The sequence below is a fragment of the Zeus faber genome (assembly GCF_960531495.2).
Source record: "Zeus faber genome assembly, chromosome: 17".
Lineage (NCBI taxonomy): Eukaryota > Metazoa > Chordata > Actinopteri > Zeiformes > Zeidae > Zeus > Zeus faber.
The window spans coordinates 22064767-22125714 of NC_137204.1; the positions used below are offsets into that span (position 1 = coordinate 22064767).

The 60948-nt window shown below is 44.3% G+C and overlaps 3 protein-coding genes across 4 annotated transcripts; all 3 read left to right on the forward strand.

Moving 5' to 3' along the window:
• Positions 1-25115: 25115 nt before the first annotated feature.
• Positions 25116-29119, forward strand: adora2ab (adenosine A2a receptor b; the record flags this gene model as incomplete). Its single annotated transcript, XM_080017681.1, has 4 exons — positions 25116-25354; positions 25552-25683; positions 27652-27755; positions 28152-29119. The coding sequence occupies 4 exons, from the start codon at positions 25116-25118 to the stop codon at positions 29117-29119; spliced, it is 1443 nt and encodes a 480-aa protein (XP_079873807.1).
• A 2568-nt stretch (positions 29120-31687) lies between these two features.
• Positions 31688-33960, forward strand: snrpd3l (small nuclear ribonucleoprotein D3 polypeptide, like). Of its 2 annotated transcripts, none has more exons than XM_080018450.1 (4): positions 31688-31807; positions 32286-32421; positions 33061-33253; positions 33721-33960. In XM_080018450.1, exons 2-4 carry the CDS (start codon positions 32296-32298, stop codon positions 33783-33785), a joined length of 384 nt encoding a protein of 127 aa, XP_079874576.1. In that variant the 5' UTR covers positions 31688-31807; positions 32286-32295; the 3' UTR covers positions 33786-33960. The 2 variants fall into 2 exon arrangements, with proteins under 2 accessions (XP_079874576.1, XP_079874577.1); XM_080018451.1 differs by having other exon boundaries at positions 31715-31833.
• A 6507-nt stretch (positions 33961-40467) lies between these two features.
• On the forward strand, positions 40468-60254 carry camkk2 (calcium/calmodulin-dependent protein kinase kinase 2; the record flags this gene model as incomplete). The annotated part of the gene is made up of 17 exons (XM_080018171.1): positions 40468-40701; positions 41645-41986; positions 44552-44599; positions 48048-48101; positions 48990-49041; positions 49457-49587; positions 50221-50257; positions 51371-51392; positions 51512-51600; positions 53580-53779; positions 54104-54157; positions 54770-54843; positions 54976-55063; positions 55484-55615; positions 57364-57467; positions 59147-59200; positions 60182-60254. 17 exons carry the CDS (start codon positions 40468-40470, stop codon positions 60252-60254), a joined length of 1788 nt encoding a protein of 595 aa, XP_079874297.1.
• Positions 60255-60948: the final 694 nt, after the last annotated feature.

The following is a 60948-nucleotide window of genomic DNA, read 5'->3' on the forward strand; positions in this document are numbered from 1 at the left end:
CCCTCGTCTTGCGGCTGCGTCGGCCTCCGGTACGTGAACAATCAGCCCCGCTCGCCGACTGAAGGCGCGCCTCCTCCCTGCAATCAGCGCTTCCCATCCGCCGACTCCTGCGTTCGGGCTCCCCGCCGTGCCTGAACAGCAACGCATAGCGACTGCACCTCCAGACCCGAAAACAGCCTTTCAACCACATTTATATCATACGAACACACCGTAGCGCGGCGTTTTGAGCCGAACCAAAGTTTTAATTGGCTTCATTTCCTAGTTGACCTTAAAACAAATGAGGTCGTTGAATTTCAAAGCCTCTGAAGAGCCCTTTTGTGATTTGATTTTATTTACTTCTGCCCGTGTTGTCCTGACACCCGAGGCTTTGTGGGGCACTCGATTGCTCTTGTTTCTCGCCCGTGGAAGGGTCGCACGCTGCAACGCCTTTCAAATGGGGCTCGGCTCCTACCGGCCGCGGGCGGCGGAGCGACGGCCGGCGACGAGCCCACGGCTCCACGGCGACGAGGGCCGTCGAGCAGGTTTCACCTTTGTGCGAATGAGCCGAGCGCCGAGCACCGGGGCGGCGGCCAATAGGAGGGAAGGTACGCTCGCAACGGCACTGACAATTCGTTATTTTAAGGGACCGGTTACGTCATTTTCTTTCGAGAGGTTATTTATTTTGAATACAGCTCCACCATTTTAATATATTGATAACACAGCAGCATCTATATTCAACAGGGGCAGGGAGAGGCGTTTGAGACATTTTCCAGCAGTCGTTTTTGAGCCGACGCGCCCTCAAAATCCAGGGGCACAGAAGCCCCCGTCGCCGCCGGCGCCAGCGCTCTATTTAAAGAGGTGCTCAAACATGTTTTTTGAATTGTACTGTAAACGAAAATATATTCTGGAAGGAAACACATCATTTCGGGGCACGATATGAGCCTTTCTTTACAAATGTGATCAAATCGGCATTACAGATAACGGGTGAGGCTCAGAACGCCGCCTACTGGTTGAAATGGAAGCGTGCAGGGAGGATGGCTGACTCAGATGAGTTATTTTATCCCGCCCCTGCGTTGGCTGTGAAACCGCGCCCGTTTTCGAACATTTCGGAATTTGAGACACGCCCAGTTCTTCTTGGCATTTCTCTAAATCGTGCGGGGGGGGCGAAATGACTCTTTAATGTCGCCCCGTTTTTAAAATCCGGCCCGGGCGTATCGCGATCCTCCGGCTTTTTTTTTATCTTTCTTTTCGTGAAGAGACTTGTGAAGCTCCGCTCGACGGGCTGCTCTACCGGGGGCCAAACCCCCGTAAGCAGCCTCCCTCGGGCCGCCCCTTATTAATATGTATCCTTCTCGACCCGTTCTCCTTCAGAGAAGACGGATGATATTGTTCATCTCCCCGCAGATCCCTCGGTCTCCGTACTCCCGGAACGCCGCGGCCGGCGCTTTATCATACAAATGTTTATAGCGGCATCTCCCCGGAGCGTGTTCGGCGTCTGCTTCAAATGGGAGTTTGTTTTTTTTTCTTTCTTTGATCCACGTTCATCAATTAACGAGCCCGGGCTGCGCGCGGACCGTTCCGCCGCGGCGCCCATCAACAGCCATCCGTGTTTGGCCTGCGCCAGTGACGGAACTGTAAATCCTCTCCAAAGCTCCATCAATTAGAGAAAAGGCAGGCGGGTGGTGAGGGCTGTTCGGGGCTCCGCGCTGAATGCTAATGCGGTATAAAAGATAAAAATAAAAAAAACCCGTAGGAGAGAAAAGGGGGAGGCCTCTTTAGGATTCGGAGAGAATTCCTCACAAGGGAAGTTGCCCCCGCCGCAGCTGCCACCGCACCTGCACATACAGGCTACTATTACCGAAGTGCCGGCGAAAGTTGTTCACCGCAGCCCGAGTCAGCAGTGGTTTACCGCCTCAATATTCCATTTCCATATTTGCGGACGATGAATTCTAACTAATTTGAACGTGCATTCCATGGGGGCGCGGGGTGTTCTGATCACAGCTGTCAGAGTTATTTTGATCGGCGGGGAAATGTAAGAATCCAGGCAACAACAAAAAAAAAAAAGAGATGCAAGTTCATTCAACAAAAAAAGGTTTGCTTTCCAACCCAGCCCTCGACCGAGGGACCGAGGGATCTGCGGGGAAATTAACATCCTGCAAGTTTTACCTTCAGCTCTACTCCTGTACACCGGTCTCATTATACATCCCATGAGAGAGTGTGGCCCTTAATTGCATCATGGGTGCAAGATTAGAGCTTCAGCTCAAACTCACGGGACCCCAGAATAACCCATAGTAAGCTGCAGAAGTATGAGAGGCTTAATAGTGAAAACAATGCGGGCAATGGGCTCCAACCCAGAGCCCTTGTTTTATGGCCAGTCCCCCCCCCCCCCCACCTACAGCACTGAGGAATCAGCGTCCTTATGCAGTACGACGACCAACAAAAACAACAACTGTCCCGCACATTGCTTCCCCACAGCCAATAACATGGCTTGTGAGAAACGCACTACGGAAGCTGCTACCTGCAAAGGGGAGCAGGTGCACCTCCATGAAACTCTGTCCTTGGCCAATGCTGCCAAATGGAAAGGCCTCGGGGAGGCCCTACACACACACACACACACACACACACACACACACACACACACACACACACACACACACACACACACACACACACACACACACAGACACACAGACGTTTTAGTGCTTCTATGTTTTATTCTATGTCCAGTGCATTAGAAGGAACAGGAGTGGCTTCAAGGAGCCTCCAAAGCAGCCGGTACCAGGAAGGGAGACTCACCCGTCGTCTGAGGGTCCAGTTTGGATTGCGGTTCCGAGGCACCACAGTGAACACTACAACCTGTGATCCAGGGGTAGAAAGCAGATCGCCTGCTCCCGGGGTTTTTTTGCCACCTGCTTGTGGCACTCGCAACATTTAATGTACAAAAGTTAGAATTTCGCTGGTGATTTATATAGTTTATTTATATTTGTATATTTCTTATGGAAATTTCAGCGCTCAAATTAAAACTCACAATTGCTTTTCCATAAGAGCATAAAGCGAGTTTCTCTCGTTAAGCACAGAGAAACCATGATGTGGTCCAATCCACTGTAACGTCTGCAGATACTGCTCGTCACCATTCCCAACACTGGGATTCTGCACACCCCCGAATTCATATATATGCAAACAATTACAATCACATTTACACGTATCATTTAAAAACCATAATTATGACACCAGAGCAACACTGATAGGGGGAAGATGTATTTTTTTGGCAATATACACTATACCACAGGAATGAAAAAGTTGTGAATGATTTTTTTATTTATTTTTTTACACTTGTGGTTGTTTTAACCGGCGTGTCACTGTTGTGTGAACATTGATTCTGTGATAGATCTCAGTGGGATCACCTGAGGAATTCACTGCTTTTATCAAATCAACGCCACTCATTTCTTATTGTGTCCTCGAGTCCCCAGCTGGAGGTTGTGAGCATGCTGATACACACACACACACACACACGCACGCACACACACACACACACACAGACAGACAGACAGACAGACACACACAGACACACACGCACACACACACACACACACACACACACACACACACACACACACACACACACACACACACACACACACACACACACACACACACACACACACACACACACACACACACACACAGAGGGGTGAAGGACTCAATTTGGCACAGCCAGGACCAAACCCAGGCAAACTTCCAAAAGTGATGAAAAGAGGAAAGTGAAAAGTACTTCCAACGTGACGAGCTTGTAACCAAGACACACAGAACCAAGCAAAGTCCAAACGAGGACAGAGGCTGCTGCAATCGTATGGGACCCATGGAGTAGTGTACGTCGATCCAAAGCAGAGACATTTTTAATGCACTTAAGGTGTAAATTTAATACAGAATTTGCTTAAATGTAAATCTATTTAAATTTTTGTATGTTAAAATGGCATTTTACATACTGCAGTCTCATAAGATATACATTGCTCATCACCACTCCACTCTCCTCTATTTTGTCTTCGCTTTTTGCACAAACCGTAACAGACTGAAGAGACGGTGCAGTCTCTGGGAGGAAGACAGAGATAAAGAGCGCAGTCTGATCCTTCCCATCGCAGTGGCACACACACAGCAACGTAATATTCAAACTCTCCAACAGTGAGTTGAAGTGCAGCCAGTGCAGCCCGACCGCCTGGAAACGGGGAGGGAGGACATTCACAGTGCGTACCACCCCCTGGACGTGGGGAGTGGGAATCAGATATCAGAGCTGCAAGTATCCGCGGGGCCAAAAGGAGTGTTTGAAACTTTTCATCTCTCTTAGAGCCAATCGCATTCGGAAATCCTATATTTTGTGATCTTGTATTTCCAAAAAGGAAAGGATCATCCTCTGATCCAGACTCAGACTTTTCAACATGACCTGATGGTGACGATCGATGCTTTAAGCCTACGGAGTTCGACCTACTGGACCAGAGAGCAACATGAAGATGGGCATTAAAGGCATTTAGAGCCATTCATTCAGAACAAAATTTAAAAAAATGTTCAAATTGTCGTATTTTGGTCCACCTCGTTAAAATTACAACTAAATCAAAAAACTCGATCTAATACAGTAACAACCAAAAAAAATTTAAAAGAAGTTCAAGGCCCATTTGATTGTAGACAATTGTTCAACCATGACCATGTTTGATTAATTAGTGATGGATATTATATAATTTTTTTTATTATTATTTATTACCGACTTATTCTTTGGTTTAATGCACTATTCGGCGAGGCGGGATATAGGTCTAAAGCATACTTTATCCTAACATTCCGAAAAAATAAAGACAAATATAGCAACCACTGAGGCCACCTTTCAATTTGCAATCTTTACCGTTTGATTGAGATGTGTTTTATAATTCAATTCAATCAATCGATCAAAGTTAATCAATCCTGATTTTTGGTTCTGAATTTGCGGGATTTAATCCAAACCTATATCCAAAAATCTGATCAGATCATGTTTGAACTCCCGGGGCCCCGGAGATTTCTGCAGACAATGGATTCTGGCTTCCCAAAATGAATCGTGATGATATGTGAGCAAATTTAATTATGTTTGAGAAATGAAAAAACAAAGTGAGTGAACGTGTCTGGCGTCTGTGTTCCTGTTGTGGCCCTGCTATGCGGCAGCAGCAGCAACATTTAACATCGTAGAAAGTCATAGCATGGCAACACAGCAGCACTATATAATAATAATATAATTATATTTCTACAATTATAATTATAAAAAATGACCCTTGATATATCGAATTATATTATAATTTGATATATCATCTAGTCAAAAGCTTTCAAAAACATTTTTTTCCCTTGACCGTTGCTGTTCCACTTTATTTTGAATTATCACTGACTAATTAAATGTGCTTTGCTATTGTTGTTCAACTGACGATGACAGAAATCATCTCAATTAATTCACTCATTATCGCATCGGAGATTATCGCATAAGGCATATACGATGAGAAATGACATAGACATATTAAAGCCGTACCCTGATGGCCAGGGGGAATGTGTGGATCCAGACTGCTCGGGGCTATAAAATGTTTCTGCTCACGTGGTCAATTAAAAACAAAATCCTTTTCCATCGTCTATGATCACTATAGGAAGATCACACCCACGTATTGTCTCGCCTGGAGCCATTCACCGTTATATATCTGGAAAGCAGCGCTGTCTTCACCTTGATTCTGGGCATGAAAGAGGCATGAAAGAGGACGTTAAAATATGTTTGATTGGCGTCGTGCCGGGTGCTGATCTTGATCCGCACCACACCATCATAAGTGTGCTGCACTGTTGTGGATTTTCCCACTGGATTTGTCATTTTCTTATTGGTTGCATATGTCGGGTAAAAAAAAAAAAAAAAAGGGACATCACACTTTGGTGCTTCTCTCATGTGGTTGATGTTGCAAGGTCAATGCAGTCTGTACGTGCAATCTTCAGGTGTGAAATATACCCCAGTCACACCTGGAGCAGTTCTCTCAACCACAGTAGCCAGATTTGGGGCCCCTGCACAGTTTCGACTAGGACGTTATGTAACATCCTGAAGACGCTGTGGATGTAAATCAAGCCAAATCAATCAGGTTCGTTATTAAGAAACGTAAATACTTCAATTCTTCCCGGATATATTTTTTTATTCTACTGAGTTTTATCGTTTGGTTGTTTAGGCTTCCCTGCATACAGTGGTAAGTACTAAACTATTCATAAAGAGTCTATGAATAAAATGCATTACTGTTATAGACATATATCAATTACATATAAATGAACTGGATATATATTTCAAAGTTTGTTTTTAAAAACAAGCGTCATAAACGTATAAAAACACAGCACCATCTAGTGGATATTTATTCCTATTGCATTGGTACTACAAGTTGACTGAAAGTGGAAAGAAATCTGCACAATACAGTTCAGACAAAAACATGACAGAAAAGCAATTGCGTTTTATTAAAACAATTAAATGGATGAAATACGGTTATTTTCTTTGTTAGGAATTCTTTACATGCTATATTTGAATGGTATTTGTTCAATATTTTGCCATGCATGTGGGAGAAGGACCCCAAACATCAGCTGTTTGGTTTTTTTTCTCATGTCCACTTGACTCCACTAGATGGCAGTGTTAGACTTAGGCAATTACATTTAAAGTTAATATTTTATCTCAGATTTTTGGAAACTGGTAAAAAAATGGTTTTAAAAAGCTGCTCTACCAAAATGGAAGACGATGTTAGGACTCTTCAGGACAAGATGATAATATGTGCTAAGTGATGTGTTTGCATGGGTTACCCCAGGGTGCTCCAGTTTCTTCCCTACATTCAAAGTCATGCAGATTGGACGAATCAGAAACCCTAATTTCAAAAGGTGCACATGCGTCCTCTCCATGTAGGTACAGTATATAATGTGTGTGGCCCTGCGATTGGGCCGTTTTTGACCAGGTGTGGCCAAAGTGCCGACGCCCCATAACCCCGAGCGGGAATCGGCAGGTAAAGAAGGTGGTCGTATGGATGGATGGGTGGGTGGACTTGGGGGATGGAAAAAAAAATAATAACTAGGGCGTATCGAAGGACAAATACAAGGTTGTTATCACTTATTTGCTGCACTACTCGGGCAAGACACCATGCCTTGTTTAGACGGCGCTGTTCCATGCCGCTCAAACAGGAACCCGTAACTCCACAGTGACTATCAGTCGCTTCTCAATTCCTTAATGCTTGGCTTGGGGATATTTGGGTAAATTCCGCTCTCAACTCCGACCCACGATGCCAAGCACTTTGCTCCCTTCCTGTTCCTTCTGCCGTTACGTCTTCCTTCCTCCCTCTGTGCTTTCGCCGTAAGATGTTTACCTTCTGGGCCGGCCGGCCGCGTTGCCATGGTGCCAGCCACAGGATTTGTTCTGGGAAGTGTGGGAGATTTCCCAACACGCAGCGTCTGTGCCAAATCTGTGCCAATGGCCTCTGCATCGGGGCCCCATGAGGAACTTTTTTTTTCCGGCTTGACTTTGTTTTCCAATGTTCGAATGTACTCCAGACATTAATTCTAGGGTGCAGGGAAAGTTGAATTAAATGACAAATCGTTAATAAATTTCTCAGTTCATAGACGTGCGCATGACTTTATTTTCCCAATCCCATTTTACCTGTCTTGGTTTTGGGATTCCATCTCTTGTTCTAGAAACCGATTGGATGATGCGTAATGAAAAACCATTTCGGCGGGTGGCTGCTGTGGCCAGGTGACGCAGCCGCAGCCGCAGAGCCCTAAAGCCCCACCCCTGGAGCTCGCTGTTCGCTGTTTATTGGAGGTAATATGACATGTGACGTCCAAATTGCACCAAATTCGACACTACACGTCCTTGGGTCCCCGGCGATACGCCCGCCAAGTGTGTAGAAGATCGGATGAGCGGTTGTCGAGACAATCAAAGGACATACAGACAGGCAGGCGGGCAGACAGATGACCAGACAGACAGACAGACAGACAGATTCAGAGAGATTCAGTGAGCTGGTACAGTAGAAGATTAGTGTCACGCCCACAGCCCCCTAGCCCCACTAGGAGCAGTCTATCTCTGTCTGTGTCTGTCTGTCTTTGTCGGTCTGTTATTTGTCATGGACAGGTCGTCAGGCTCTAAACTCCTTCCTGGTCCCCTACGCCACAAATCTGAGTTATTATTGATTCAGGTGCTTAGTTCTGACCTTACCCCTTTCCTCCAAGTCCATGCCGTTCCTGTCACACCTCGTCTCGCTTCGTCACGCCTCGCTTCGTCACGCCTCGCTTCGTCACGCCTCGCCTCGTCACGTCTCGTGACACCTCGCCTCGTCAAGCCTCGCCTCGTCACGTCTCGTGACGCCTTGCCACGCCTCGTCACCCGGCTCCCTGTCCTGTCCGGAAACCTGGATCCCTCCATCCACGTCCACGCCGTTCCCGTCCTGCCTTGTGCCATCTGGTAATCCTGCCCTCCAGTACCCATCCGCCCAATCCGGGCCCCGCCGGGCCCCACCCAGACTCCCCACACCCAGTGACTTCCAATAAACCCCCTTTTGTGTGACTTCCATCTGCCTGCTGTCTCTGTGTCGTGCCTTGGAGTCCCCCTAGCGCTGGTTGTAACAATCGGATGTTGTTAGAACATTTGGTTTGGAGATAATCGAAGGACAGACAGCCAGGCAGGCAGACAGGCCGGCGGGCAGATATTCTTTCCTGTATAGTTACAGTTGAAGATTAGATGTTGTTAGAACATTGGGTTTACAGCTAAGTATGTATCTGCCATTTATATATATATATATATATATATATATATATATATATATATATTAGTTTTTATCTTATTTCTATCTTTGGGAGGACCTGCCATTGATTCCGAGCTCAAGATTTTCATCTATATCATACATTTATTTATTTTTCACCAGCACTGTCTATTGAATCTTGGTTAAATAGCCCAAGTTGCTGTAGCTTCAACATCACGGTTTATCTTGTTCTGCCATGTTTTTCATTACCACGCCTATTAACCATGTGTGCCAGTCATATCCACTGACTTGCCACTGGCTTGCTGGGTTAATGCACACTTTATCTCGTTTCTGCTCGGCTGCTTCCAGGAGGATTTTGTGTTCGGTTGACACAGACACTATACAGTCCACACGCGGTGACGCAGCAGCCTTTCACTCTCACCGCGTCTCCTAAGTGTGTTTTTTCCACAGATTAGCCCGACGCCCTGGGACTCCCCGGATAACCGTTATTGGAAAAAGCATACAGAAAGCAGTACTATGAGAGACTGACGCATACTGCTGAGATAATATCACACAGTTCATGTTGCATTATTCATTATGCATTACAAGGAATATGAAATGACAAGAAGAAAAGTAGAGCACGGCATACTGTATCCTTTTAGAGCGTGTCTAGTAGTAGGATATATCATTTAGTGAGGTAAAGCTGGGTTAATGTTCACTGTCTCTGGATAATTTAGTCTGACAGTAAGGAACAGACATACATATATATTTTAAACTCTACATTTAATTTCCCCTTGCTTTCCAGACCATCAAGGTTTATTCTCATTTTCTTCAGATGAAAATGAACGTTGCTCTGGTTTTGGCCCGCAGTAGATCTGTGTTCACATCAACAAGCCTTGTTTAGGACCTTTACCTTGTAGAGCTTTTACATGTCATCACTTCCTGGGTAAGCTGCACCACGCATGTGTCGTTCGGTTACTATGGAGTCTGTAGCGCTGTCTTTCACCCTGCACTTTACGATTTGTGATAAATATGTTTTCGGGAAGATATTGGGTCAAGTCGCCGATGTTGCAAATCACGTGATAATGACAACACGTATTTACACTCAATCGCTCGGCTTTGCTTTGCAAAGTGCCGATGTTTGACGCATGTGAGTCTTCAGTCTAGGAAGTTCATCCATCCGTGGTGAGAAGAAATGCTAGATCAAACATCACGTGTGCCATATTGCAACGGCGCAGCCATAACAAGGCAGTAAACTCACAGGAATTGTTCCGCTTAGAGCAGGGGTTCCCAACCTTTTTTTTCTCAAGGGACCCCCAGAAGCAAGCCTGATTCCACCCTTTTTAAACGACACCACACGTTTATGCGGACGTAGTTGTAGAGACACAATACACACAAATACGTAATTTTGAAAGTTCCGAACACTGAGGCAGTAATAGGACGGCAGGGTTTGTTTTTGTCTAAATTGGTTCTACTTACATGATAGAGAGAGCAAGGTTTTTAGGTCACATAACACATTAGAACTAGCGCTGTGAATCAATAAATAAAAAAAAAAAAAAAAAAATATATATATATATATATATATATATATATATATATATATATATTTATATATATATATGTATATATATATATATATATAATCACACAGTTTTCATTGATTGAGGCTTGTAATCAATGATATTTAAACATAGAATCACCAATTTATTATTATTATTTTTTTCAGCCCGAAGGAAGAATATTTGAACTACAGCGTGTTACATCATCCGTCAAAGACACAAGAGCATCCGCGATACCCCTTAAAACATTTTTTACCCCGCAACAACCACCGCCTAAGTTACAATCTGGCCTTAATGGGCACCGCAGTACATAATCAGCCCTCTTGAAGGTGACATATGACCTCCTCTGTGCTGCAGATGACTGAATCTGGTCAATAGTAATTCTTTTAGACCTCAGTGAAGCCCTTAAAACAGTCGATCAGGGCATACTTATCAACCAGCTGAACGCCTGGGACTGCATCTCTGGCGCTTCATTACTTCAGCTATTGTATCTGTAAAAGATGTTTCTCAGTCTCTGTAGGCAACTCGTCTCCAGTATTTCCACCAGTAATTCATCTGGGGTCGCCCAGGGCTCAGTCTTGGGCCCTAAAAAATTCTCTGCGATTAAAAAAGACCTGAGTGTAATTTTGATGGTGGTCCTAAGTTTATTAGACATTTCCATACAAATTTGGCACACCCAGCTTATATACATATACATATTGAGAAGTAGGTTTAGACAGTTTAAACAATTTTCACATTCTTTCCAGCCCTATCAGGACCCTTTGGACAACACTACCAACAAAGCATTTCGAATAACTTGAATCAAACGACCCAGGAGGTTTTGTTGTCGTTGTTGTTGTTTTAACCTGTGTTGTCAGCATGCTGGGCATACAACACAGAGTATTTGTACGCCATTGCATCTAGGACAGAGGTAGTGTTCAAGTGGAGTTCAAGTTCTCAACCTGCAATGCAACTCTTTATTAATTCTTAAATCATCAAGAACTTATGCAACAACTCTGTCCTGTGGACAACCCGTGGGATGATAAGAGCACAGCTTTTTGTTGTACAGAACTGCCACCAACCCCCTTCTTTGGTGAACTATTTTACCAGGAAAGGAGAGGAATGCAACCAGGAGGGTGTTGGGGTGTGAGAAAAGCAGGTGCTGCTGGTGTGTGTGCCTGTGATGAGAACGCCTGTATGTGTGTGTGTGTGTGTGTGTGTGTGTGTGTGTGTGTGTGTGTGTGTGTGTGTGTGTGTGTGTGTGTGTGTGTGTGTGTGTGTGTGTGTGTGTGTGTGTGGGTGGGTGTTGGTGTGTGTGTGTGTGGTGTGTCCACCCTTGAGTGTACAGGACTTTTCCCAATTAGTTCTGGAGTACAAGATGGTATTATATCGTAGCGTCTCCAAGCAGCGGAAAAGGCCCCAAAGCCATCCCCAAGTCCTGTAGCCAAGACGCAGCCACAGTGAGAACAAACGTCTTTTTCCACAAAACCCATTTTGAACATTTTGGGTTGCGCGATATGAGCTCTGTGCAGAATCTTATTTTGGATGAGTTGCATTTTGGAATTGTGGGTCATAGATAAGCTGTTGTTGCAGATAAGTTTTCACAGGTTGATATCGGTGGAAACAGCAAGGTCTCGTTCCATTCCATGATAGGTACAGATAAAGTGTCATCAGTTTATAATAAAAGTTTGTATGTAATTGACCGATATGAGAAAGATGTTCAATCATCGGAGGTGGTTGTAGGATGTTGTTCGTCAATTTGATTTCTAACTTTTAGAGACTGCTGTAGTTGAAGAAATTGCAGGAAACTCTAGCCACTGATATTATACCCTTGGGTTAAGGCTGGGAAGGATATACGCAAATTGTTTTTAAAAATGTGTTCCAGATGAGTAATTCCTTGTCTTTTCCAAGACCTAAAGATTATTGGTCTGTTTTTAACCAGAAAATCCGTGTTGTGCCAGATTGGAGTGAATTTGTTTGGAGGCAGAGTATAACCACTGAGTTTGAGGAACCAATTAGAGTCGTTGCGATGAATGTGTTTTTAAAGCAATTATGTTTCCTTATTGATTGAGTAAGGAATGGGAGATCAGATATTGATAAATCCTGACATTCTGTTTGTTCAATGTCTCGCCATCCACGGCGCAATTGTTGCTCTGGTTGACCCGAGAGGTTTGATGACCAACAAAAGCACACATACTGTAGCACAGGTCTTTTTAAATATTGTCTGTGACATGATGCAATCAGGAAGCGATGTTCACTGTTGTAAAAGCGTCAGACCCTTGTGTCAGGTGCACAGCGTGAAGAAATATTGGTAAATCCAAGTTTTCAGGGTAAATCAAGTGTGGTCTTTAAACAACTATACAAGGTGTATTGAGAGGGATAGATGCAATGGTAGATTGGAACACTTACACTCACTGAGAGCTTCATTAGAAAACACTATTCTAATACTGGCTTGGGCCTCCCTTTGCTATCAAAACAGCCTCAATTTTTCTTTGCATAGATTCCACAAGATGTTGGAAACATTCATTTGAGATTCAGGTCCATGTTGACATGATTGCATTACGCATTCCTGCAGATTTGCCAGCTGCCCATTCATGCTGCGAAGCTCCCGTTCTCAGCTCCCAAAGCTTGTATTGGATTCAGATCCGGTGACTGGTAAGGCCACTGAAAATCATTGAACTCATTGTCATGTTCATTAAACCAGTTCGAGACGACCTTTGCTTCGTGACATGGTTCATCATCATGCTGGAGGTAGCCATTAGAAGATGGTAAACTTTGGCCATGAAGGGATGCACATGGTCAGCAACAATACTCAAATAGACTGTGGCATTCAAGCCATGATTGATTGGTACAAACGGGCCCAAGGTGTGCCAAGAAAAAGTTCCCCACACCATTACATCACCGGCACCAGCCTGGACTGTTGACACACGGCAACTTGGGTCCATTGATTCATGCTGTCGGCGTCAAATTCTGACCCTACCATCCGTGTGCCTCAGCAGAAATCGAGATTGATCGGACCAGTCTTCAACTGTCCAGTTTGGGTGAGCTTGTGCCCACTGTAGCCTCAGCTTTCTGTTCTTGGCTAACAGAAGTGGAACCCGACTTGTGCTGTTGTAGCCCATCTGCCTCAAGGTACGACATGTTTTGCATTCTGAGATGTTTTTTCTGTTCACCACAATTGTACAGAGGGGTTATTTGAGTCACCATCACCTTTCTGTCAGCCCGAACCAGTCTGGCCATTCTTCATTGACATCTCTTATCAACAAATGGTGGGTCCACATCTCAATAACTGTCTGCTTAGGGACCTCGCTCTCTTCAGGACTGAACCAGCTGCGTTCATGTCTGACATTCAGCAGATGTTCCATAGCTTGTTGGTCAGGGTAGACTATCCTCACTCCCTGTGTTTTTGTGTCGTTTGAAGGACCACGTGTTTGGCAACCACCCCTCCCTGGTAGTGGCCATCTACGGGCTGAAGAGGACCACCATGGAGGGAGAAAAGGAGTACGAGGCCGAAGCAAGTCAGTTCGTGATAAAACACTTCTACATGGATGACGGGTTGAAATCATTAGCCAACGCAACCGAGGCCCTTGCCGTGCTAAAAATAACTCAAGACATTTTGGCCCAGTCCAACCGGCGACTCCACAAAATTGCATCCAACAGCCCCAATGTTATCAGAGCTTTCCCAGGAGAAAACCTGGAATTTGTTCAGGACTCCCCCACCATAGTTTGGGGCTTGGATGGGGCCTGTCCACAGGCACCTTAACCTTTCATGGAGCAGCCAACGAAAAGCCCTACACACGATGTTCAGCGGAAAGAAATGTCTTCTGCGATGCATCCACCAATGCAATAGGTGCCGTCGCATACCTCAAAGTGACAAATGCAAAAGCACAGAGTGTGCTGGGGTTTATCTTGGGAAAGGCAAAACTGGCTCCAAAACCTGACCGTTACAAATCTCAGGCTAGAGCATTACACGGCTGCAATAGCAGTCGAGATGGAAAAAGTTATCTTGCAGGAGCTGATCATCAAATTGGACAGTGTCAAGTTCTTCTCCGATAGCAAAGTGGTGCTAGGCTACATATCGAATGAGACAAGAACATTCTATGTTTACATCCACAACTGAGTCCAGCGCATCAGACAGTTCACACAAGCAAGCAAATGGTTCCCAGTGATCTAAACCCTGCTGATCATGCTGCAAGAGCTGCCTCAGCCAGTCAGTTGGCTCCCTTCCCATGGCCAGCTGGAACTGTTTTCCTTGCCAAGACACAAGAGAGTCAACCACCTGACGTAGGCCTCCATCTCATTGACCCTGGAGCGTCCCGAAGTTACTGTCTGCATCTTTCAACCAAGCTTGGCTTCTTGAACTTTGAGTGTTTCTCTGGTTGAGAGAGCTCTCTGAAAGTCATGACACGGCTCCCACACATTGCTTACAGCCCTTGTCATTTGCAGTGTGCAGAACAAAATCTACGAAGAGGAGATCAACTGCATTCAGAGTTGAAAGCCTGTTGCCTAACAAAGTCCACTCAGTAAACTCTGTCCCTTCACCGACATACATGGTCTCCTTCGAGTTGAAGGCCGTTTGACAAAAGCAGAAATAACTTCAGACGAATTCCATCCGGTATTTGTTCCTGGCAGGCACCACATCATCACGTTGCTAGTTAGACACTTCCATGTGCAGGTTCAGCAACAATGCCACCACTTCACCAAAAGGAGCTGTAAGGGCTGCTGGATTTTTGGTCGATAAGGGAAAGCAATCTGTCAGCATCACAATCAGCACAAGCTCACACCCTCTGGGAACGATAGAAACAGGAGTATAATGGAGACCCGAAGGGACGTGCATCTGGATAAATGAAAGGCCAAACATGCAGGAAGGGGATGTTCTACTGCGGGACAACCAAGCAGATGAGAACGACTGGTGTCTTTGACTCATTACAAAAATCATTCCCATTTTAAAGTGAGGATCAGCAGGGACGGCATATCGAGGCTGTTCCTTAGACCCGTCTTGGAGGTTGGAGAAAGGCACTGTGAAGTAAGGCAACAGTAAAACTATACTGTTAAATAAATGCCCACTTACCTCTTAAAGTTTAGGTTCATAGTAGTTTGACATCTTTTAAAGCCTCTTTCACACATGTAGTCCATCCCTGAAATGTTCAAGAACATTTCCTGCATGGGATCATGTGTGAATGGGCGCAGGGATCGATATTCAGGTCAATCTGTACCGCCAATTTCCCACCTCAATACCTAGTAATATTTCAGGGAAATTGCTCGTACGGCTGTGTCGTGAATGAGAGCAGTAACATTGAATGGTCAAGCACTCAAAGGGTTATGACCATGTGACGAAAGATGATTTCAAGTGGAGCGAGCGAACCAATCGCAAGACAAGATTCAAGATTCAAGATTCAAGAGGTTTATTTGTCACATACATATACACAAGTTTCATACATATATGCAGTGAAATGTCTTTGCAACGCACCCGGAGATTATGCACAATAGTTACTAAACCGAACAAAATAGCCAACCTAATTCCTACCTAGGAACTAACTGAAACTGTTTCCTAAAACGTAATGCAGTTAGTGAATAGAATATAAATTAAATTAAATTAAAATAAAATAGACTAATTAAAAAGCTCACTTAATAATAAATAAATAAATTATAAATATTTAAAAATTAACTAAGACTCTGCTAAAGATGTATTTGAAACCGCGACTTGGCTCACAAACTTGTTGAACATGGGGTGGAGTGACTGAGAAAGTCTTTCCATTATGCATGGGGCTTGTTTGTTTAGGGAACAGAGGAAAAGTGATACATCTCTTGAATATTGAATCACATCTATAATAAAAAACAGCTTTTATTTGTTTTCGCTCACTTGTTTTCGATTTGAGATGCCAGACGGGGAGTGTTCTGCCTCTCCTAATTGGCATTGTGACATCACAGCGCTGTGACATCCCGGCCGGCATTGTGACATTGTGACCCTGTGACATCCCCAGGCGGCCAGTCAGACTAACACTACATTTCGGGAAGGCAGCATTGTGGCATCTCCTTCCATCCGTCTCGTTACTGCCCTTGAGGAAGCACAATCTGTAAGTATTTTTGATGCACCCATTGTAAGAGTTACAATAACTTATTAACAAGTAATTTGCATTTCAGTAGAGATTGATCGTTAATCTGCATACTTTTGCACTGATCCACATTTTCACACGGCTACCATTGAAAACACCCAAGGGTCAGCTCCTGCCTTGAGCACTTTTTGGGAAGAGTGTTTGGAAGCTCGCCGCATAGCTACATACGCACACTCGCGATGAGGGTAGAAGAGGGGGCGATGAACCAACTGCGGATGGAGGACAAACTGTGTGACATGGTGATCCGAGTGGAAGACTGGGAGTTCAACGCCCACAAGGTCGTCCTGAGCTCCTGCAGCGAGTACTTCAGGTGGGTCGGGGAAAACTCGCCGCTTTTCAGCCGGTTGGTTTATCACTAGATCCGAGTTTTGGGGTTTTCCGTCAACAAAACTGACAAAGATCCACGGTCTTTGGATGTGTGTCTACGTGTCTCTGATTGTGTGATATATCTATTAGTTGCAAGACAAGACTTCTATGAATTCAAAAAATCAGGAGTATACAAGTGTGTGCTTGTGCTTGTGTGTGCTTTGGTATGTGTACGTTTACGATGAGTGTGCATGCACTGCTATGGTTCATTTTGGTGTGGGACATTCAGTGTGGACCATTGAAGCTCATGCAGGTCAACAAGACATCTACCATAAGGTTAGGGTGCTGTCTCTGCAAATATAGTTCTAATCCTAGTCGAACGATTGTACTCGTGCCTTTTCCGTGAAGTTGACCTTGGTCACTTCCGCTGTCAAGTCTGACGAGCTCAAACTCGACCCACAGGGTTCTCTGTGCAGGGGCCCACCCGGAGAAGATCTACAGAATCCCCAGCGTGTCCTCAGACATAATGCGTCTCGTCTTGGACCACGCCTACAACCACTCTGCCGCCATCACGATGGCGAACGTGAAGGAGCTCCTGGTTGCGGCGAACAAACTCTCCATCCGGGATCTCTCGCAAGAATGCTGCGACTTCCTCGGGAGCCAGCTCTGTCCGGAGAACTGCATCGGCATCTGGAGGTTTTCCCACCTCCACGCGAGCCCGGGGCTGACCCACAAAGCCTACTGTTACATGCTGCAGCACTTCGAGGCGGTGGTCCGAGACTCCAAGGAGTTTGAGGAGCTGCCCCTGCTGCGGCTGGCCGCCCTTATCGACGAGGCCGAGCTGAAGGTCGAGCACGAGAGCGTGGTGTTTGAGGCCGTCCTGCGGTGGGTCAACATTCACAACCAAGACTTGCCTGGGTGCGACCACTGAAGGTGGGCGGACCACCTCGGCCCCGACTCTTCAGTCCCTCACCTCAGTTCCCCCACCTCCCAACCGACATCAAATAAACGCATCCTCTGAATAAAGGAAAATGTGTGGGCTCTGATTGGGTGCGGAAAAGGACTTTAAAGAGGGAGCGCGGGCGGTCGTACGCATTCCCAACCGACATCAAATAAACGCATCCTCTGAATAAAGGAAAATGTGTGGGCTCTGATTGGGTGCGGAAAAGGACTTTAAAGAGCGAGCGCGGGCGGTCGTACGCATTCAGATGATGCTCCAGACTCGGGACGACATGAACAGTATTCAAAACAGTATCGCTCGGAACAGCGTCATGTACTGTAAGTCATGGTCAAAATGTAAACCATCCATATGCGACCTATACATGAAGGTTTTTTTAATCATTTTACTGACATATATAAAAGGAAAGAAATAATAGAATGCATGCTCCGATCTCGAATTCGGATCTAAAAGTCGTTGTGTCGGATGTGATACGTGTATGAAGTTTTTACTGCGGACATTTGATTAAATACATCGTGGAATAATGTTACTCCTCTCGGGCATAGTCAAACTTATTTTCTGTTGGGCTGTATAGATTCAAACCTTGCCCTGGGATGGAAAAAAATATGAATATTGCCTTGTATGAATATAGCCTAAAAGTACCTAGGGGAAGAAATAGTACAGTATTTTGCTAGTGCTGACGTTGCTGTGTAGTGTATTACTGCCCTGTTTATATTATCTAGTATTGTAGTATTGCAAGTCAGGACTACTGGTTTGACTGCACATTTCACTGCTATTTGCTGATCTGCCAACAAGGTTGGGTTCCAGACACACCCCCTATTCAGGTAAGTCCTCTCTTATGTGGGCGTGCTCTTAGCCAGGTGCAAGTCCTAATCACATGAGCAGCTGTATTCTATCACCTATTTATGGTCCTGCCCTTGAAGCGTTAGCTTCAAACGTTGGCCCATTTGTAGTCGCGCTCGTTTTAAAGACGCACGTCTACCGCTGCACATCCACCGAACAAGGCAAACCTGCCTTCTCACTCCATACAAAATGTGCTACTACCACATCTCTACAACTTCAAGGTCACCCAGAAAGCCTCGTTATACCATACGCCGATGCAATCTGGGTAACCTCAGGTCTCTGCAGCAAACGCCGATGCAATCTGGGTAACCTCAGGTCTCTGCAGCAAACATCTACTGCAAAGACCTCCTTCTCTGTTGGCTTGTGGAATTGTCGATCTGCAGTTAACAAGGCCGACTTCATTTCTGGTCATGCCAACCACCTCTCCTTGGAGCTCCTTGCTCTCACTGAGACGTGGATTAAACTGGAAGATAGCGCAACCCCGGCTGAACTCTCCACAAACTACACATTCTCCCACACATCCAGACCATCAGGCCGTGGTGGTGGGACTGGCCTGCTAATTTCCAACACATGGAAATTCAATCCACTGCTGCCCTTAAACAACTTTGTCTCCTTTGAATATCACGCCGTGTTGGTGACTGCTCCGGTGAAAGCCTATGTGGTCGTCATCTACCGCCCACCAGGACAACTAGGTGACTTCCTACATGAGCTTGACACCCTGCTGTCATCAATTCCTGCCCATGAGTGTCCCATGCTCGTCCTCGGAGACATGAACATCCACTTGGAAAGTGCGAGCTCGGCTGACTTCCTGTCTTTGGTTCGCTCATTCGACCTAAGACAGGTCCTGACTCCACCGACTCACAAGGCTGGCAAAGAGCTTGATCTCATTCTTGCCCGGAGCTGCACCACGGACAACCTAAAGGTCACCCCTCTCCATATCTCAGACCACTTCTTCATCCACTTCAATGTCCAGCTACCAAAACAACCCCCCACCTCCTCAGCCATGGTTACCATCCGCCGCAATCTCCGCAACCTGTCTCCCACCCACTTCTCCTCTGTGCTCTCCTCTTCCGCCTCACGGCACTTTCTCCTCTCTGCAGGTTAATGATGCCACTGATTCTCTCTGCTCCACCTTGAGCTCATGTCTGGATAGCCTGTGTCCACTATCCACCAGACCTGCTCGATCAACCCAGTCGCACCCTTGGATGACTGACACCCTCCGGACAACGCGCACTGACCTCATAGCAGCCGAGAGGAAATGGCACAAATCCAAAACAACTGAAGATATTGCAAGCTACCAGACACTGCTGTCCTCCTTCTCTTCCAGCATCACTACTGCAAAGAAGGCCTTCAACAATAGGATCAACGGTGCCACAGACACACATAAGTTATTCGCCACCTTCAAGTCTCTGCTTTACCCTCCACCACCTCCCCCAGCTACTAACCTCACTGCTGACTGCTTTGCCTCCTTTTTTACCAACAAAGTGGCAGCCATCAGCAGCCAATTCACTAAACAACTTACTCACAACCTGTATTCTCCAGCCCTAGGCTCATTTTTCCCTGGTTTCACCCCCCTCGCTGAAAGTGAGGTATCTAAACTACTAACATGTAGCCGTCCTACTACCTGTCCCGTCTCGACTACTGCAACGCTCTCTTAACAGGCTTGCCGGCCTGTGCGGTGAAACCACTGCAGATGATACAGAATGCGGCGGCGCGACTGGTGTTCAACCAGCCAAAGAGGGCACATGTCACTCCGCTGCTCATCGAGCTCCACTGGTTACCTGTAGCCGCTCGCATCAAGTTCAAGTCTCTTATGCTGGCGTACAGAGTGATTGTTGGGAATGCTCCCACCTACTTAAATGCTCTTGTAAAAGCACATGTTACCCCCCGGATGCTGCGCTCATCAAATGAGCGTCGCCTGGCTCTGCCGGCCGTACAACCACGGCAATCCAGGTTATTCTTATTTGTAGTTCCACGTTGGTGGAACGAGCTGCCAAAAATGACCAGAGCGGGGACCTCCCTCTCTGTCTTTAAGAAGCACTTGAAGACCCAGCTCTTCAGTGAGTACCTCCTCTCCTAACTTACAATTACTTAGCACTACCTAGCAGTATTTATTGTTACACTAATGTCTCTGTCGCAATGTAGCTTGAATGTTATTCTCCCTTGTAAGTCGCTTTGGATAAAAGCGTCTGCTAAATGACTAAATGTAAATGTAATAATCATATTTGTCCAAAATGATGTGTTGAATTCATCACTCAACTCAAGAGGATTAGGATTTATACTTCAGGATTTATAAAATATACAAGTATTAGACTATATTAAGATTAGATTAGGATTCCTACTATTATATGTCAGAGCAATTGTTCGTCTATCTATATGAGATCATTCAGTTTAATCATAAAAGATTCCCAAAATATGACTGATGGCCTTAAACTATGTGTAAATGTGTACATTAACACAATATTTTAATATTATATACATGTTTTATTGGGTGTCATCCCAATCTTTGTCATGTTTCCTTACAAACCTGTTAATCACACACTCAGTCATTCTTTCCCTCTCCCTCTGTGCACACACACACCCATTCGCACACACTAAATTTATTTTCAGCGCTCTGACAAGTCTCTCTCTCTCTCTCTCTCTCTCTCTCTCTCTCTCTCTCTCTCCCTCCCTGCGCGCACATACACCCATTCACACACACGGAGTCGCCTTTATTTCCAGCGCTCTGAAAGAAGCGCGGTTTCCGTCGGCGCGCACTTTCCAAGGCAACCGAAAAAACACCCAAAAACCGTGCAAGGGCTCATTCGTACATCGCACTGTTCATCACAAGTGCAATCAACCGCAGCAGGGTAAGCGTCGTCTCGTCGTCTCCGTTATTCCCTATTGTCTATCATACTCATTGACTTGTCTTACCAACTTATACAGTGTGATTGCAAATACAGCATGTTTTGATCTATATCAAATAATTGTGAATTTAACTTTTAATTAAGCAGATTTACATTTTCACCAATGCCAATCATTGGGTAAAAAGATAGACTAAAATTAGAGCTTGGATATATATTTAAAAAAAAAAAAAAAAAAAGATTGGATCAAGTCTAGTCTGTCGACACTCGTTTCATTATGATCAGACAATTTTCATTTGTATCATATAAAGTATTACTGGCAAAGCACTAACAATCTGATTTTCAAGGCGTATCGTTTGTTTTCCTTGCAGCCCTACTGATCATAAACGGAGAATCAAAAGCACCCACTTACTTGCTCCTACATCTTTCACATTTAACACCACGGCCGTTGCCTACTTGTTGAAGATTAGAGTTAAAGCCTTTTTCCACGGCCGGCTCCCTGTGGCGTGCACATAGTACATAACATACCAGAACTTACTTGGCTTGAGTACTCGGTGGCTTGGCTTGAATATTGTTGATGTCTATGCAGTACATCCTTATCTATGTGGGCTATTGAGAGGCTAGATTGTTGCGCCAATAATGCCCCCTTTATCAGCTATGCACACAATGCAAAAGCCAACAATAGTACAGCTGTTATTGTTCTTTTTACTGTTCATTGTGGTGCTGAGCTGGCACTTTGATTGACAGGACCATGATATGTTCCCTCCAAAGGATGTGTGTTTGCTTATCACTTCCGGCAAGGGTTCGAGGAAGTGTATCTCTGGAAATCAGGAGGACTCTTTGTTTCCCATACAGAGTCACAGCAGACAGTTAAACAATGAAGTGTATATCAATGATGTAATTGATGATGATGATTGATCTTCTCTCCAGGGATAAATTATCCATCCATCCATCCATCTATCTATCTATCTATCTATCTATCTATCTATCTATCTATCTATCTATCTATCTATCTATCTATCTATCTATCTATCTATCTATCTATCTATCTATCTATCTATCTATCTATCTATCTATCTATCTATCTATCTATCTATCTATCTATCTATCTATCTATCTATCTATCCATACATACATTTAATGCATCTCTTCTAGTACTTCTGTAGGGTTAAACAGGGCTAACAAGCAGATCCGTGGAGGGTAGGTGGTAATAAGCGTGTAAGGCAGAGTGAGGAAATAAATGCATTTTTTAAGTTAAAAGTTTGCATCCATGTGGCAAAGAACCCATGATGACATCATCTTTAACCTCCGTGATCAGGTGTTACTTACGGAGCCGAGTGAAAACGTCAACATCCCATAAAGACATTTGTGTTGATTAGAGATCAAATGGATGAAATGATAAATCACCTTCCACGCATCCTTTGTAATATTTATATTTTCTTCAATGTGATTTTCCTTTCGCTGACTTAGATAGTGTAGTAAGAGGGACGTGGGCTTAGACATGAAACTTAATTCACAACAGTAATAATTCTCCATACTCACTTTATTTGCACTTTACTGCACATATCTGTATATACAAATGACCTATCCCATATGCAAAACTCTATTCCCTTCTATTTTGTACCCCCACTTTGTATTATCTTTTTGACTCATATTTTATTTTGATTTTAATTCATTTATATTATTCTATTCACTAACTGCATTACGTTTTAGGAATCAGTTAGTTTCAGTTAGTTGCCAGGTAGGAATTAAGTTATCTATTATGTTTGGTTTAGTAACTATTGTGCATAATCTCTGGGTGCCTTGCAAAGACATTTACAGTCTGTATGAAAATATGTATATGTATGTGACAAATAATAACCCTCTTGAATCTTGAATTCCTTGCTTGAATAATGTGTCACAATAACTGCATCACAAATGTCCAAGAAACATTGGGATCAGTAAGGGAATCTCCTTCCTGCTCCCGTTCCTGTCACCATATACTTTTGCTTGCGTATGGACACAGGAGGTCTGTGAACGTGCTAATCGTCCCGATAATTCACTTTTGGCTCTGAAAATAACACGTAGCTGCTGGTTGTCATTTCTGAGGAAGGAAACAAATGGATGCAATGCCAAGAGTGTTTTTTTTTTTTATAGTTGGGAAGCTTAACGTCTAACAATTTGACAGAGAAAACAATAGAATACCCACTCTTTTGATGTCATTGTGGCTGTGTCGTCCGGTCCATCATGACTGGTCCCAGCGTTGTTCCCACAGTTGTCAAACTTTAATTTAGCTTTTCTGTGAGGGAAAATGAGTCGGTGTGTGGTGGGGATTGTGTATTAATCTTACTAAGTGTATCAACCTTGACAGGGACAAGGTTAAATGCACGGATCCTTACACGGAACTGATAACACACCCAGTCCCATAAAGTTAATAATGTCTGGTCCAGGTGATAGTTTGCTCTTTGCTTACAGTATTACACTACATGTCGTCTCATTAAATACAAAAACATCCATTATCAGAAAGTGTTCTTATGTAGTCTTATGTAGTATATTATAGCGTGCCTTTATGTGTGAGTTGTGTGTGAAAAACACGTTGGAGGAAGTACATTTTTTTAATATTCTAACAGGACTACTGCTGTGAGTTTTAATGCATTTTTCACATAAATTTCCTTCTGATGATTATATGTTGGCTCTGCACGTTTAGCTTTCATAAGGATGACTCGTTTAGAATCAGATTGAATTCACAGTGATAAAATAACCTATTATTTTTTTTATTTTTTTATTTCATTGTAAGACGTTGAAAGCCTTGAAAACAACCACGACTGCGGTTGTGGTTTTTTATCTGATCTTATTGTGCAAACAGATAATAGAAATGTGTTGGAGCCAACTTATTAAATGGAGTGACCTGAAAACCTGTCTCGTACTCCCCTGGGCCGGAGAGACCCAGTAAACTGAATAGCTTATCCCACATTCCACACTGTCCCTCTGAAGGTTATCTAAGGTTGTTTCCGCACAATACCATAAGCTGCCTTCAGTATAAAGGGCTCTTGACACTGTTATATACGGTATACATAACGCGCCGAATAGTGAGGAAGGCTGAACTATTCAAAGGATCAACGGACCAAATTACGCTTGGAAGGGAGCTGCATTTTACATCAGCGCCATGGTTTTGTCATTTATCGTGTCGTTTTTGGGAAATCGTCAGCAGATTTAGAGGAAAGTATGATAGTGGCACACCCGGTGGGGGTTGTGGGTGGGGGTGGTGGTGGTGGTGGTGGTGCTGGTTCCCAAAATAAAAGCTTTATTGTTTAACTGTCTGCTGTGGCCCTGTATGGGAAACAAACTACCTTCCTGATGATTTCCAGAGATACATTTCCTTGTGTGTGTGTGTGTGTGTGTGTAGAAGCTGTAGTAGTATTTCCCAACCAGAACCTAAACTACATTCTCCACTAACAACAGTGCAGGTTATACCAATCGGACTGCTCTCACTAAACCCCCTCCCCCCTTCGCCTCTCATCTGCAGGACTCTTCAGGGAAACAGCTGGCGGATGACCAGACACCTGCAGCATTAACAAACCCAGTCGCAGAAAGACACTGGGAGACGTGCAGGTGCGAGAAAATGGGAGGTGGCGGAAGCGAGGTGGCGAGGGCGATGGCGAGCGCTCCCGAGTGAAGCGCGGGGGGCAGGGGCATTGACGATGCCGCGACCCTCAAGCCGCGGTCACGGCTCGCCGCCGGGTGGTCAGACGCTCTCGCCGGAAAAGGCAAACCAGAGCAGGCGAAAGCGCACGTGCTGAGAGTGCGAGGCGATGGGGGGGGTGTGGGGAGAAAAGGACGACGGAACAACCGCGCCGATGGATGAGCAGCTGGTCTACATCGGCCTGGAGCTGGTCATCGCCTGCCTGTCGGTGATCGGGAACGTCCTGGTCTGCTGGGCCGTCTGCCTCAACTCCAACCTGCAGAGCATCACCAACTTCTTTGTGGTGTCGCTGGCGGTGGCGGACATTGCGGTGGGGTTGCTGGCCATCCCCTTCGCCATCACAATAAGGTACGAGTCGCGTTGTTCGTCCCCCTCCCTTTTTTACGTCTCAGCGGCGTGACTTCAGTTCTCAGTAGATCCCCTCGTTTGAATGGGAGTCTGCCCATCTCGGCCGGTTTTAGGCTCGGCGTGTGGAATGACGACCGCCGATGTGGAAACCTGCTTTGTTTTGCCCAAGTAAACCGTAGTACCCGTCTGTTCCTCAGCACCGGTTTCTGCGCTCACTTCCACGGCTGCCTGTTCATCGCCTGCTTCGTCCTGGTGCTGACCCAGAGCTCCATCTTTAGCCTGCTGGCCATCGCCATGGACCGTTACATCGCCATCAAGAGTCCACTCAGGTCAGAGAGCGGGAGTTGGGTTTTTATTACAACCACATTGAAGTGAATGAATTAGTTCAGTACAATTTATCAGGTAGACTATGTGATAAAAACGTATCCTATTTTCTGGCAGTAGGTTACTCTCAGCTTTTATGAACTGGAATGTCGAGCTCTCGTCTTTTGTAAAACTTGACCCATGGCTGGCAGATATATTGGGATATGGGGCCGGAAATAATCCGGTATTTCGGCTATTTGAACGTCGTCGTATAGTTAAACGCCTCCCCGTCTGTTTCTCGGTGTGGCTGGGTCTCGCCTCGCACACACCTCCCACCGCCGAGGCGTGTGAGCGGATCGATAGATCTGAGGGATATCCATCGCGGGCACAAGACACATTGAATTACGGCGGGGCGTTATTCAGTTAGAGGTAATCTATCCGACCGCGGGGGCGGGCGCAGATAGATGTCTCCGCAGGGCATTATTTGGTTATTGTGGGTGTGCTGTCGGAAGGTTTAAACCCGATGGGGACTTTGATCGTTATCACCCCTGTAAATCAACACCCGTGTGGAGACAACAGAGCGGATACGACACTGAACACATACACACACAAATGCACACACTTAAGTAAGTGGACATACTGTATATATTATACAGTGCAATAGACATAACACAGATATTTCTCATTAACACACATAACCTTGCTTATATTAAGGTATATCCCCTTTAGGTATTACATACTGTGTACAGTTTGGAATGTGTGACAACGTGTATGTTCATTAAAAGACACATATGTACACACAGTATCCACAAAATATTTATAACAAATCCACTTCCCCATGGGCGATAACCACAAAATACTTAGTCAGATGACATAGACCGCAGACTTTACACAACACGGGAACATGGGAAACCAAATATCATTGTGCCAACACCATTAACAAATATCACTTAATATATGATAACAAGGACATGTAATAATAATAATCATGTACAATAAAACCATATCTATATCATTCAAGCGTTTTTTTTGTGGGCCCGTGTTCTGAATTTAGAAAGGTATTTCTGCATGTAATTGTCTAAACCAATAGAGTGACCATCTTATTGGGGTTAACTTGGCGTGCAATGCCATTAGCTGGCGTTAAGTTTGTCTCAATCACCCCGGCCACAGAAAACCTGTTCACTTCGTCGTTTGATATTTTGACATTTTACAGATTTCTTTGAGAGAGCATTATATACCAAAGACTTGTTGATTGAAGTCCATGAAATGGTTCCCACTGTTTCCACGAATAGTATGCAACAGTTGGTGACTTACACATGTATAAAGGCTCTTCAGTAATGTTACCCTCCGAAAGCATATGTTGAAATAGTGTCTGCACATGTGTCAGCCACGTGCTGCTGACCAAAGCCATTGTTGGAGCACACAGTCACAACTACATTCTTTACTTCTGTCATGAGTGTGTATTTTTTTCTGGTAAGCCACAGCAGGTGATAGTTAGGCTGGTTCAATGTGTGTGTGTGTGTGTGTGTGTGTGTGTGTGTGTGTGTGTGTGTGTGTGTGTGTGTGTGTGTGTGTGTGTGTGTGTGTGTGTGTGTGTGTGTGTGTGTGTGTGTGTGTGTGTTGCATGCGTGTGTGCGTGTTCGCATGTGTGTGTGTGCGCGCGCACGTGTGTGTGTGTGTGTGTGTGTGTGTGTGTGTGTGTGTGTGTGTGTGTGTGTGTGTGTGTGTGTGTGTGTGTGTGTGTGTGTGTGTTTGTGCATTCAGTGGTGCCATACCCCTCATGCCAAAAGCCTAATCGTTCACTCAGAGCTGCAATAGGCTTAATGGCCTCGACACCGGCCTTGCCCAGATGGAACCTTGGTCACGTGGAGTGTAGGCCAGGAAACACAAGAAACATGTTTCATCCGTTCTGCCTTTTTTTTGTGTCCGTCTCAAAATATCTGCCTTACATGAAAAGCTAATTAATTATCGTGCGATCTGTTCTGACCACTCAGATACAACAGCCTGGTGACCAGCCAGAGGGCCAAGGGCATCATCGCCGTGTGTTGGATTCTCTCTGTGGGCATCGGCCTGACGCCAATGTTGGGCTGGAACACAGGTGGGAGTTTTGTTTCAAATTCTAAAAATATATCTATGTTTGCATGTGCGTGTGTGCGTGCATGTGTCTGTGCATGTGCATGTGTGTGTGTATGTGCGTGGGTATGTGTGTGTGTGTGTATCTATCTATCTATCTATCTATCTATCTATCTGTCTGTCTGTCTGTCTGTCTGTCTGTCTGTCTGTCTGTCTGTCTGTCTGTCTGTCTGTCTATCTATCTATCTATCTCACTTTCTATCTCACTATCTATCTCACTATCTATCTATCTATCTATCTATCTATCTATCTATCTATCTATCTATCTATCTATCTATCTATCTATCTACAGGCAGATCTAGCTATATTCTAGGGTTAAAATGACAATTGATATGGCCAAATGTTTGTCTCTGTTTTCAAGGTTTCAACGTCACAGCCAACAGCAGCTGTCCTGACGGCATGACCGAGTGCCTCTTTGAAGGGGTGGTGTCGCTGGACTACATGGTCTACTTCAACTTCTTTGGCTGCGTCCTGGCGCCGCTCGTGGCCATGCTGGCCATCTATATCAGCATCTTCATGGCCGCGCGCCGGCAGCTTCGACTCATGATGCTCAAGGTCGCGCACGTGCACGCCCACACGCCCGCTCATGGAGCGGGCGCGCCGCCCGCCGGCTCGTCTCGCTCCACGTTGCAAAAGGAGGTGCACGCGGCCAAGTCGCTGGCCATCATCGTGGGGCTCTTCGCCCTGTGCTGGTTGCCCCTGCACGTCATCAACTGCTTCAACCTGCTTTGTCAGGACTGTGGGCGCCCGCACATCTGGGTGATGAATATTGCAATCATACTCTCGCATGCAAACTCCGTCGTCAACCCCTTCATCTACGCCTACCGCCTTCGGGAATTCCGACTGACGTTTCGGAGGATCCTGCATCAGCACATCCTGGGGCAGAGGGGCAGGCGTGAGATCGGGGTCGGGGGCCGGGGCGGCAGGAGCGTCGGGGGCAGCAGCACCATACGGACCCAAGTCAGCGTGGTGGAAGCTCTGACGTGCGAGACGGTGGAGAACAGCTACGCCCTGGACCCGAGCCCCGAGCACAGTCCCCCTAAAGCCCCTTCCGAGGTCTCCGTCCGCTGGAAGGCGAGGTTGGACCCCACGCCCATCGGCTACATAACCAATGGACGCTGTGTTGTGGAAAGCACCCTGTTACCTGGCTCACAAAGCCCCTGCGTCATTGGATATGCCGGGGATGATATAGAAGAGTCGTATCTCGGGGGACCGGCGGGGGTTCTGGAGGTGAAAGAGACAGGGAGCGGCATTTATTTCGTGAACGTCGGACCTCTCTGTCCCTCGCACTCCGGCCCGGCTCACTCAGGGCTCGCGCGAGTTTCATGACCAAGGATTGTATTTACCAAAATGGACTTCTAGTCAGGAACCTGAGTATAGCCTTTACAAATACACTGTTTATATTTCAACGTATAGATATTAGAGGTAGGACGAACAATGGCGTTGTTCATTCCGGACAAAACTTCCATGTTTGTATGCTGTTTATTCAGATCAAACCGCTTAGATCACCGCAATATCTTATTAACAGGCATCTCATGATCAAATGGCGAACTCCATTTCAGTTTTAATTCTCATGGACTCACGGACTACGCGAGTGGGAATCACGGATGATGGACTTAATGTTGCATATTGAATTTGGAACATAGAAATTGAAATAAAACTGACTCAACGACAAGCACAAAACCTGGACGTGCAGGCGACGTTTGCAGCGAAAAGGCAGTGCTCTGCCTGTATCGTTTCATTATGGTATAAAGGTTCCGCAGGTTCGCTTTAAATGTCCAAACTTTGAACGTAAACATTCATGTCATCCATGGAAATCCCCTCACGGAGGAGGCCTGTGTGTCATTCTAACTTTTCTCATCCATGCAGTATGTTCTTGTTTTACGTCTTTGTTACTTTGACGGTGAATGAAGGTAATTGTGAAACAAAACAAGGTGTAATTCGACCCCTCTTAGCAGAGGAGCTTGTTTCAAATGTCTCATTTTGTGCTCTTTGACATTTTCCCGCAAGCCCAGCGCTATGAGATATGGAGCAAGATTTAATGATCCAAATTATTTAAACGTATCCCACTGACCGCTGTAAGATTGGTCCTGTTTGTTTACATCTGTATTGAAAGCCAGTTTAATTACATTTGTGGCGTATATTCCCCGCCGCAGCCTATTAAGTTTAAATTCTGTTCAAAAAGTCATTTGTCTGAAAACTACCGCTGCAGAAAGGAGAAGGGCGCCGGTTCGGTCACTGATTCGATAATTCCAGGGCAACAGTAACTATTGCCGTCTCGATGACAATGTGACCAGCAACACTGCTATCAAATGGGTGTGGTTGCCAACCAGCCAAAACAAAGAGACGTATCATTCCAAATCTCCCCACGCGCCTGAAAGCAGACATACTGTACACATCATGCAAAACACACACACACACACACACCCCGGCACTTCTGGCGAGCCGCGAATCCTCGCAGGCACACAAAAAAGGGCGCTCTGATAAGCCATATAGTACCTCCTCTCATCACACCCTGCTGCCAAAGTGATGTTTACAGAGCAGCCCGGTTGCTGACGCGAGCCGACGAGTCTAATGCAATGGACATGAAATCAAGGTGCATTTGATGATGTCTTTTATTACGCCATTATGCTTTCACTCTCCTCATTAAAGAGCACCACCGCTGGGGGAAAGGCCCGTGTCAAACCACCCTCCCCTATTGTCAACCCTTAATATGCTGTAGTGCTCACACACTATATGGAATATCAATGTATTCAACAAATATGTGGTTATTAGTGGAGGAGGCCTCACAACTATGTTCAAGTTCAAGTTCTAGTTCAAGAGGTCATTTGTCACATACATATACACATGTTTACAATAATTCGGGGGATGTGGCTTTTATGAAAAAAATGTGGGTTTTTTTCTACGGTGTTTCCTTTTGTGGTGACCGACCTGGTTTAAACCTTGTTTTGCTCTGCGGGCTGTGGAGCAACCACGTGCACAGAGCATATGTAATGTCTTCTCTATATACTGTATATGAGGTGAAAATCTGGTTTTCGAATAAACGACAATCATTTCTATCCTTAAATAAAAGAAAAACACACCCCAAAACATGAATGTACATTTATGACTGACATACTCAAATAAAGAGTAAAGAAGAGTGCGTGTGTTATTTATTATACTGGAATAATGCCATATTAAATGGAGTTATAAAACAATTAGAAAACAAGCTCTTGTAAATGAACATCCTTCATTTTTCGTGAAATGCCAAACTATTACAAAGGGACGAAAGAGGCAAATGCAACATATGACAACAATGGAAACAATATTCTTCTTCTTCTTCTTCTTCTTCTTCTTCTTCTTCTTCTTCTTCTTCTTCTTCTTATTATTATTATTATTATTATTATTATTATTATTATTATATAAAAAGTGTACACCAGGGTGACAGAATTGCAATATGCCAGGGACAACATTTTCAACCAGTTACAGGTTTAGGGGACTGGAAGATACAATAACACTTTTGAAACTATGAAAAAAAAATGGCAAAACCCTGAGGTGTTTCTATATATACAGTATATATATATATACATATATATATATCATGAGAAATGTGTTATTTTGTATTTAAAATATATGAATGTAAATATATATATTTTAAAAATATATGTATGTATTCAAATATATATCTATTTTGTTTTTAAAATATAAATATATATATATTTATATATATATATATTACAAATATTAAAATAATAGATATAGACATACCAATGTTTTTGCCGCGGACACCCTGCAATTCTTGCCATGGCCCCTGGGGGGAGTCATAGCGATCTCGTAATCGTGCCGCACAAAACGACCAGCCCCACAATGCAACGCTCCGGCTCTCCGGAAGTGTGTAAAAGCGCGTGGCATTGTGGGAAGGCGGAAAAGCTCCGAAACCCGAACGCGAAACCGACGAGTGCACGTTGCAGCGGACCCGCGGCGGCAGCGAACGACAAAGAAAAGGGAGGAAAACCCCACGGGAAAGGCCAACGAAAGGTGAAACTCTGCAGCATATCGAAGGGGTAACGACCGGGAGGTGGTTCTATATACGCGCTCAGGGTATTAAAAGCTCAGTTACAAGCCATTCGTACGCAGGCCAAGATGGCTCCGTTCCGCTAATGTTTGAAATGTGTTCAAATCATTTAAAATATATCGAAGTGTGTTTAGTATCGACTTCGTTTCGCGGTGTGACGGGATATATGGCTTTGTAAAACATTTCCTTATAAGCTTATGGACAATAAAATGTAACGGTATAGTTAGTGTAATCATTGGCTATATAAGATAAGCTAACTAGCTAATACACTTTTTATTGTGTACATATGTTTACAAAATGGAGTGTGCCTCCCGCTGCCGTTCAGAGGTGGGGAAATGCATCACATTTTGTCGCATCTAAGGCTCCTACGCGAAGAGTAAGAGGCTCGTTGTTGAATGCAATTAATAAATATAACTCTCGTGGCGTTTTCGGTTTGAACAGAAGCGCAAAGATGTCCATCGGCGTGCCCATTAAGGTTCTGCATGAGGCGGAGGGTCACATCGTGACCTGTGAGACCAACACTGGAGAGGTGTACCGGGGCAAGCTGATCGAGGCCGAGGACAACATGAACTGCCAGGTAGGCTTCCTGTGCAAGGAATTCTGAAGTGGAAATCTATGTGTGAGGGAGGGAGAGAGAGAGGGAGAACAATTTGAAAAAATACCACACTGCATAAATCTACACAGGGGAAGGGAGTTGGGAGTGAAACCTGGAGTGGACGGACTCACACTATGCGACTATACCACTACTTTTGCACCTTTTACTGACACTAAAGACACATGTGTATGTGCTACAAAACATAATGCAAAGCCATCCATGTGTGACTCAGTCATATATATATTGTTATATATATTGTTGTATATATTGAATGTTGCAATTGATTGATAAAAAATCCCCACAAATAAATGTAAGCACCAAATTCCTAAATGCACTATATATAGTGTGTGCGCGCAAACAGAATTTTGTTTTTATTGTCTTGGCTGTTGCCTGACCTGAATACACATTTCCAGTAATCCGTTTTTCAATCTGTATTTATTTTTATGGTGTCTGAAAAATGTCGATATTTTAACCCTGTGAAGAACTTGCAGTGACATAGCAGCATTTTTGCAAGTTGAAATAATTGTAACTTGGTGAAACGATGCATAATAAATAACAAAATAAAATGCCTACCGGTGCCATTTCATTGACATCTGCTGTGATATTGTTTTCCTCCCACAGATGTCAAACATCACCGTCACCTACCGTGACGGCAGAGTAGCGCAGCTAGAGCAGGTCTATATTCGTGGCAGCAAGATCCGCTTTCTCATCCTACCGGATATGCTAAAAAATGCTCCGATGTTAAAGAGCATGAAGAATAAGAACCAGGGTTCGGGAGCGGGAAGGGGAAAGGCGGCCATCCTCAAAGCTCAAGGTGTGTTTCCCATACTAACCTTCGTTGTTGGTGTGATTGTAGTGTGTTTTACTCTTGGATGGTGTTTCTGTAAATTCCCTTTTTAGTGTAGTTTTTGTCATGCTATCCTCATCGGTAACACTTATTTGCTTGACTCAAAAAGCTAAATTAATAAGTACATTTGGGTTGTGACATGGCAAAAACATTCTCGGCTTCAAGAAGGAACTGAGATGCATGGTCATGGTATTATATCAGATTCTTGAGTATGGATACTTTTTATACCTTGGTCAGTTAATTTAAATGATCCAAACTAAAACATTGCCAACCCGATTGCTGGAAAGGTATCACATAGCTCAAGTTCTGCCGGTTGTCTTGATTATTTAAGATCTTGGGGGGAATTTAGTATTTTTATTTTATTTTTTTAACTTTGATTTTAAGCAATGACTGTCTAAATTGATATATGGTATTTGTGTGTTCTTCCTGCACAGTGGCTGCAAGGGGCCGGGGCCGTGGCGGAATGGGAAGAGGAAACATTTTCCAGAAGAGGCGATAACCGCTCAACTGTCCAACACAAGATTTTGCATTGTACAGTTTACTTTTTAATTTGTTTGTTTTGACATTGGATTCCATCAGTTCATTGGGTTATTTTTTGTCTTTTCTTTGTGAATTTAACATGCTGTGCAGATTTCTGCTTTCATTTTTTTATGAAAATAAACAGGCTCAAAGTTTTCTGTCTCGTTGCATTTTTCGGTATTGTCCAATATCATCGTCTCTGACCTGACCTTGCATGCAAATGGTTTACCGATAATGGGTGTTCAACTTACTGGTTCATATATTGTCCACTGCAAATCTGCCTGCACTGCTGCTAAAAGCGGAATAATTGGACCCTCTTGCGGCAGTTGGTTTTGCCTGAATGCATTGGTTTCACCACAGCAGCCCTCAATGTGTACTGGAGTCCTTAGTACCCGGGTAGACAAGTTTTTGTGATGAGTGGGAAGTCTTTCCTCTGGACGTCCGATTAACCCGGTTTGAGATCATTGTAAAACGCCTTTGCCCCACAGGATGGCGCCAGATACCCTACAGTAGTTTCCGTGATGCGCACTTAGTTTAAATCACAACTTAATGGGAATGCTTATTTTGAGTGCCTAAACGCTTTACTCATGCATTGCAAAATATATATATATTTTGATATTTTCTAAAATGAAGGCTTCTAAAATGCACGCCCGTTTCCCAGCACTCGCGCTGCGTTCAAGTTATGTGGGGAATTGCCACCTGGGGGGGGGGGGGGGACTTGCTTTCCCGTAACAACTTAGAAGTGTTGACGTTGTTGGACCTGTTCAAAAACCCATATTACACTGAGACTTGTGGCTTCGAGAAACTGTTTCATTTACCCATCGCCAGATCCAGTATCTTGCAACACATACCACAACGATAGGGAGAGGTACATTTTTCTAATTGGAGAAATATTAAATTAAACCTTTTTTTTTTTTTTTTTTTACCCTATATCAATTGATACAACACGATGGTAGACAAGTGTATCACATATGTGTGTGTGACCACCTTTGTCCTAAATGTTAACCGATTTTATTTGGCACTCGAAAGCTGACGGGAGGGGCATTTTTCGGGTTGGCGACTTGGCTCCCATGCTCCCACAGTACTTGAACGCAGCACCAGATACCAGTCAGCCATCAAGCAGCGGCGGCGGCGGCGGCGGCGGCGGCAGCAGCAGCAGCAGCAGCAGCAGCTACGGACCGTCTGTGGTTGTTATCGCCGCGAGAAGAACGGCCTGACTCCATGACAAGGTAGCCTTCCGCTCGTGCCTCGGCCGCATGCATACACATGCGCGCGCGTTCTCCCCCCAGCACTGCGTGTGTCTCCGCGAGCGACTTTTGCACATTTCTAAGATGCGCCGAATTCCTGTCACTGGTCCGGCAACATCTGGGGCAGCTGCTAGCTAAGTTGGCCGCCGTTGAGCGCCGCCGCTAGCCACTTTCGGGGGGAAACGCGGCGTCGAGGTGCACTAACCCGCCGGGATCACCGCAAAGCGGGCGGCTTTCTTGGCGTCCGGTCGCCGTGTCGGAGCCCGCCGAAGCTCGAGGCGGCGTCGGCTTGCGCCGGCTGATCCGGGGACACTTGGTCGCCGAGTGAAGTTGTAGTGTCGTGTACCACATTGTTTTGTTGTCGTATTTACCAGCAGTGCATCGTGCAGTTCCATGAGATGTTCCGGGTTGGGAAACCTGCCAGCCTGGGTCGTTGCTGGATCTCCTCAAGCTCCTTAAACTGTGGACGGCTATTAGACCGCTGTCTGTATTCACAAGCAAATCTGCACTTCATGGTAGAAATCCTGTATTAATATTCAGCCTGGTTATGGATTCCTCCTGGACTAAAATTATGATAACAAAGGTATATGTTATGGTTTGATGAGTGACTAAAGATTGAAGTGCACCCGGGGATGTCTACGCCATCCTACACACCAACGCTAATATCAATTGACATTAAAAAAAACAACCTCAACCGTACATTAGATTTTCAATTTACATTAAAAATATATATGTACTTTGGCGTTTGATTTGATTGGTGGAAATCACTGAGTAGAATGCATGCATTCATGGCGATTGTGGGTACTTGTGACTGTGATCGCCACCTGAATATTTCAGATCCTGGATCCAATTAAGCAGTGTTTTTGGGGACGCTGACAGTGGTGTGCGTGGACGAGAACGCTGATCGGTCCGTTCACAGCAGCTTATCTGTTCCGGGCCCCGCAGATCAGTGACTCGGCCCGCCGCTGATCTTTTAATGAGGCTGAGAACACTCCTCTGCTCCAGATGGCCCTGGGCTCTGCTTGCAGGACTGGAGGTCCATACTGTCCATGCCTCTGTTGTTGTTATGCACCCACCCCATCCCACACGCACATATACCAATAAATCCCCTCCCACTCCTCTAAGGCCAGGTCATGTGACTTTTGTTACGATAAGAGGCGCAGGGCAGCATCTGGAGTGAAGCAGCATCTGTTTGGATTTTAGAGCGCTCAAATCCAACTGTAGGTTCTTTTGCAAGCTGCTGTGATTATCTAGGATCAGGGAAGTTCAGAGCATTCGTTTGCAGCTATCCGCGATGTATATCTTTGTCTCTGCCTTTGTGTGTTAGAGCCTTGCATCCGCCCTTGAGCACTGCTTCAGCCCACCGCGGCCTGAATCCTTCGTTGGAGCTAGGAGGTTCTGCAAACATACCAGTTCAACAATTTCTTGCAGTGAGCTTAAAGCATACAAACAGTGCCCTTTGGAGTCAAGTTCATTTATAAGGGACTGGGAAAAGATATGAACATGACTGGAAATTGCTCTTTCTGAAAGAGTCTGTTGCTAAGCTACATCAAAGTAACTCTGCCTCAAGGCGAACGATTCTTCTGAGGATCAGGGTAGCTTTCAGATTTAGGAAAATCGTAACACGGGCACTGCTTAAATGAACCAGCGTTTGGCTGGTGGTCTGATGGTTTTTCCCCAAGCTGCTGGTTGGAGAATGATTGTTTAATGTATATCATAACACAGCCAAGACAATATGGATGATTTTACTTGTTTATTGTGCTTTCTGAATCTAATATGTACCCTACAAATTTGACAGTTACGAAAGCACCCATTCATGTTATGTTTCTTCCCTGTGTATTGGAAGCATTGTAATGGATTGTCCGTGAATTGCAAAGCAATCTGTTGACTGTGTCCAACGCAGAGGCTGTGACTAGAAACAGGTCTTGATCTGTGCTTCATGATCTGTCTGAGATCAAAGTAGGTCATGCTTGGTGAGTTGGCTCCTTTCTCTATTTATAAAATGCTCACGGTTACTGGTGTACTGTGAGTTTGATCCAGAGTAATTTCCCTCCGTTTGCTCTGCTTCAAGGCTTACTGTCACAGTCAAGGCAGACCATGATATTTTAGTGGGTTAGGATACTCTTAACAGAAAAAAATGGGCTTGATTTTAAGACTCATTTATCTGAGGTGAAAGACACGAGAGAAGCTTAATTTAACGGTGATCGTCATAACTGTAAAAAGGCTGTAAAAATTTTAAAAAAATTGGTTTTGAAGTGTGAGGTAGGCTTAGAGATCATAGCGGTGTTGAGGTAGAGCCCAGTTTACTGCTGATGAAGATTTGTGGCAACATCTTAACTAGCTTTCTGAGTGGGTAAACACAAAGTTAAGAAAGCCCTTGATGGATTAGTCAAGCAAAGGTTAAAAAAAGCTAAATATGAACAGTAGTTAGGCGTCACAGTAATTATACGATAGACTTGGGCAGATTTACGATTACATTTATCTATCGCGATAGATGAAGTTGACATTGATGACAGACTTTTTTTTTTTTTAATCCGCCAGGAAAAATCTTAGCATTGAAAGGATGTAAGTGCAGTTTACTGTGTTCTGAAACTGGAGGGAAGAGGGAGAGAGAGGAGCGGGAGGGAGAGCTAGATAGGGGCAGAGGCTCTCCCCCTCTCTGCTCAGGGCTGTTGAGTAACCACTGGTGATCGGGTCTCACTTCCCCTCTACAGTCCCGCACAGAGACTTTGAGGGGCAGGTGCTGGAAAAAAAAAGAAAAGGCACATGGACCCCCAGCTCCGGTTCTAGGCATTTTTCCGCTCTGGGCAAACGGAGCAGCACAGTGGAGCAGCTGTGCGCACATGGCAGGCGCACCGAGGTTCATGAGGTGTTCCTCATGAATATATCTTGCCCAGACAATCCTCTACCTCGATATCCATTAACGCTTAAAAAAAAGATTATATTCTTGTGATTATAAAAAGCAATATATTATACAATCTCATAGAGAACAATTTTGATTAATTTTGTTTCCCTAGTTTTTTACTTGTATGGAAAATGAAAAACAAAAGCCTAACTCAGAGAATTGGAGTGGAGTTTTTTTGGTTTCTCCTCCAGACAGCGGTGTGCGCCGGCTCCCCTGCCTGTCTATTTACTTTACATCTATTTATTGTCGTTTGTTTCCTGCATATATGAAACAACATTTTTAAACACAACTGAGTTAAGGGTCTGTCCCGTTCCGTACCGTTCCAAAAAACCCAGTGCATCCCCACTGTCCCGACAGTGGGGACTTAATATTGTCCGGCACATCTCCCCGTTGCTTTCGGTTGCTTTGGGGCTTAATTGATACAAATTGGATGTATTTGTGTAAATACTTAACTTGTAAATAATACATACTGCACTTCTTGAACGGGAACACAGCATTTGCCACTTTCCAGTACATTATATGTGCGCACGAAACCCCTCCGTGCGCGCCCCCGATAAAATTGTATATTCATTGGAATTCTGCACGATCGCCCGAGCCTATTACACGATTGCTTTGAGCAGATTGCACTGGTTTAATAAAATCCTCAAGATTCCAGACTAAAAAAAATGTTTTCATCCAAATGTCAAGGGAATTTTGAGCCAAATGTTGCAGAAAATAGAATGCCGTCAGCTGAGTTGAGGAAAATTGACGGCTCAAATGTTTTTCCTTCGAAGGAAGATGTGTATTATTGTACATGCATGGGTATATGCTATGATAGTGATATAGAATTAACTAAAAATAATCAATAATTAATTGTATAACAATTATTCGTCAGCTAAATGTTGTGTTGGTGTGAGCCCTAATGGTCAGGCTGTGGTCTGAAAGCAAGACTAAACTCTTCCCACGAGAACTAGAACTATTCTTCTCTTCATGGTCATTCAAAAATGCCAGTAATGATGATTTTTTTTTTCTTATGTAAGCTTCGACAGACGTTGAGAGGGAACCTGGTGTACGATGTGGGCGTCTTCCTTTCCGCTGGCATTCTCCTCATACTGAACGTGCTGTAGCCAACCCATCCATGTTTTTGTAATTTTGCTTTATGTGCCTGCTTTTGTTTCCCTATATGTGAATCTCACTCTTCTCCCACACATTGACAAAGCACCAAGCCTGTCAAAACCAAGATTTTTTTTTTTAAATCTCTCAAAATTTTTTCTCTTGCTCTCTCTGTCACTTTTTCTCTCTCTGTCTGCATCTGTCGCTTTTTAAGCCCACCATGTTACGGATAATAAGCACATAATAAGCTGATTTGACTTGGAGATGGAAATGTCCTTCTTACAATTATGCAAAAAGGCTTTTGGCTGGATCCTGTCGAGATGGTAATTAGCCATGTTGTATAACACACATCAAAGATAACCAGAACCCTCGCTTGTGTAGATTCCTCGTCAATTTAAGCCTTTTAGAGCCTTAAAAGTTTTTGATTCCAGGCGTGCTTCTGTCCATTAATTACATGGTTTCCGCGGGTCCTTAAAAAGTCTAAAATCCAATAATCTGAATTTTAGGCCTTAAGTTGTCTTAAATCCGGGGTGGTCGGCTACCACCACAAGGTTATTTCAGACCTGTGGGACTTTTTTTTGCCTGTATGGATATGAAATAGGTCTTAAATTGCATCCATAACGGTCTTAAAAGGTCTTAAATTTAACTTGTGAAACCTGCAGAAACCCTGTTATTAGCACATGGCAGAATGTGTGACGAAAACCAAAGATTGTACGAGTCAACTGATGTGAAACAGAGAAATAGCACTTTGCAAAACAGTCAAATATAGTTGTTGCTATATTTTCTTCTCCCTGTTCCAAGTGCTGGTGTCTTTTGAATTCTAAGTGTTTCCAAAAGCATTTATTCTCGGTCTTTTCTTTGTTCTCTCCTTGCTCCCTGCTCCCTCCTTGTATTTTATGTTAATTTGCAATTATTGGGAGAAGAAATATCACTGTATTAAAAATAAATTATCCTCAGTTATAACGCTCTGTTTTGGGTACTGTCCTTGGTCCAATTTGGATTTACTGAATGAAAATCATTAAGGTACATAGTCAAACCTCTTAAAAAGATATTTTTCACCAAGGACTAAACTTCCTTGGTGAATAGCTGATTTTATAAAGAGCGTTCCAAATCTCTAGCCTCAGGAATTTGGCCAGTGAAATTGCTATGAATGCTACGGTCTGGATATGGATCGATCACTGCAACCCGATCTGTCGATTAACTCTATGGCAAGTTGAAAAGTCGGTGGCAATTTATATTCTTATTCTTATAATGTATAAAATGAGCCACCCCATCAATATGTGGTTTGGATCAGGTTGGGCCTCTTCCGCAATTGTTTTTCTAACTCGGCATCTCTTCCTCCTCTCAGCGCCCCCGCCCTCCCCCTGACGTCCTCCCTCTGATGGAGCAGTGGTTGTCAGCCCTTGTCAAGCGTCACCATGTTTCCTTGCCACCTATCCCCCTGGCCCTCCACCGAGCCCCCCGCCTCCTGCGGCAGCCACGCATCCCAAACACAGCCCTCGCAGCCCATGCCCGACCTGCTGTGTAGCTGCCCCGCGCCGCCCTTGAACACCCACTCCGACTCCCCGTCCCCGAATCCGATGGAGTCCCTCATTGTCGTCACGGAGTACGAACCGAGCCAGCCCCCCGGGGGGGCTGGAGGGGAGGAGGAGGTGAGATGAGAGAGATTTTATTTTTATTTTTTTCTCTTGTCTTCGCTAGTCAAATATGCAAGTTAGAAATGATGAAGGGGTTTTGATTTGGTGTGTTCTTTATTCAAAGGTCCCATCCCTTCAGCAAACAGATCTTGAAATTCTTCCCTAGCTTGTAAGTTCTGTGTCACTGAATAATCAAAACACGAACAATTTGTTTTAGCGTGATACGTACTGTTTGATGCAAGAGTTATTTATACAAGAGAGTAGGTGAACACACGCCACAGTCTGTATGAGGTGCTTGAACTGGCAGTAAGATTCAAACAGAAAATAAGATATAAAGAAACATATGGAGCTACAGTGAGTGTGCGGTATGTTTTTTTTTTTTGTTTTTTTTTGTTTTGTTTTTTATCCCCTAAGAGTTACTTATATCAGCAGTGACATTAGCTATATTATTATTTCTGTAACTGGCAAAAATATTGTCCGGCTCTAATATTCCACAATTCTTGTATTTTGTCACAGTCAAATTCTGGCACATATTATCACAATATTAGTTATATGTCTGTCTTTTGATTAATCATTTGTTTAAGTTCATCTGTTGGATCCATGGCCTCAACAAATAAATAAACCAAGTTGCTTTGTTAAAAATGTAAACCCAACTAAGGCAAGTCAAGTGTTTTTTTACGGCCCATAACCACAGTACGGTCTCGAAGGGCTTCACACGGCCCCGCATTTCACATAGAAATCAACAGTATGCGTGAGCCTTAACCCCCACCCCAAAAAAAGCAAAACTCCAAGGAAAAAAACTACTGGGGGATAAAATGGAAGAAACCCTGAGAAGGGGTCACAAGGGAAGGAATGCCCTTCCCGGACGGCCAGGGTGGGCAACATTATTTGGATTATACGCACTTTTCAGGAAAGTGTAGCTTTGCTTTGACAAAAATGCATTTCACCACATTCAAAGGTTGAGGATATGGACAGCTCTGAGACGCCGGAGCCCGCTTCGTCCGTCGCCCCGTCGTTCCACGCGCCGTCGTGCGACTTGCTGTCTCACACCGTGGGTCGCCCCGAGGCCCTCCTTCCCTCCTCCCAGGAGCAGAGGGGGAGGCTGAACCTGTCGGACAGGAAGCTGTCCCTCCAGGAGCGCTCGCAGACGGCCACGTCGCCCTGCAGCTCCCCGGGACTCAACGGGCGTTACATCTACCCGTCGCTGCCCTACTCTCCCATTACCTCGCCCCACTCTTCCCCCCGCCTCCCTCGCAGGCCAACAGTGGAGTCCCACCGCGTCTCCATCACTGACCTTCAGGTAAGCCCTCCCCTTCCATCTGGTGGGAAGTTGTGAAATGTAGTGGTTTGGTAGTTTCCTGTAGCGGTTTGGAAGTGCAAACGTATCTTCAAGCAATTCATCTAGTAATACCTTCAACTTAGATAGACTCCTTTGGATACAATTATATTAGAACTACCATTTGTATAATTCAATATTTTCAATAAATGTTGAATTAGGTAGTTAAATATTTTAGGAATATTGTTAATTTTGACAAAATCCGCCGGAATAATTCATGAATCCTCCCTAAAGGGCAGTGAGCCATCTTAAACAAAATTGTTTAAGTTATTATTAATTCCTCTAGAACTTATCACACTTTCAATGGTAAAAAAATACATGTGAAGTTTCACGGGATGGAAGGGATAGAGCCACACCACATTCGATACCTCACATTTGATCTCCACCCCCCCTATCTACAGAACTTGAATTAATTACAATGAGTACTGCAACATAACACCTGGCTCCAGACATGAATTATCAAGTTCTTACACATACAAGTCTCTGCTGTCACAAAAAATACCCTGTAGCATCTCACAATATCACATAGAACCTGTTTCCTTTATAGATGTCTTTCACTTGTCGATAGACAAACCAAGCTCTCATGTCTACCAGAAGAAAAATTAATTGAAATTAACTGTAAATATATATTTTTGAGGATACATGGAATCATAAATATTCATTATCTTCATTGTTTTGGTTTATGTTGATGAAATGCGTGATTTAAAAACAAAAAACAAAAAAAAAAACATTGTTCCATGGCAATAAGGATGTTGAGTTTCTTGTAAGCCCAGAACAGCTGCTACTCGGGTGGTTTTTAGAAAATGCATCACAATTACGGGATTGTAAGAGGAACTGCATGTCAATTTGTCTCCAGTCCTAAAAGCAGCTTGACACTGGTCAAGATTGAGCTTTCTGGACGTGAAGGTAAGGTCTCAGTATCTTTGTAGATTTAGCTGATAGCTGCTGTCCCACTTGTATGGTTGTACCTTTCACATGCAATCAGGCACCAGTCAATGTCCTTTAGGAAGAAAAAAATCCTAGATTAGTGACTCTAGGGCATTTGGCTGTGGGGATGCTCCTATCTGGAATTTTAGGGCCTATTATTAATTATTTCTTTAATGACAACAGAAGTGTTATGACATTAGACATTAAATTAAATGTTGTATCTTTTATGTGAAGTTTAGTCACGCTGTTTGATTACACTTAAAATACCTGTGATCTTTTATGGTCAAGTTATTATGATGGGATATTTGCCCAAAATATATATTATTTATTAATCACAATTATTACCGAATAACCTGATTGTAAGCCAATGTCAGAAGTATCGCAATAAATATACGTTGAATTTGTGGGGGCAAATTCTGAATTTTTTGTCTCAATTTTTATGTTCTAATCGTCAATGTCAATAAATGGCTCTTCTGCAACTATTATAGTAGAATAAAATCAACCAATTCCAATCACAATAACTTGTATGTAAATTAATCGTCAAAAAAAATGTCATAATCGTAGCCCTAGCTGTGAAACAATTTTAATCAGGTACTAAGGCTGTCAAAGTGAACTACAGAACGTGTACTTAACAGTAAAGTGTACTTTACAGAACCCATTATGATATTATTAAACAATATACTCCTCAGAAATTGTGAACAAAACATTGCATTCTCGCCTAAGATCTTCATTCCATTAATTGTGTTGAGGAAAAGTCAAGTCAAGTCACACTTTATTTATAAAAGTGTCTCCACTGTGCCGATAAGCTCTATTCCTTACCCGCTGTGATCTTGACAACGCCTGCTCCAAGAGTTACCTGAGGGAGCTAGAACCCTCAAGCTGTCCAATCTGCCAAGAGGCTTCTTATGATCCTTGGGCACATGCTGGAAACCAAGATGTCACATGCAATACTGTCAGAGAAGAAGCCTTTTCTAGTGGGCTGTCAATGTGCCTATTTGTTTAGTTTTCTGGGTCGAAACTTCTGCTACGCCCACATATGTGAACGATATATCTATCTATTAGTGTGAGAAAACATGTCTTCTTGTCACTGAACAGCGGAAAATCAAACGGAGCATCCCTAGTTTGCCTTCAGCTCTATGCTTTAGCGTTCCTCTTATCGGCCAGGATGAACCTAGTTTGCGATGGTTAGTCCTGTCACGACCCCTCTGCTTTTTCAGCCTTTCGCGCTTTCTTCGCCTGAACTCCAAAATGACATGAGCGCACAGTCCCGACCTCCAATAGCAGCACCATAGGTTCTGCTTCTAGACTCCCAGAGACGCTGTCTAGCCTTAAGAGTAGTGAGATTAGCAGATGAGATTATTGTCAAGTATTTAGCCGTACGGCCAAATTCTTTGTTTTTGCCATTTTTCCACGCCTGCCTTCCGTCCGTCGCACTCCAATTAAACGAAAAACAGATTTGTTAAGATTTGTTATCTGTTACATTTTGTTTCTGCGACGTCTGAACCCTAGCGTGGCTGTTAGCAACGATATCATCATTTCTCTAAAACCGAAAAAAAAATCTCCCCTCTCCCTCCTCTCCTCTCTTCCCCGCTTTTTCCCAAGGATTGCGTGCAACTCAACCAGTACAAGCTGAAGGACGAGATCGGAAAGGTATATCCACAGAACATTCACTCAACATTCCTTTTCACCGGTCCCTCCGTCTCCCTTCTCCTCTTCCGCCACGTGCGAGTCTGCTAAGTGGCGCAGATCATCAAGGACGAGCAATAATAGACTGGCATCTCGCAACTGGCTGTCCTCGTTTCTCAAACTCTTTGTAAAACTACCAGGACATGGGAGAGTTTATAGGCAGCATGCGAGCCTGATATAAATAGACCTCTCTAAGTGGCGTGTGTGTGCGTGTGTGCGTGCGTGTGTGTGTGCGTGCGCGCGTGTGTGTGTGTGTGTCTGTGTGCGTGACCAAGCTAGTGTGTTTGTTTCGTACACGTATGGGGACGTGTGGATCCTGCAGCAGAGACAATATGAGCCTCTCAGGAGCTTATTCTCTCCTGTTATCTGCTCATTGCTCGGACTGGAGGATGAGCTCCGTGCTGCATCCCCAATCTGCTCTCCCAACGCGGGCCAAGCCATCTTCTCCCTTTCTCTCTGGCTCTGTTTCTTTCAAAATTGTGATTTGCTTAATTGGCAGGACAAGAGCAGTTATACGGCATATATAAATTACAATTATATTACACAAAACATGTAATGAAGTCAAGGCAATAATGAAACTATAAATGTCTGTCACTGGCTACGTTCACAATGCAGATTGGTGCATTCTTGGTGCTCAAGTCGGATTCATTGCTCAGATGCGATTTTTTTATTTTATTTTATTTATTTATTTTTTTTTTTGGCTGTTCACATTATCTTTTAAATGTGACCAATATCAGTTTTCAGTGTGAGCGGGTCACGGTCCTGAACTGACCCGTATGCGCAGACGTAACAAAGACGTCACACGCAACATGCTTTCGTACGGAAGTAAACATAGCGGGCAGGTGGTGGTTGGGCAGGGTGGCACTGTGTGGGACCTCGGCTCAAGCTTGCTTACAAAGTCTTTAAACCCAGACAGGGGCACGGGAATTTTTTTGTTTCATTCAATGAGGTAATTTCGTAAAAGGAAAACACAATGTGCGCAAATTGCTCCCCGATCCCTCCATCAGAGGACACACACACACACACACACATACACACATACACTTTTAGATGCGGTACTCTTCATAAAACGCGGCAAGCATGGGTGCCCCCTCGCTGGGTCAGTCAATTTATCTATTTTTCTATCTATTATTTATTTTCCCCTCCCTGTGCTGTATATGCTACTTAGCGGTGGCGGGCGGTAGCGGTGTGCCTCGCTGCGCTCGCCGGTCCCAATGCCGGGGGCAGAATTCTGAGTTTATTCTCCAAACACAGGGGTGGGGGGGTGTGTGTGTGTGTGTGTGTGTGTGTGTGTGTGTGTGTGTGTGTGTGTGTGTGTGTGTGTGTGTGTGTGTGTGTGTGTGTGTGTGTGTGTGTGTGTGTGTGTGTGTGTGTGTGTGTGTTTATATATATATATTTTTTTTGTTTTTGTTTGCATCACCGGTCCGTGAACATTTTGCGCGCTGCGGTCCCTAATGATAAAAACGGGGTTGGGAACCCCTGAACGACAGTGACGTAAAAGTCGCATGAATCCCGATCTGACTGTTCAGACTGAGGTCGCGTTGCAAAAAAATTGGACCTGCATCCGATTTAGGACCACGGGCCAAGCCATCTTCTCTCCTTCTCTCTGTCTTTGTTTCTTTCAAAATGAGAATCTGCTTAATTGGCATGAAGAGAGTTGTAACCCCTGGGCCTCACCGAAAGCGACACGGCAGTGTCGCGAAAGCGCCTCAGAGACGCTGCCATGTTAATCAATATGGAAGGTCACACCGAGCTGAAGCATCAGCGTCGTCAAAGCGTCACGCCATGAGACTCCTCAACCCCACGTGTTGTGTTTTTTTTACGCCTAGTCTCTCTTTTTTTTTTTTTTTTTTTTTCCCCGGCAGCAAAGCCTAAACTGGAGTGTAGATTCCCATAGAGGTCCATTAAAAAGATGTATTTAGTCAAAATACTTAATAACCAAGCCTGGTTTGCATCAACCACATAGATACCATCGCTGATGATAAAGTGGATTACCTTTTCACCACAACAAATTAAACCTCACTAATGTAAATAAACTATTATCATTCCAGCAGGAAAACAAATATCACGCCCAGGAATAGACTTCATACCTGGGAGGTTGTCCTGGGTTCCCCGTTATATTTCAGTTGTATTTGCGTTATTTTAGTAGGGGTCCTAGTGCCCGTCCATCACCGTATGAATCTCCGCAAATGTGAAATATAAACAATGAACGCTAATCTGACGAACTTATCCGACTACATAAACAAACACACTTGAAATGTGAATGAAATGAAAAGCAAAGGGTTGAAAATGAAAGCAAAGATTCACTTTTATCCCGTGTAAGGTTGATACATACGATACGGCCCAGGGGTCACAGAAGTGTTACACGGCATATACAGTATATTACAATTATATCACACGTAACATGTAATGAAATCAATAACATATAATGAAGTGACAAAATAAACCTCTTGAATCTTGAAAAGTCAAAGACAATGATACTAAAGTAATAATGAAACTACAAATAAATGTCTATTTCTCTCCGTCTCTCCTTCTCTTTCAATTTCATAGTGCTTCATTGGCATGGGAAACATTTGTTTACATAACCTAAAATTAAACTGAAGAATGTACATTTTGCAGCTAAAAAATGTGTGTGTGTGTGTGTGTGTGTGTGTGTGTGTGTGTGTGTGTGTGTGTGTGTGTGTGTGTGTGTGTGTGTGTGTGTGTGTGTGTGTGTGTGTGTGTGTGTGTGTGTGTGTGTGTGTGTGTGTGTGTGTATGTATATGTGTATATATATATATATATATATATATATATATGTGTATATATATATATATATATATATATATATATATATATATATATATATGTATGTGTATATATATATATATGTATGTGTATATGTATATATGTACAGGTATATATGCGCTGTATGAAAAATACAGTGTATTTCCTTGGACTAAGCCTTTCACTGTTGTACTTGAACTCATATCATATTTCTCCTGCCCGTGTATATAAAAATACACGTACGTATACTGTATATACAGATAACAGATAATCTTGTACAACTACAGAGAATGACTTTCGTGTGTGTGTGTGTAATGTAATAATGCAAACTAAATTCAATTTCCCTAATTATCCCGAAACCACAAAATGGGGGAAGGAGGGATGGCGATGATTGATGATCTCTGTTCTGGGTCTGGAGCAGCTGCTCCTCGTTGAGTGTGCTCCGTCAGCCCACTCGCTTATCTCAGCTTTGGAGTGGACCTGTGTGTGTGTGTTGTGTTTATTCCCCCGTGTGCTCCTTTCGGTTTACTTTGCGCACAGTGTGTCTTCGCGTGTGTGTGTGTGTGTGTGTGTGTGTGTGTGTGTGTGTGAGGAATTGACACTCGGTTGTCTTTCACTCCTGTGTGTTTTTTCTCTCCCCAACAAGGGCTCCTACGGTGTTGTCAAGCTGGCTTATAACGAAGATGACAACACATATTATGTGAGACCTACACACACACACACACACACACACACACACACACACACACACACACACACACACACACACACACACACACACACCATTTCTCCCGCCCAATATCCTTCTGTCTGCCTGTCACATACATCAGCACACAGTAATATTATGAATTAATATTGTCATTCGAGCCCTGTGATGTGGTGCTATGTATAACCTTGCATTGTAAATGAAGACGGCTGATATCCCCTGATTATCTCGCATAATAACTCCTTAATTGCCAAATGCTAATGTAATAACCAGAGCTGTCACAATTTTGCATAATTGCATGATTATAATTGCCTGGCGATAATTTGAGCAGATTGCGATCGAGTTGATCCCACAGTCATATGTTTCCATTCAAATGTAAGGGGAACTTTAAACCCATATTAGCAATGTTTATGTCTTTAATTTGTCTAAAAACATTTTGGGTTCTGTGAGAATCACAAAGGATCGGCCTGAATATGGCTATTGGAGAGGTTTCTTTGCCTTCTACAAATGTGACTTTCCTCAATAATGAATCATCCATCAGAAGAGTGTCTGATTTATTTCACTTTTTTTTTATAAATGTGGTAAACAGTATAGTTGACAAATTTTAATTTGATCAAAGTTAACTGGATGGTTTTTGCAGTGAGAGTGAGTTTTTTGACATGTTTGTGAGGGAGGGTGAGAGAGAGAGAGAGAGAGAGAGAGAGAGAGAGAGACAGATTTTGAATTTTACTGAATCATTCCCACTCAGTGGTGTCCACCGCTCTTTTACATTTTATTAATTTATTTGTTTTTTTCCTTTCCCTGCTGCCTGCTTGACCCTTCCTTCTGTCCTCCCTTCCACCGTCCCTCCCTCCCTCGCCCACCGTGTCTTCTCCCCTGCAGGCGATGAAGGTGCTGTCCAAGAAGAAGCTGATGAGGCAGGCAGGTTTCCCACGTAAGTCCAGAGCCAGCAGCAGATGGTTAATGCCGGAGGCGGGAAATACTCTGTCATCTCATTCTCCTCTCCGTCTCTTCTTCTGTCCTCCTCTCCTTCTCTTCTCCTCTCCTTCTCTTCTTCTATTCTCCTCTCCTTCTTTTCTCCTCTTCTCTTCCACTCTTTGCCCATCTCGTCTCTCCTCACGTCGCCTCGTCCTCTCCCGTTCTTCTCTCACCTCCCCTTCTCATCTCTCCTTTCCTCGCTCTCTCCTCTTCCATCCCTCCTTCCTCTCACCCTGCCTCTCCCCTTATCCTCCTCGCCTCCCCTCCTCCTCTCCTTTCCTCGCTCCCTTCTCTTCCCTCGCCCTCCCCTCCTCAACCTGTCCTCCCCGCTCCTCCTCCCCCTCGCGCATCCTTTTTCCCACCTCCGTTAGGAAGACCTCCACCTCGCGGAGCCAGAGCCCCCGAGGGTACCCCTCAACCGAAAGGACCCCTGGAGCGGGTGTATCAGGAGATTGCCATTCTCAAAAAGCTGGATCACCCCAACGTGGTGAAGCTCGTGGAGGCAGGTCCCGTTGAATCACCCGTTGTCCGTCCCTCCGTTTGGTCGGCCGACCCGCGGCGTACGAGCGCCGTGTTTTCGCGGCGCACGGGGGTTCTTGCGCTCGCTGTCACTGAATGTTTCGTCGTTTCTAAGTTAACATCCGACGAAGATAAATAAAAGCCTGTTTTTCATCTCGGATACACCCACAGACTCTGGTTTTCTTGGCAACCGCCTGCGGTGCGCTCACCCCGAGCCTACTCATTTACAGCTCACACCAAGAATATCTAGGGCATAGCATGTCCTGGTGGACCGCTAATTAGACGATCACTGATCCATGAGCAGCTAAAGCAAACACTCTATGGTCACTACATCTACATATATACAGTATAAATGAACGGCCCTGTTATTTTAAGGCACGGCATGTACAACGACATGCACTATTGCCCAAATTCAGCGTTTTGCTTCCCACATTAGACATCAGACCCGTACTTTACTTTTGTTACAATTGATATCAGACGAGAACATGAATATTGATGATCTAAAATTGTGTGTGTGTGTGTGTGTGTCTAATTGTATATGCATGTGTTCATTTTGGTGTGAGAGGGAAGGGGGGAGGTTTTCACTCGGCATCCCTGTGCTTTGTTTTTGTTCCAGGTTTTGGATGATCCCGGTGAGGACCATCTGTACATGGGTAAGTTTGGCCACACAACTGAAACAAAGCAAAAATTACTTCTGTACCTAAATCCTTCGTTGAACAAAGGTCTCGTCATAGTCATTGTAAGAAATGCATTTCATCCAAGTCGATACAAATTCATTAGTATATTATTTTATCACCGTTAGAAATCCCTAACCCTAAAAGCTCATACACAATTCTTCCGTTAATAAGCACTTGAAAAAAACGGAGGAGACTCCTATTTAGTCTGCTGGCTATTCTTTCAACAGGAAGCTAACAACCGCTTCCTGTTGAAAATGAGATTCTGGCGGTCCGTTGTAAACTTCTCAACGTATCAGTCACTCCGTTTTCAACGGATACACTGTCCACCAGGGGGCGTTAAATTGACGCTCCATTACGGATCAATAGACAGTCAGTCGAATCGGATTCGGTGGTCCAATGCGAATATTCGACTGTAGGCGACCGCCTAGGGCGGCATCGCGAGGGGGGGCGCGGAGAGGGAGCGATCGGAACGCATTTTGCGTAACTGTTTCCCTTCCCGACGATGCTAGTGATGCGTGTGCCAGCGATCAGCTGCCTGCGATCGGCGCTACAACAGTTTTTTTTATTTTAGATGAAGGGTTATTTTATTTTACGTCTGCTTACGGAATGAAACGAAAGTGCGGACGGAAGGAAACCGCGCGTAACGGGGACACTTTCTGCGTGACTCTCTCCCCGATCAACCCCCTCTCCGTGCGTTATGCGCAGGAAATAATCTAGCCTACGAGTCGTGCCCCGTTCCTCCGTCCCCCATCCCCACACTGTTTTTATTTGTTTTATTTGGAAGAACGGGGCACGGAGAGTTGTTTGATTCACACATATAAAAATCTATTCATGATTTGTCATTGAAATGTTATTCCTGTGCATTTTGTAAGCTTCTATCTGCTTTATCCTGTTATTGTAATGCACGCTGACTGACAAAAAAAACAAAAAAAAAACGAGTGACCGACTTGAAGAATGTCAGTCGAATGACGGGTTTGCGACCGATGACTCGACTCGTTGACTTTCGGGGGGGCAGCCCTAGTGACATTCATCGTTATGGTTCATAAAATGAATTATCCTCACTAGATGTCATGTATTTTGCTTTTACAGTGTTTGAACTGGTCAAACAAGGGTGAGTGTCCACTTATTATGGCAACAATTGTCCACTGGGAATGCGGCCCATCTGATCTATTTACGACAACAATTGAGGTGTGCGTGTGCTCACGTGTGTGTGCGCTGGTGTGTGTACAGGGCAGTGATGGAGGTGCCGACAGACAAGCCTTTTAATGAGGACCAGGCTCGGTTTTACTTTCAGGACCTTCTCAGAGGAATCGAGTTCTGTGAGTCTGCTCTGTTGTCTGTTCTCCAACCACACCAGAAACGACTGTCCGAGACCCAATAACATCCGCCGTGCGCGCCGACAGTGTTTTGCAATTCAATTGGTGTCAATGCAATTGTCGTTTCGGTTTTTGTTTAAAATTCCGGTATATAACATTTTTGTATTTTCATTTTATTGAAATTTTGTGATACTTACATTTTTTTTTTTTTCATGAAATTATTTAAGTCTTTAATCTCGATGATGATTTGCAGAGTTTTGAATTAGCTTTTGAAAATTGACACCAAGAGGGAGATTTATGGAGAATTGGTAAGCGCTTCACTTAGCCTCATAATTCTTGCCTGCCACTAACACAATCCCACTGTCTTTTCTGTTCTTGTCTCTAACCACCCACGAGGCTCATTTTATATAATCACCGGGGCGCTGGGCACATAACAGAGACTGCACACAGTCTGTCTTCAAGGATGAGTTGAGTGGCTTAGGTGCACAGAGGAAACCAAGTAGTAACCCATGGGGATTTTAGAGAGGATCTAGTGCCGTTGCCACACACACTCCTCCCCTCGGCTGTTTACCCATCTCAGGTCTCCATACGGAGACATACGGCTGCTTTTGTCGAGAGAAGTGCTTAAAAAAACCCTGTTGCATCTGCAGCGAGACAATTCTGTCGTACTGTGGCTCAATTTGTCAGGTTGATATGCTGCACTGGGCCCTCTGCGGGAAATTGCAAGCGGAGTTTCTATTAGAAGAAACTGCTGCCGGTCAACGTGTCCTGAAAGATTTCAATTTCCCGGACAAATGGGAGAGATTCCGGTCAAATATTATCTGTGTTTATTGAGCTTAAAAACAATTGGTAAGCAATCTATATAGAGAATGACATCATCAAGGCTTGTAAATGTTTAATATTTTTTAGTGAATACTCAAAATAAAATGAGTCCTGTCAGTAAACGCTATTTTAAAAATAAATAAATATATATTACAGATATAACTTCCTTTCGTTAACAATTAGTAAAAAGTGCAGCTGCTTTAATTAACATTTCACTAATGTAACAAAATAAAATATGACAAGTAGGTCTAAATCAATAATAAAGGGTGTGGTGTTGACGTCCCGTCGACATATTTTACACAATGAATATTTACCGTCTTCTTTGGGTGGGAACTTAAATATCCAAAAAAAACACCAAACAATGGGATGTATGTGTCCCAACGACACATTATCTTTCTGCATCTCTTCAGAGTTCTAGACGCTGCAGCTCCATCTCCGCTCCGTGTGTCCCTGTTTACTGTGTTTACAAGCAAACCTGGACGGGAGGGGGCGGGGCTTATTTCTATATCGACAAACGTGATTGGTCAGAGGTGAAAGGTCACCTTCAGATCCTTCAAACTAATTGGCTTTCTGTTGCAACTTGCCGACTGCAGAAAATGGACAGATCTGCAGATTTTGTTTCTAGAAATGATCGAGTCTATTTCGTTTCCACATCGAGGAAAAAATATGGCGATAATTATCGCTATTGTTCTATCTCCCTGCACTAATTCAAATTGTGCTTGGATGGAATTGCTATCAGCAGACATTATGACCGGAGAGATTTAAATATGTCGGACTTCAACAGATTTTCCTGGTCAAACACCGGCAATTACTGGATAACGGAATCGCTGATATATATGCATACACACACACACACACACACACACACACACACACACACACACACACACACACACACACACACACGCGCGCACACACTCCAATGAGCCCTGTCCAATTTATTTTACCAAAAAAAAAAAATCACTTTTTTCTTGATGAGAATTCGCTTGCAATTTTACGCAGAGAGCACAGTGAGCCATATCAACCTGAGTAATTGAACTATGATATATAGAGATGGATAGATAGATAGATATAGGTCAGATTTAATTGCACTTCATGAGTTCTAAAAGAAAAAAACTCTTAATATTTTATCATCTTTACATTATTTTTGTTTTTTTTAGTGCACTACCAGAGGATCATCCACAGAGACGTCAAGCCCTCCAACCTGCTGGTTGGGGAAGACGGCCACATTAAAATCGCTGACTTTGGGGTCAGTAACCAGTTTGAGGGAACCGATGCCCTTCTGACCAGCACGGTGGGAACGCCGGCCTTCCTCGCCCCCGAGACACTTTCCGAGACCAGGAAGAATTTCTCTGGCAAGGTGACGTTGCGGATAGTCACCAGAACCCCGAGGGCTTACTGTTAGAAAATGCAGGAGCATCCTACCGAGACGTAGCCCAGGAATTTGGAAAATGTCTTGATGAGCCTGTTATTTAGCGGTTTGATTATCTATTTTCAAGCAAAATTCCTCGAGCAATTAGGGCACGAACGCTGATCAAATATTGTAAACAGACCTGTGTGTGTGTGTGTGTGTGCGTGTGCGTGTGCGTGTGCGTGCGCGTGCTCAATCTGACTTCAACTTTGAATGTTTGCTGAGGAATCATTTGGTAAATCCTTTTCCTCTCTAAATATTAACGTCGTGTAGGCTTTGGATGTCTGGGCCATGGGAGTGACACTCTATTGTTTCGTCTTTGGAGTGGTAAGTTGTGATCATTTTTCTTGGTTTTGTTTTTTTTAAATGGGTGACATTTCTTTGAGATCATATATCCATATAATATCGATATTGTGATACGACACTAGATATTGTCTGGATTTTTGCATATTTAATATCGTGATATAGTTGAATGTTTTCTTTGAGGCTGCGTTGCAGTGAAGAAATGCAATTTTCACAGTGTGATAGATGGTTGTAGCTGTTCTCATCAGTGTGTCTCTCTGCTTGGTCATTATTTCCACATCACTGATTGAATCCCATATCTTTTTGTGTGAAAGTATTTTATGAAAGCACCAAGTTACCCCCAAAATATAATAAATTTAGTGGTTTTGTTTGGGGTTGAGATTAACGTCATTAGTCTCTTCAGACAAACACCACAGTTTCATGATGTGCTGATCGTTATTCTTGTCAGCTGTTCTGTGATCCAACACCTATATTTTATTTCTATCGTTCTCATATCGCCACAGTTCCTTTCAGTTCTTCCTTTAATTTCATACACCAAACGTGCGAGAGTATGCAGTATTCATATTTGCCTTGAATAGAGAAGAAAAGACAGGCTTCAGACATTCTGTTTAAAGCAAACTCCCATTTAACTCCCAGTGTCCGTTTATGGATGAGCGCATCCTCAGCCTCCATCAGAAAATCAAGACCCAACCTGTGGCGCTGCCAGAACAGTGAGTACAAACTCGTCCAACCATGTCAATCAGACGCACACTCGCCCGGTTACGGGCGTAGTTGACTCGCGGACATTTTGCGTCGTGAAATGACTGGGCTAACGCCGCACTTTGACCTTCCCGTCCTGGCAGGGCCGACCTGTCGGACGACCTGAAAGTTTTGCTGCTGAAGATGCTCGACAAGAACCCAGAGAGCAGAATATCAATTCCACAGATTAAGGTCATCATATGTATATATATTTAATTGTGTGTGTGTGTGTGTGTGTGTGTGTGTGTGTGTGTGTGTGTGTGTGTGTGTGTGTGTGTGTGTGTGTGTGTGTGTGTGTGTGTGTGTGTGTGTGTGTGTGTGTGTGTGTGTGTGTGTGTGTGTGTGTGTGTGTGTCAAACTGCTCATTTAAGTATTGCCCATCGATTGTAAATGACCAAGACACCACCTATACTATTTAAATTGTAATTAGGGTCTGCACGAGCACTCATCTGTAGAAAGAACTACAGTGGCACGTTGTGATGTATTATTGACTGTTATATCAGGGCACCGCATGTGACTTTTAAGTACTCTTAATTTAAGTCGATTTAAGTGCCAGCGCTTGTGTGGTCGCACGTGCCGGAAACCTTGCGTTCCCCCGACGTTTGTATGCAGGTGCACCCGTGGGTGACGAGGCACGGCGCGGAGCCCCTCCCCCCAGAGGACGACAACTGCTGCATGCTGATCGAGGTGACGGAGGAGGAGGTGGAGAACTCCGTGAAGCACATCCCCAGCCTGGCCACCGTGGTGAGAAGGAACCGGGGCGCCGCCGATTCAGCCGCAGCTCCATCCATCACGCCGGTGGAAAACACGGGTTTTAATTCGTTATCGCGTTAATCAATAGGACGCCTGCAGGTTCCAAATATAGCACGTGGGCATGAAACGAGTGGAACTTTCGACCTGATTAAAATGAGATTGGGGCAAATGTTTTAGCCGTAACTTAAAATATCCTTTTCAAAAACTGGAAACTCACATTATATCATAGATGTGCTCAGAGTATTCAACATGTTTTGAATACCAGGCATATCACATTTTTATTCAAATCGGGACTTAGGTTGTCAGTAGAAAAGCGAATGCAACCAGCCACTCCATTCAATCTATAAATAAAAAAAAATCTTCTTTTACATGGAGCCGCTTTTCTTTTTTCTTTTTCTTTTTTATTTACTTAGCCAAAGTGCAAACCTCAGGGGAGGCTGCATTCACTTGCTCTGCTGCTGCTGCTCACACCAGTCACTTCAGAGGAGACGCTACGGGAAAGGACTCCTTTTTTTTTTTTTTTGGGCTCCAACTTATGGAACAATAACTTATGTTTCAGTATTAATCAAATATTTCTTTGATTTCATGTCTTGCGCTGGAGAGTGCGTTGCCTTCACAATACCAAACATTTATTTTATAATAGGAGTCTCGCTGTATTTTCAAACGTGGTTTTTGCACTTTGGAATTGAATTAATTTTATGATGCAGTTGTCGTGTTGTGCTGCGGATAATGGATTGAACACAAATTGCCCCAAAAAAAAAAAAAATGTCTGCATATCGGACCCATTAGCACTATTCCAACTGAGTGGAAAGGTAGCTAGACTATTCTTAGATGTGAGCTTCCTCTTCCTAAGTGCAATGGATTAGAAGTAGGCACCTAGCCAAAATGCAAATATGATTAGATTGAAACCCTTTCTCTCTTAATCAATGACTGCCAAAGTAGTGTTCTGATTGCCCCTTTTGGACTGCGGAACAACCATGTAACACAATCTGTTAATGCAGTCTGAAGTGCACGTCTACATATATCGATCCGGCAACGTCAATTAAATCGGCTTTTTCAGGGAGGTTGGGATGCGTGGTTGCAGAGCTGTAGGGGTGGGACCTAAGAAATCCATCCCATCAGGACTTTTACATTATGAATTTTAAGGATCATGCTGTGTCATGTTGCTGCCGCCTCAGACCGGGTTACAGTTATGGGTTGCTGAGACCATGGAAATGGCTGCTATAATAAATACTTCTGAATTTAGATTTCACACGTTTCTGTAGTGTCGTTTGATAATGTTCTTAAAGATTGAGAATGAACCATAAACTGTTAGCAAAACCCAAAAGATTATTTTTGAGTAAATGATTTTGGGCAAATGCCCTCTCTCTTAACTCTATTGCATTTTTGGATTGTGGTGTTCTAGTACAATTTTGTAACAGCATGGCAAATTTTCATGCGACTAATATATGCATTTGGCTTTACATTTTTCTTTCAAGTGTTTATTTTCAAACTAAATAAAATGTCGATTTTCTTTTATTTAGTCGGTTTAACATTGAATTAATTATAAGATTCTGACAAAAAAGATAGGAAGCCTTTTTTTTTTTTTTTCCCCCGGAATAAATTTCACATGAAATACATTGACGGGGTTTCATTAAAACAATTATTTCAACTATATCGCCAATCTACTTTCCAGAGAGGAGCAGGTTTATTTTCGGTCTTTTCTCTCAGCCTCTGACATCGTTCTCTTGGACCTGCAGATCCTGGTGAGAACCATGCTGAGGAAGCGCTCCTTCGGAAACCCCTTTGACTGGGGCCGCAGGGAAGACCGGGGCGCCCTGTCCACCCCGGGCCAAGTGCTCACGTAAGACTCCCCTGAAAGGCCGTTTCACGTCCTGCTTTCCCCGCTCGTGTTTCCTCTTAAAACCCCTAAAAGGTTGTGACTAGTACCGGCGTTTAAACCACACAGACGCACAAAACCCTGCCTACAGATACGGGCATCTGCAGGTGCTTGAAAAGTCTTAAAATGTCTTAAATTCAGTTTTACAAATATAACTCTTTAAAAGTCATTAAATAGTATTAAATGAGAATTTATGAGATCTTTCATGACAACATCAACAATTTTATCTTATTTATCCATATATTTATTTTAGTTCAAATTGGTCAAGTTCCTCTGCGTCAAGGCAACATTACTGACGTTCCAAAACCCTCAACCTGCTGAATACTGACCTTCATACTTGGCTGCTTCGCTTACCTGCTCTACATCAACCCAGCTCACTCTGTTTTTCCCCTTCATACATGCTAGCCCCAGAAACTCGGAACTAGCTCGGAAACCTTTGTCATGTGGGTTGCAAATTGAGAGGAGGGTTGATTGATACTATTTCGCAAGTTCCTTGTGATCTCACGTGATTTGTTTTTAAGATGAAGAAGCAAAACAAAAAGAGTGCATGTCACGGATGTACAGGATGTAGTCCAAATGACCGAAAGCTTCTTGTGCTCGCGGGAATGTCGGTGACGCATGCACTTTGAAGCCCCTTTCACACACATGCCGACACTAAAATTAGCGGGTGTAGCGGGGTTTTTTTTGTTTTTTTTACGCAGGTAAACCCACTAAAAAAGACGATGGATTCCTTTCCCATTGCCAGGAGAAATGCTGTTATTTTTATTGTATTTTTTTTCACGTTAGACATCACCCAGCGAGACTCGGTTCCGTTCAATCCTGAAAAAGAGCCGTTCGAAAGAATCGGGTCGTTCGTGAACGACCCGACACTGCGGTAGAAGCAGCGTGGAGTGTCCATGCCCACACCCGCAGCGCCCAATTTGCGTGGCGCGCACCGGTCCTTCGGCAGGGGGAGCAGAGGACGCTCCTTTTGTTCGGAGACCGGCTTTGGCGGTCGTGTTTTGTTTTTTTTTAGTGTGCATTGCAATAACAGGATAAAACAGATAGAAGCTTACTAAATGCACAGGGATAACATTTCAGTGAGGAGTTCTAATTAAGATGAATCGTAAATATATTTTTAAATGTGTGAATCCTCTCCATGCCCTGTTCCTCCAAATAGAACAAATTAAAAACAATGTGGGGACGGGGGACGGAGGAACAGGACACGACTCGTGGACTCGCTTTTGATCATATTATTTTCCGTGCCTGGCGCATGGAGAGGGGAGTGATCGGGCAGAGAGCGATGCAGAAAGTGTCCCATTACGCACTGTTTCCTTCAATACCGCTCCGTACGCACTTGTTTTGTTCCAGGAGATCGATGTTCGTAAAAGCCCACTGTCTGTGTGTGCTGACACCTTATTTGGATTCGGCTCCACCCCTACCTCAAGTGCTCGTGACTGCCTCCGTTCGCAACACGGCCGTAACACAGCCGCACCCCGGTTTTCCCGAATAGACGTCACACGAAAATCGATCCCGGCTCCCATACACACACGACCCCGCGCGGGAACGGTGCCGGAAACATTGCCGGGGAGAGACGGCACGTTGCGAGAGGGGCTTTAGATTCTTATCTTTTTTTCCCTGTTTCTTCCTCTCCCGGCCACCAGCAAAGGCAGAGCAGGCAATGTGAGATACTGCTGCATTCATAGTAACCGCAGAAGGTAACGGCTTTCAGAAACACTCTAACGCTTGCTTGCAGATAAGTACCGGCTAAGTGGATCCCGGGCATGACATTCAAACCTCCCCCCCCGTTCCCACCATGGTTTCGCTCTCGGAGCCGCTCGTGGCAGCTTCTGCAGCGGGGGGGGGGGGGGGGGGGGGTGAGGAGGGAAGCCATTTTGGGCCCGGGGCCTTTCGGTGTCTGTGAAGTGGGGATTCGTCATTCTTTTCAAACGCGCCGGGGCTTGCTCTCGGGCCAAAGATGCACTGGGCAGCGGCGGGGGCACGCCGGGTTCCGCCCGCGTCGAATCTCAACAATAACCGGATCCGAGTCGAAATGCGGGAGGCGGTTCTTCGAAGGCGCGCCGAAGCCCCGAAAGGGGGCGCGAGCGAGGCCGACGCGGGGCCGGGAACATTCCACCTGTCGAGATCCAAGCGGCGCTTAATCCCAGGCGGACGGCGGCGCCTCGCCAGCCCAGAGCGTCTTCGGCCCGTCTTGGTAGGCTGCGACTCAGGCCCCCGCATGCGGCGCCGTGTTGAAAAAGATCCCTCGCGGGGACGTACCGTTGTTGGCGTGGTTTTTCCTGTTTTTCTTTTTTTTTTTTGTTGTTGTTTTGGCCGAGCTTTTAATACTAACAGCTTGCCAGCTCCCCTCACCGAGCGATGCGGTGCGTTACGTCACCATAACCGTGTTTCCCATCATCCATTGTTTGTTTCAGTTGAAGTAACAAATGATTTGGTTATATATACGTATAAGCATATTTGTAATTCCTTGAGCGGCCCCCCAGCCCCTCATTAAGCACATTTTGTATTTATTTATTTTTTTTACTATTGCTTCTGTTATCTTATTTTCTTTCTTTCACCTCATTGTTCCAGTGTCTATTTTTTATGCGCGATAAATAAGCTAAACGCTAATGTGAAACTGACACTCGGTACCCTGTGGTACTGTAATGAATCCCCCGTTTCTCTCGCCGGTTGCCTAGGAAACAGGAGAGTGGGGAAGGCATGAGGAGCGTGGACCTGCCCTTCGTAGGCGAGGACGAGGCGCTTTCCTGATGCCGAGGGTCCTCACGGCCCCGCCATCCCTTTACTCACAGCTTCAGACGCCGCCACGGACGCTATGGGAGTCACCGAAAAGTGTGTGTGTGTGTGTGTGTGTGTGTGTGTGTGTGTGTGTGTGTGTGGGGGCGTCGAAGACAGAAACGGCTCACGCTTCAGCGAGACATTTCTGAAATGCTCTGTTTCCGTTTTGGGTCGGTTTCGTTCCAGTGAAGTCTTTCAGGACGTGTTCTTCGAAACGCGGAGAGAGTTTTTGGAGGGCGAGTTCCTCCAGGAACCCCCGTACCCCTCCTCCCTGCATGCATTCGTAGTCCTAGCATGCTCGGTCTCAGGCTTTGACTGTCCACTCCTGTGTTGGTACTGTAGACGTAGCCACTTTTGGACTTTCCCTATTTCCCATTTCTTATATCCTCGTCGCTTCAGCGTTTACGGCAGGGGCGGTAAATTGGGAGTTGGTGGTGTTTTTTTTTTGTTTTTTTAAATTTTTTTAATTTTAATTTTAATTTTTTTATTAACGTTTGTGTGGGATGGATAAACACGTCAACGAGAGCGTCACAAGACACGTCAACGCATCAACACCACCACCACCACCACCACCACCACCCTCCCCAAAGTCTCCTTTGTAGAGCAGGTTTTATTGACGATGATTGTCTACCCCACGCACGTGGGCACGGCCAGTGTGTCTGTGTGT

Bases quoted from the DNA above. Each gene is read 5' to 3' on its own strand.
- snrpd3l (XM_080018450.1), top strand. From the start codon at position 32,296: ATGTCCATCGGCGTGCCCATTAAGGTTCTGCATGAGGCGGAGGGTCAC. The intron at 32,422-33,060 runs GTAGGCTTCCTG...TTCCTCCCACAG, and splicing joins AGGACAACATGAACTGCCAG to ATGTCAAACATCACCGTCAC. The intron at 33,254-33,720 runs GTGTGTTTCCCA...CTTCCTGCACAG, and splicing joins GGCCATCCTCAAAGCTCAAG to TGGCTGCAAGGGGCCGGGGC.